We start from the raw sequence: 71,360 nt of genomic DNA on the forward strand, positions 1-71,360 counted from the left end.
TCATGAGGAGGAGCAGAGGGGCAGGAGCCGATCTATTCTCCGTAATCAACAGTGATGGAACCCAAGGGAATGGCATCAAGCTCAGGCAGGGGAAGTTTACGGTGGACATCAAGAAGTTCTTCACTTATAGGGTGGTCGCACACTGGAACAGGTTCCCCAAGGACGTAGTCACTGCACCGAGCCTGTCAGAGTTTAATAAGCATTTGGACTGTGCCCTTAGTCATATGGTCTGAATTTTTGTGTAGACCTGTGTGGTGCCAGGAGTTGGACTTGATGATCTTTATGAGTCCCTTCCAACTCAGGATATTCTATGATTCTATGGCATTTTTTTTTGTGACTTTTTCCCTTTGTAACAGAAGAGCGGTAGCTAACTGCTTCTGGAAGACAACTGGAATAGCTTCTTCAGTGCATCCTTGAGCTCCTGGTTCCTCATGCTGTAGATGAGTGGGTTCACTGCTGGAGGTATCACCGAGTACAGAACTGTCACCACCACGTCCACGTGTGGAGTAGATGGAGGGGGGCTTCAGGTGGGCAAATGTGGCAGTGCTGATAGACAGGGAGACCACGGCCAGGTGAGGGAGGCACGTGGAAAAGGCCTTGTGCTTGCCCTGCTCAGAGGGCATCATCAACACAGTCCTGAAGATCTGAATATAGGACACCACAATGAAAATAAAACAACCAACACCTAAACAGAAGCTAAAGGCAATGAGCCCAACTTCCCTGAAATAGTCTGACTCTGAGCAGGAGAGCTTGAGGATCTGGGGGACTTCACAGAAGAACTGGTTCACAGCATTGCCTTGGCAGAGGGGCAAGGAAAATGTAGTGGCCGTGTGCAGGACAGCATGGAGAAAGCCACTGCCCCAGGCAGCTGCGGCCATCTGGGCACAAGCTCTGCTGCCCAGGAGGCTCCCGTAGTGCAGGGGCTTGCAGATGGCCACATAGCGGTCGTAGGCCATGATGGTGAGAATATAAAATTCTGACCCAATCAAGAAAACAAACAGAAAAACCTGTGCAGCACATCCTTGATAGGAGATGGCCCTGGTGTTCCAGAGGGCGTTGGCCATGGCTTTGGGCAGAGTGGTGGAGATGCAGCCCAGGTCGAGGAGGGCGAGGTTGAGGAGGAAGAAGTACATGGGGGTGTGGAGGTGGTGGTGGCAGGCTACGGCGCTGAGGATGAGGCTGTTGCCCAGGAGGGCAGCCAGGTAGATGCCCAGGAAGAGCGTGAAGTGCAGGAGCTGCAGCTCGCGCTTGTCTGCGAATGCCAGCAGGAGGAACTCGCTCACAGAGCTGATGTTGGACATTTGCTTACTTTGGTCAAGGAGACTGAGAAATGAGAAACAAAACATATAGAGAGAGTGAGACGGTGTGTTATGAGTAATGACTGTGAGTAAAAATCAGTTAATCCCCAATTAAAGTCTTACATTCCCTCTTTCTAAGAGGATCTTTGTGTCTCTCCCTGTCTGGAGCCCTGCTTTCTGCTTGCTGAGTGTCCTGTACACTGCAGCCTCCTCTGCCCAGCAGCTCCCAGTGAGCCTGCTCTGCTCCATTCGAGGTTCCAAGATGGAAGGTTCCTGGGCAGTGGCTCCCTCTGCTGAGAGAGGGGTGTTTGGCTGTGTGACTCTGTGTGTTTTCTGTGTTCAATACCCAGCAGACAAAATCAGCAGGTGGATCGTGCATGTCTGGCCGGAGAGAACAGGGAGCATCTCCTGCTTCACCCTTCGTGCACAGCACTCCCTGTCAGAATCAGGCACCACCAGCTGCCACGCTGGGCAAGGGAGAGAAGCAGGCATGGGCAGGCAGGGCAGACCCAACCCAGTGCAGAGGCTGTGGTGTCGGTGAGGTAGCGCCTGTCCTCACAGCCCTGTGCCATCAGGCTGGCACAGACAGCAGAGGGACAAGAGCTCTGGAGTTTAAGAAGCATTTGGAATGTGCTCCTGGTCATATGGTAGGAGTTTGGGGGAGCCAGGAGTTGGACTCAATGATCCTTGTGGGTCCCTTCCAACTCGAGATATTCTGTGATTCTGTGTCTTCTTCCATGGAGGAAGGTGGAGGGGGTCTGCAGCAAATGTGTCTACTGACACAGAGATTTAGGGTTCAGACACCCCATATTCTCAGCCCCCCAGGTTATACATGCCATGACAGAAGCTGTGAGGGGAAGAGAGGAGAACAGGGGCTGCTGCGAGGAAGGTGCCTGCACTGCAGGGGATGGCAGGGAGGGAGCAGCTCCCTCTCACTGCCTGCCCATTTCCCTGCTGCCTGCAGTTGTCCCTGCCAGCAGCTCTTTCTCTGTCCCCACGGCTCCTCCCGTCAATGCTCACAGACCCCATTCCACCCGATGTGTGCCAAGCTCAGCCCTGCAGACAGCTGCCGGGGATGAGGACAGCTCTGGGGAGATCTCCCTGTCTGCAGGTCCTTAATGAATATCTCAGCAAAGCCCTGGTGCAGTGTGAAAGCAGAGAGAACTGAAGGGATACTCTCGGGTTCATCACTAACCTGTTTATGTCTTATTCAAATGCAACAGGAAGCTCCATCGCCTGGGCAAACCCAGCCACTCTGTTAATGCAGAGTCTGCCCCGCAATCATAGCAGGATGAGGCAGGCAGAGAGTGCAAAGTGCCTTCTCTTTGCAGGCAGACCCTGACCTGCTCATCTTCTGTCCAAGGCTGCCCTGCAGCATCTTCTCCTCCACACCGCACAAGTCACGAGAGGCATCCTGGCAGCTCCTGGCCAGGCAGAGACATTCCGCATACAGAAGCCCCTCCCAGGAGCCTGTCCTGCACTGTCGTGCAGCCAGAGACTTACTGTGGGCAGAGCTGTAAAGGTTTCTCCTGCACCGAGCTCTCCTCTGCCCACAGCCTCCAGGCTGCCTGGAATCCCTTTCTGCCCGGGTGCCTGCGGTCAGAGCCCCCAGCCCTGCTGCGCTGTGCAGAGGAGCTGCTCCTGGGCACAGCTGGCTCTCTGCACCACGGCCCTCTTGCCACGAGCTCTCTCTGTCCCACGAGCCCGGCCCAGCTCAGCAGCACAGCACCAGCCCAAGGCACTGCAATCACCCCTCTGGGGGCTTGGCTGATGAGCCCATGAACCTCAGGCACTCAGAGACAGTTGAAGACATCTCTCCAGAAGTGCAAGTCAGAGGCAAGTTTCCTGCAGTGTCCCCCTGAGGGCCAGCACTGACACAGATCTCGTTAGAGCAGAACCCTGGAGGCAGTGAGGACAAGGAGACAAAGGCAATGTGAAGGTGACACTGATGTGTAGACAAACAGGATGTGTGTCACCAAGCACAAGGGCCAGGCCTTGACCCTGAACCTGTGGGAAGGAAGATCCTTAGCAGTCACACCTTGCTCAGGGCTCTTTGTGGGGCAGTAGGAGATGGGGATGTGCATGGCCAAGTACAGGAGAATGGTACGACCCCTGCCTGGTTCATTGGTGGGGAGTGAGGAGGCAATGAGGCCCTGGTTCTTCAATGATAAGCTGTCTCCTCATGGGCGTCAGTGGCAGAGATAACAGTCATAGATATGAACACAAAGAACCGGTCCTGTTGGGACTTTCAGCCTTGTCACAGCCCTCTTTCCTGTCTATACATGGCTTTGCTAGGGACTCCCAGACCTCCACATCTTTCCTTTTTGGCTGCAGACCATTATCTCTGTGGTGTCACAGCAGATCTGAAATGAGTCTGATAACTCAGATCTTCTTGGTGGCCATGCTCCTCAGAAGGCAGCTCTGTAGGAAGCTGGCCTGGTTCCTCGTGAGCAGGCACCACTGCTCATATGACATCCCTCGTGGTGCCCAGGCCCTCTCCTTCTGGCCACTACTCACTCAGCAGGGTCCCAGTCTCCCCCATGTGTGGGGTTCCTCTTCCTCTGCTGCAGGTTCTGTCTCCTTGTAAATGTCAAGAGGATTCTCTAGGCAAAATCCTGCATTTTCTCAAGGTTCACCCACACTGATGCTCCATTCTCTCAGCTCAGAAGAAGGCATCCCAACCCATCATAAACCTTGCAGCCTGTCAGCCAAGCAGACACAAGTCACCTCAGCAGCAGATTCCATGCCAGGGGCCTGCTGCTGGCCTTGCAGCTTCTTGGCTAGACACAGCCAAGCCTTGTGCCTGCTGCCCTGTCATGGACTCAAGCAGAAGGGACAGGACAACCCATGTGGGGGCCTTCTTTCTGTCTGGGTCCTCCTGGGTCTGGAGGTAGAGGGGATCCCCCAGTCAGCATGCCAAGCAGGTGCCTTCTGCTGGCCTAGCAGGGCCACTGCCAGATGTCAGCCCAAAAGTGCAGATCCCAGGGAGAAGTCAAGGGTGACATGTCCCCTACAGACAGAAGTGACCTCCCAGTCCCTTTCCATGACACGTTCATGCTGCTGGCCTATCACATGCAGATGCAGAAGTGACTTCACAGTCACATTCCTTCTGCTGGGTCAGGACATCCTGAGGTAGGGCTGACCTTTCTCTAGTCCTTTAGGGACTAGGGCTCACCATTCTAGGTTAGAAGATAAACACAGGTTTAATGGGAATCTTTGGTGTTCTTCTGTGGCTATCAGGTCTGTCAGAAGCTTGTGGGCAAACCCTGTGGTTTAGAGTATTTTAAGGCCTGCCAACAACTTCTGTAGGGCTAAATAGTGCATTTTAATGTTAGTGTTTAGGGTAGGGATTGGGGTAAGCAGGAGTGTAATGGTAAGGGAAAAGTAAGGGAAAGGGGCTATGAGCTGTGTTTTGCTTCAGTGCATACTTTGAGTAGTGGTTTCCTCTCAGAGAGGTGGAGTAGCGTTTAGTATTTAGTAGCATTTAGTTTCAATGATTAAAATTACTGGTTCAAATAAGGTGACGGCAATACATGGCTGTTTTAAATCAGTGTTACTGTAGCATCTAGCATCTACTACAGTCTCTTGTCCAAGCTGCTCCTGACTGTGCCATATTTTATTGGGATCAGCTTTCTTATGACATTTAACATCTCAGTGTATCTCTCACCTCTGTTGGCTACCCCATTCCTGAGAAGGAAGTAGCATTGTAGTCAGGAGGGAAAAGGACACATGTGTCTTTAGGAGATCCTGTACAATGCGCCCATCAGCTTTGCACCTCCACAAAATCACGCTTCCTACCTATAAGTTTTGTTTCCCAAGTGGCATCTATGGAGCCAGGGTTCCTTTTCCCAGGCCCTCTCACATGTTTCAGTTTCGGGTGTGCAGGGATGGGATAAGGACAGCAATGCACAGACGGAACTGATCTTCTCAAGGGATGCAAGGAATAATAGGAAGGGATTCTACAGATACATTGCTCAGAAAAGAAAGGCCAAGGAGAGTGTACCCCCTGCGATGGATGAGAAGGGTGAACTGGTAATGACAGATGTGGAGAAGGCTGAGGGACTCAACAACATCTTTGCCTCAGTCTTTCCTGCCAGTCAGGCTTCCCAAGTTTTTCATTTCACTTAACCCATAGATGGAGGCTGGGGGTGCAAAGTCCCACCCACTCTAAATGAAGAGCAGGTTTGAGACAACCTGATGGAATTCAAGATGTACAAGTGCATGGGGCCTGATGACTTGCATCCCAGGGTCCTGAAGGAACTGGCTGATACAGTTGGAGAGCCTCTCTCCACCATATTTGAAAAGTCCTGGCAGTTGTGTGAAGTCCCTGGTGACTTGAAAAAGAGAAACATCGCTCCCATTTTGAAAAAGGGTAGAAAGGATAACCCAAGGAACTACTGAATGGTGAGCCTCACCTCTGTGTCTGACAAGATCATGGAAAAGATCCTCCTGGAATACGTGTCAAGGCACATGTAAGACAAAGAGGTGATCCGAGACAACCAGAATGGCTTCACCAAAGGATAAATAGTGCCTGGCCAATCTGGTGGCTTTCTACAATGGAGTGACCACATCATACGACAACAAAAGAAGTCTGACCGATGTCATCTACTTGGACTTCTGTAAGACCATTGACAGGGTCCCACATGACATGCTGGTCTCCAAATTAGAGAGATACGCATTTGATGGGTGCTCCATTCAGTATACAAGGAGTTGTCTTGATGGTCTCAACCATCAAGACAGTGATGGTGGTAATATGCTCTGTGTCCAGTTAGAGGCTGGTGATGAATGTTGTACCTCAGGGGTCTGTCCTGGGACTGGTGCTGTTTAATATCTTTATCAGTGACATAGATATTGGGGTGGAGCGCACCCTCAAGTAGTGTGCAGATGACACCAAGTTAAGTGGTGTAGTAGATGAAAAAGAGGAAGGGATGCCATCCAAAAGGTTCTGGATAAGCCAGTAGTGTGTGCTTGTAACCCAGAAGACCAGCCGCATCCTGGGCTGCTTCAACAGGGGAGTGGCCAGAAGGTGGAGGCAGGTGATTGTGCCCCTCTGCTCTGCCCTTGTGAGGCCACACTTGGAGTCCTGCGTCCAGGTCTGGGGCTGCCTGCACAAGAGGGATGTGGGTCTGTTAGAACGGGTCCAGAGGAGGGCCACAAAAATGATCAAGGGGCTGGAGCACCTCTCCTATGAAGAAAGGCTGAGACTACAGTGCCACTGTCTACAGTTAGTACATCCTGACTACAGTGCCACTTCGCTCTGAAGAACAGAGTTGCCCATAAAGGTGTGACATATACTCGCTATATTATGGAAGTCATAAGAAAGCTGATCCCAATAAGATATGGAGAGGTCATGACATCTGGCAGTGGCCCTGCTAGGCCAGCAGAAGGCACCTGCTTGGCATGCTGACTGGGGGATCCCCTCTGCCTCCAGAGCCAGGAGGACCCAGACAGAAAGAAGGCCCCCAGATGGGTTGTCCTGTCCCTTCTGCTTGAGTCTATGAGTGGGCAGCAGGAGGCACAAGGCTTGGCCGTTGTCGTGTTAAGGGGTGTAGCTGATTAACCGTTACAGGCCCGGTCGTATTCAGGGTACTGAACCAGTCGGACATTCACCAAAAACGCATTAAACGTCTGGGGGTCCGTTCAGACATTCACCAACAATGCATTAACCGTCTGGGGGTCTGGTTAGATTCAGAACACTGAACTATCACGGATAACCACCCTCACCCTAGTTGCACTTAATGAGAGCTATCACAATGCAATCAAGTATGGTTTATTACAGCAACAGATAATCAGGTTCTTTTGGATTGCCGGCGATAGTGACTGTCTGCAAAAGCAAGCTAGTATGCATGAAATACACAGGTGTTATCGGTGTTACAGATGTTACAGGTGTTATAGATGTTATAGATGTTACAGACGTTACAGGTGTCACAGGTGCGCAGCCTAGAAATAAAACTCGTTAAAAGGATCAAAGACTCTATAGAGATTTATAAGCAAATATTCAGATCTCACCCAAAGGCGTCCCAATGGGGGGGAAGAGAGGCTCAGCCCGTCGACTGATCCCAGGAGTCAGGAGGTCCTAAGGATGTTGTATGTCCTCGGGATGGTATCTCCCCTGACGGTGGTATCTTCCCTAACATCCCCTCTCTCTTGGGCCAATTTATATTATTTTCTATCTTTTAGGTGGAGCTTGAGTGGCTCTAGTCAAGCATATCTTAGTTATGATTGGTGTAAAGTTTTCCCGTCTCCGTTTAAAGTAATAGGCTCTGAGAAATTCAGGGCGCATGCTCAGTGAGGGGTGGTCGCACCTTGGAGGCGGGTAGCTTTTGGGATGGAGGTGTGTTTTGGTATTATAATGATATTATAATGAGCAAAAAGTACACTAGGGTACAGCATTTGTCAAAACATGGCAGGTCTTTGGTTCAGGGTGGCAAAAAGTGCAGCTTTGTGCACAAGAACAATCGAGGCCCCACCTGATTACAGAGCCTAGCCGTGGTGTCTCCACTCCACTCCACGCTCCGTGCTGTTCCTTAGGGCTAGCACACCAAGTTTCCCCAGCGCGATAGCATCTAAGGTTGGGAGCCTAGGGAACGCTCAGGTAATGCAGTTATGCCCTACCCTGAAAACCTCTTCAATGCTGTACCTTTTCCTTAAAAATGTGAATGTTATTTTTATTTTCCTAGTTACTTCAGGCAATTACACCACAGGCCTTCTTTCTGCCTGGGTCCTCCTGGCTCTGGAGGCAGAGGGGATCCCACAGTCAGCATGCCAAGCAGGTGCCTTCTGCTGGCCTAGCAGGGCCACTGCCACATGTCAGCCCAAAAGTGCAGATCCCAGGGAGAAGTCAAGGCTGACCTGCCACCTCCAGACACAAGTGACCTCACAGTCCCTTTCCGTGACACGTTCCTGCTGCTGCCCTATCAAGTGCAGAGACAGAAGTGACCTCACAGTCACTGCCACAGTCACATTCCTGCTGCTGAGGTAGAGCTGAGCTTTCTCTAGCCCCCTCGGTACCTCTTTTTACTTTCTGGGTTAGAGATTAAGCAAAGATTTAGTGGGAGTGTTTGGTGTTCTGCTTGTGCTATCAGGTCTGTGGTTAAGGTATGGACAAGCTCTGTGGTTTATGGGTGTTTTTTGTCTATCAATGAATCTAGGGTTAAATAAGGCATTTTACTGTATGTGTTAAGTGAAAGGATTACCGTTATCAAGAGAAAAAATTGATTTCTTTCAGTTTGTTGTAGTAGCATTTAGGTTTATTTAGCGTTAAAATTACTAGCTCAAGTAAAGTAAGGGCCATATATGGCTGTTTTAAGTCAGTCTTACTGCACTACCGGCATTGCATGAACGCTCTTACCTCTATGAAATCATTACTTTCTGCTGGACATGCTCCTCTTACCACCCCAAAATCAAAGAATCATAGAATATCCTGAGTTGGAAGGGACCCTTAAGGATCATCAAGTCCAAATCTCACATGTCTCTTGTTCAAGCTGCTCCTGACCTCCCCATATCTTACTGGGATCAGCTTTCTGATGGCATTTACCATCTCAGTGTATCTGTCTCACCTCTGTTGGCTCCTCCATTCCTGAGAAGGAAGTGGCGTTGTAATCAGGAGGGAAAAGGACACAGAGGTCTTTAGGAGCATCCTGCACAATGTGCCTATCAGCTCTATTCTTCCACAAAATCACACTTCCTGTGTACAAGTTTTGTTTCCCAAATGGCTTCTGTGGATCCAGGGCTACTTTTCCCAGGACCTCTCACATGTTTCAGTTTCATACGTGGAGGGATGGGATAAGGAACGCCAAGGCATGGATGGAACTGATCTTAGCAAGGGATGAAAAGAATGACAGGAAGAGATTCTGTAGATACATTGCTCAGAAAAGAAAGGCCAAGGAAAGTGTACCGCATCTGATGGATGAGAAGGGTGAACTGATAATGACAGACATGCAGAAGCCTGAGGGACTCAACAACATCTGTGCCTCAGTCTTCCCTGCCAGTCAGGCTTCCCAAGTCTTTCACTTCCCTGAACCCATCGATGCAGGCTGGGGGGCAAAGTCCCTCCTGCTCTAAGTAAAGAGGAGGTCTGAGTCCACCTGAAGAAACTGAGCACATGCATGTCTATGGGGCTTGGTGACATGCATCCTAGGGTCCTAAGGGAGCTGGATGATGTAGTCGTCAAGCCTCTCTCCATCATATTTGAAGAGTCCTGTCAGTCAGGTGAAGTCCCTGGTGACTGGAAAAAGGAAACATCACTCCCATTTTTAAAAAAGGTAGAAATGAGAACCCATGGAACTACTGAATGGTGAGCCTCACCTCTGTGCCTGAAAAGATCATGGAAAAGATCCTCCTGGAATCGATGTCAAGGCCCATGCAAGACAAAGAGTTGATCTCAGACAGCCAGCATGGCTTCACCAAAGGATAAATCTTGCCTGACCAATGTGATGGCTTTCTACAATGGAGTGACCACATCAGACAACAAGGGAAGACCGACCTATGTGATCTACTTGGAATTCTGTAAGACCATTGACACTGTCCCACATGACATCCTTGTCTCCAAATTGGAGAGATACGCATTTGATGGGTGCACCATTCAGTGGATAAGGAGTTGGCCTGAAGATCACACCCAGAGCGTGGTGCTCAATGGCTCTATGTCCAAGTGGAGGCTGGTGACAAGTGTTGTACCTCAGGGGTCTGTCCTGGGACTGCTACAGTTTAATATCTTTATCTATGACAGACAGTGAGATCGACAATGAGACAGTACATTCTGTGCTTGTAACCCAGAAGGCCAACTGCATCCTGGGCTCCATAAGCAGAGGAGTGGCCAGCAGGTGGAGGGAGGTCACTTCTACTTCTACTTCTACTCCTTGTACTCTACCCTTGTGAGGCCCCACTTGGAGTCCTGCATCCAGGACTCAGCCCCCAGCATGAGAGGGGTGTGCATCTGTTAGAATGGGTCCTGAGGAGGGCCGCAAAGATGATCAAGGGGCTGGAGAACCTCTCCTATGAAGAAAGGCTGAGAGAGCTGAGGCTGTTCAGCCTGGAGAAAAGAAGGCTCCGGTGGTGACCTCTTTGTGGACTTGCAGTACTTACAGGGAGCTTATAAAAAGATGGAGAGTGACTCTTTGCTCAATTAGATAATGATATGACAAGGGTGAAAGTTTTTAAGCTAAAAGAGGGGAGATTTAGATTAGAGGTTATGAGGAAACTCTTCACTCAGAGGGAGGTGAGGCACTGGAACAGGTTGCCCAGAGAAGCTGTGGATGCCCCATCCCTGCAGCTGATCAAGAGCAGGTTAGGTGAGGCGCTGGGCAACCTGATCTCATAGGAGGCATCCCTGCTTATGGCCAGGGGCTTGGAACTAGATGACCTTTAAGGTCCCTTCCAACAGGAGCCATTCTCTCATTCTATGGTCTCACTAGCTCTACCTCAAGCATGACTCCCACCCCATCAGCCTTCCTGTGGTCTCTCACCTGACCAGAACAGAAGGTGCCTCACCATCATCTTCAGTGCCATGTGCATGCTTCTGCCATTTACGGTCCCTATCTGTGCCACATTCCTGCTGCTGGTCTGTTAGCTCCAGAGGCAGAAGTGACCTCCCAGCCTCCTTCCCAGCCATGTGCCTCCTGCAGGCCCAGCACATCCTGAGGCACACCTGACCTCATCCCAACATTCCCAGCCAGCTCCTCCTTGTGGCCTCTGATCTGATCACATACCTGTCACCTCACATACCTCTTCCAATGCCATGGGACTGCTGCAGGACCTCACAGTCCCTGCCCTGCCCCAAGGGGACAAACAGCTGAAGTTAGGGATAGGAGTGGGGTTGAGGATGAGATGTGCTGTGTGCATGCTGGAGGGCTTTGGGGGTTAGATGATCAGGTTAATGCTTAGGAATTAGAGGTCACCCTCCAGGGTCAAGTGAATGGCAAGGCATCGAGAGAGGGATCGGTGTTTTGCCCAAGGATCCTGCTCAAGGTTTAGGATAAGGGCAAGTTTTGAGGACTTCAGTTTAGGTCTGGTGTGGGAGTTAAGGCTAAGGTTGGCATTTTATTCCTTGGTTAGGCCTTATCATCCTTCTGCTTGCCTTCCTATTAGCAGATGAGTTTGACATCTGTCATTTCCAAGTTCTGAGGAATGTCTTTGATCCATCTGTCCTTTCCAAGGTCTTTGAGATAGGTCTTATGATGACATCTGCAGATCCACTTGAACCTCTCTCACCCTTCCCGTACCACCTCTAGGCAACCTGAGGACTGACTGGGAGGAAGTTGGTTTAGGAAAGGATTTCATTAAGATCTCTGAGAAGGGCTGTATTTGGGCTTCTCTCAGACAGTGATGGCAGTATCATAGAAAACAGTGACACTCGTGAGGACAGAAGTGCAGGAGGATAAGTCTTTGAGTCTGCCAACACAGGACACACACACACCTGAAAACTGCATGAGAGGGAAGAGGAAGATTGGATCCAAAATGTAGATTATGAAATCAAAGACTGTGAATATCACCTTGGCACTGCAGGACAGCTCCAGCAATGGGGCAAAACCACAGAAGGTGTCTACGACACTGGGGCCACAGAGCTGGAGCTGGGAGGAAGAGAAATAATTCCTGTACATGAGAGAAATTCCCCTGGTTCAGGTACAGCTGCCTTCTGGATTCAGGCCTTCCAGTTCTCGAGCCTTGCAGAGAACAGGGATGGCATACAGCCCAGGGCTGACCATAGGGCATGGTCCCCAGCAGGAAGCACTGCGGTCATGCAGAAGGTGCAGCTGAGAGTGCTGCCACCTCTGTGAGCAAAGGGGGTGCTGTCCCCAACCAGGAAGCTGGCCAGCATCTGGCGCAGGGTGCTGGAGCTGTGCAAGGACAACTCTCCCCCAGGAAGAAGGCCATGGGCATCTGCAGGTGTTTGGTGTTAGGCACAGGAACAGTGATGAGGGTGTTCCACATCCCAGTCACTGTGCTGGTCATGCAAGAGAGGAAGAAGAGATTTGTGTATGGGTAGAGGATCTTCCAGATGGACAGCTAGGGAAACTCAATGAATGGTGTCTTAGTGTCCCATTTCCTTCATGGAAACCCTTTTAGAGCATTCTGGTCCCCCCTCTTTTGTTAGAACATGTTCAGAGGGGTGAAATGATCCCTGGCAGTCATGGCTGAGATGTCCTGCAATACACTGGGAACAGAATAGGGGTTAAGGGAGGGAAACATTTGTACTCTTGTTTGACAACCACAGTCCAACAGCACAAATCACACTTTAAAAAATCAGTCTCGGACATCTACAGAGAGAAGCAGTTGGTGACGCCTTCAGTCTGCTTCAACCACCACACCCCAGCAGAGACCCTGCTGCCTTTGGGAGCTGTCAGCCCTGAGGCCTTGGGGACACCTCAAGGGAGCCCAAAGGCACAGAGCAAGCGATGCCGTGGTCGGGTGCTGTGCTGCTGAGCTGGGCTGGGCTCATGGGACAGAGAGAGCTCGTGGCAAGAGGGCCCTGGTGCAGAGAGCCAGCTGTGCCCAGGAACAGCTCCTCTGCACAGCGCAGCAGGGCTGGGGGCTCTGACCGCAGCTGGCACACAGAGAGGAGAGAAGGAGAGACGGCTTGGAGGCACTGAGGAGCACAACAACAGAGGGCAGCGTGTGGCAGGACACATCTGCAGGCTCTTGGCACCGTGAGGCTCTGGCAGCAGGGCACTGCAGGTGGGGTTGCCAAAGGGGTCTTCCGCAGATGGCACATCCGACAGCTGATAGCATCTGTCAGGGTGGGTCTCTCTGTTTCTCCAGGTAGGAGTAGAAGATATTATAAAGAATGGTATATATGACTGGATTTTTCAAAAGGAAGACCAAGGCAGGGGCTACCTGAAAGGCAAGACTTTTACTGTAGCTTGTGCTTGCAGATACCTGTGGTAGAGTGGAGGCTGGTTTCATGGTAATAGGTGGTCAGGTTTGTACTGCAGACTGAGACTGCTAGAGTATTGAAGTGAGGGATCGATATTTCATCAATGAACTTCATGAAGTCCCTTCCCACACCTCAGCCCACAGACTCCACCAACATCATCATTGTGGTCCTCTCAGGTTTTATCCTAGCTGATCATTAGAAGCTGCCTCCAATGACCAGTGCTCTGTCTTTGGGAGGTCTCTGACAGTTTGAGATGATCACAGATCATTTGCAACAAGCAGGAGCTGCCTCGTCTGCAGGCAGAGCTGCAGCACAGGAGGGTCTGCTGAGTGTCCGTCTGTCCCTCCCTGGCCTTGCCTCCCCTGGCAGCAGCACGCTGGCATTCCTGCAGGCTTCTCCAGCTGGCCGTGCTGCTTCTGGTCTTGTTCCCAGGCTGGCTGGGGATGGGGGTTTTGATGCCCATGGAGTGAGCCCTTGGTGTGCTTGTGGGACGTGGAGTATGGGGACAGGGTGAGGGGTGTGGAGATATGCAGTTTGTGCCTGGATTCCTCTGCTCTCAGCAGTGTGCAGGTTCTTCTCAGATCAACCTCTGAGTACAACTTTCCTGCAACACTCACACGGTGGCTGAGACCAGCACTGATGGACAGATTGTCTGTCCTCACTAAAGGACACTCTGCACTGTAGGGACAGTCCCTTTTTCTCTGAGCAGACACAAAGTTTCCCTTCAAGTGCAGGGGGAATGTCCAGGATTTCTGTTTTAGAAAAACTCAGCAGTGTCCAGATTCTGTAGGCACTGGAACAGGCATCACAGGGAAGTGGTCACAGCACTGAGGCTGTCAGAATTCAAACATTTGGGCAACCCCCTCAGGCATATGGACTGATTTTTGGGTGGTCATGTACAGATTCAGGGGTGGGATCTGATGATCCTTGTGCTCCAGGAACATAGGAGGAGAATTGTCCTGTAGCTCAAAGACCGGCCAACACAGGGCAACTGAGACCAGAACTGATGGATTCACTGGCTCTCCTCTCTGAAGGGCACTCTGCTCTAAAATGCAGTATCTGTGACTCTGTAGATGTACAAGGTTTCACTTGGAGTGCAGCTGAATGCCCAGCATTTATGCCTTAGGACTCCTCAGATGTGGTGGAGCAGCTGAACAAAGAGTACAAATCAAACAAATCAAACAAATAGACAAATAAAGACATAAATCTCCATGTGTCTGCTCTGTGATGAACTTTGAGCAAAACTGGGGAAATCTGATATGAACTGAAGTGAATCTGAGACTGCCCCATGTTCCTACCATGTTGCTACCTTGAGCTGTAGTGCAGGACTGATTCTTCCATTGCCCACAGAAGAGCACTCTTCTCCTAGAGAGACTCAGTATCAGCTGGAAGTCATTAAAGGGACCTTCAAAATAACTGCCTGCAAGTGGAAAATCTTTTTGATGGTTTTAAAAAATTGAATTTTCCTATGATATGTCCCCTGTACATTATTACTATTCTTTCTCTTTGTGCAGGACCACTTCACAGAAATAACGGATGTCCAACAACAGCTCTGTGAGTGAGTTCCTCGTGCTGGCATTTGCAGACACACGCGAGCTGCAGCTCCTGCACTTCGTGCTCTTCCTGGGCATCTACCTGGCTGCCCTCCTGGGTAACGGCCTCATCCTCAGCGCCGTAGCCTGCCACCACCGCCTCCACACCCCCATGTACTTCTTCCTCCTCAACCTTGCCCTCCTCGACCTGGGCTGCATCTCCACCACTCTGCCCAAAGCCATGGCCAATGCCCTCTGGGACACCAGAGCCATCTCCTATCAAGGATGTGCTGTTCAGGTCTTCTTTTTTGTCTTCTTCATTGGAGCAGAATATTCCCTTCTCACCGTCATGGCCTATGACCGCTACGTTGCCATCTGCAAGCCCCTGCACTATGGGAGCCTCCTGGGCAGCAGAGCTTGTGCCCAGATGGCAGCAGCTGCCTGGGGCAGTGGCTTTCTCAATGCTGTCCTGCACACGGCCAACACATTTTCCCTGCCCCTCTGCCACGGCAATGCTGTGGACCAGTTCTTCTGTGAAATCCCCCAGATTCTCAAGCTGTCCTGCTCAGATTCCTATCTCAGAGAAGTTTGGGCAATTCTGTTTAGCATATTTTTAGCATTTGGTTGCTTTGTTTTCATTGTGGCATCCTATGTTCAGATCTTCAGGGCAGTGCTGACGATTCCCTCTGAGCAGGGCCCACAAAAAGCCTTCTCCACGTGCCTCCCTCACCTGATTGTCACCTCCCTGATGATCAGCACTTCCATCTTTGCCTACCTGAAGCCCCCCTCCATTTCCTCCCCATCCCTGGACCTGGTGGTCACAGTTCTGTACAGCGTGGTTCCTCCAGTAGCAAACCCTCTCATCTATAGCTTGAAGAACCGGGAACTAAGGGATTCCATCAGGACTCTACTTGAATACACATATCTTCAGCAAATTCACCTATAATACTATGCCCAATATTAGAAATCCCAGCTCTTCTCAGAAAGAAAATAATATGATGTCTTCTATTATTAAATATCTGTTTTATTATTTTCTTTCATTATTTCACATTTGATTAAATATTATTCCTAGCCCCCTAGAAGTCTATTATTTTTCTGTAGAAGATGGCTTCATGTGTAGATAAACCTGATAAGAAAGCCATTAGAAATTCATTGGTGGGAGCTGCCATCTCTTCCCATCTCCTCTGGAGCTGGGGGAGCAGCCCCAGCATGCAGGACTTGCTCAGGGCCAAGAGCCCAGCTGACACATGCAGAAGCAGCCCCGGTGTCCCTCGGGGCTGCCCCTCCCTGCCCGCTGGGCTCCGCCTCTCTGCTGCCTTCGGGTCGGGGCTGCTGCTTCCCTGGAGCCATGGCCATGGCCAGCAGCAGGACGTGAACCTTTTCCCTGCTGCTCTCTTTTGGCTTCTGCATTGTGGTTTTTGTATCCGTGTAAGCCCTGATATCTTGTGTACCTTGGTGACAGTCCTGTTGTCTCTGCAGTGACATCCCTGTGCTTGCAGGAAGCAGCAGGCACTGTGCAACCCTGGGTCACAGCTGCCTCCCTGCTAGCACCACAGTAACAGGAGGGTCTTGCTCAGGGCAAACCCAGAAGCCTGAACGCCTCTGCCAAATGTGTTATCAGGAATGGAGCCAAGAGGTTGCTCCCTGCTCTTCTGTTTTCTGGGCTTCTTCATGGAGTGAAGGACACAGGATGAAAGTCCCAGGGTGGTTTGTGTGGAAACAAGGACAGGAGTAAGTACTCCCGTTGTGGCAGCACTTGCCTAAGGAGATGACAACTGGCCTTGGACTCATCTGCATGGGACTGTGCCCAGCAGTGGGGTTGACGACCAGTACTAGCCTGGAGAGGAATCTGGATCTTTCAGGAGATGTCAAGGGATCTCCAGGGACAGGGTGCTCAGTGGGTAGTGATTAGAACCACATAAAATGACCGTGCAAGGTAGTGTCTGGTAACAATCAAGGTGAATGTGAGGAGTGCATGGGCAACTCACACTGCTCAGGCTGGGTCAGCTGTCACTGCAGGTTCTCCTCACAGCCTCTTGCCCACTTGCAGCCAACTGACTCCTGGGGCAGATTTAGAAGCAGAGAAGGCGTTGATGCTGTGCAAGCACTTCTCAGGAACAGTGATCAAAACCACGGGTGACCAACACTGCTCTGGTCACATATCAAAAACACAACACCACAGGGGCTGATCTGCAGAGAGAAACTCTGTCCCAGCCATGAGCCAGTATCCCCACAATAGACAAAAAAGCTCTGGAAGGAGTCGAGAAGGTGCTAATAAGCACCAGGACAATTGAGGAAGCCCAAAGGCCCTTCTGAAGGGTCAATGAATGCCACCTGAGAGGCAGTGCTGGGCAATGGGGAGGGCCACGACAAATATTTGGGTGAAGGTTGTGAGAAACAGAGACACTCAGGGCTTTAGCAGCTGTCTGTGGATGGAGTAGGAGGATGAGGTCACTCCTGGGACTGGGACAGGGCTGAAGGTCCCTGCTTGAAGCTGCTGGAGAAGTGTCCACCTTGCATGTGTGCCTCAGCCTGGGAGCAGGGGCCTGCCCGCGGTGCAGGATGGCTGGGCTGTGCTCAGCCATGCCCCAGGAGATGACATTGCTCTCTTCCTCCCCACCACTCCCCACATGGGGCAGGCCCTCAGGAAACACCCCTGAGCCTGGACATGCACCAACCTGCTGCAGTGAGGTGCCACTAGTGCAGGGGCAGAGGGGAGGCTTGGAGAGACACGTGGGGCCTGCGGGCAAGAGTGGTGTGGCCTGGGAAACAGAGTGCCTGGGAAAAGTTACCCTGGAGCCATAGGAGCCATTCTGGAAAGAAAACTTGTAGGCAGGAACCGCACTTTTGTGATGGTGCAGAGCTGCTGGGCACATTGTGCAGGGTGCTCTGATGGACTTGTGTGTCCTTTTCCATCATGTCTTAAGTGACGTTTTTCTCAGGAATAGAGTAACAAACAGAACACTGACAGATAGTCTAAGATCATGAAAGGCATCATAAACATGCCCCTAAAAAAATAACTGATATGTGGAAATCAAGAGAAACCTGGCCAGGAGAAATGTGAGATAGAGAGGAGGGAATAGGGGTTTGGCCAGCCGGTATTAAGGATTTTGTAGAAGTAAGAGGGTTCAGGTTATGCTGATGCTGCTGTAACTGTGACTTAAAATACTCATACAAGGTTATTCCCCAGCTTCAACCTGTAAACATATTTCCTAAACCTAAATGATATTCAGCACCCTGACAGGAATCCACTACTCTAATGAGTGACCTCAAAATATCCCTAGAAGACAAAACTCAGCCCATAGCCACTTCCCCTAGCTTTTACTCTCTTAATCACTCTGATCTCTGCACTTAATACTAGCATTAAAATGGTCCACTTAACACTAGAAATCTGCTTAAGAGACACCTAAACAAAACCCTAACTCCAAATAAATGTGAGGGGCCATGGATCTGATAAGCTTGTGGGCCACAAGGAGGAGATGGGTGGGAGTGTTCTGAGGAGCTCACCTCTGCCTCAGGATCTCCTGCCCCAGCATGAGGAATGTGACTGTGGCAGTGACTGTGAGGTCACTTCTGTCTCTGCACTTGATAGGGCAGCAGCAGGAACATGTCACAGAAAGAGACTGGGAGGTCACTTGTGTCTGGAGGTGGCAGGTCACCCTTGACCTCTCCCTGGGATCTGCACTTTTGGGCTGACATCTGGCAGTGGCCCTGCTAGGCCAGCAGAAGGCACCTGCTTGGCATGCTGACTAGGGGATCTCCTCTGCCTCCATAGCCAGGAGGACCCAAACAGAAAGAAGGCCCCCAGATGGGTTGTCCTGTCCCTTCTGCTTCAGTCCATGACTGGACAGCAACAGGAGGCACAAGGCTTGGCTGTGTCTAGCCAAGAAGCTGCAAGGCCAGCAGCAGGCCCCTGGCTTGGAAGCTGCTGCTCAATATCTATGATCAGACCCTAGCTTCGTTTCTCAAGGAACAGCTGGTGAGGGTTGATGAGACGTTGGTAAAATGATGGAAATGCTGGGATGAGAACAAGGTGGTGAACAGAGATGGCTGTCTGCAGACTTCCAGGAAATAGGACAAAGTGTGGGACAGCATAGGGAAGCATGCAGAGGAAAAGACAGAGGTTGCTGATAAAAAGGGAAGGCTCCAACAGTCCTGATACTTTGGCTAGAGCTTTTGAGAAAACGAGATAAAGTCATTGCAGTGCAGCCTCTTTGTTTCCTTGCAACCCTGTGCAGAGGCAGGGTGGTGTCATATCAGTTTTCCTCTCGTGGCATCACACTGACCACCACATTCTTCATATCCCCAGGAAAAGTCAGAGGGTGCAGGATCTCCCCTCCCAGTGGCTGGGGTCAGGTCTTGGACCTTCTGCATCACCAAAACCAAGCAAGACTTTTCTCAGCACAGTGCTTTGCCTGTCTGTAATTATGGCCTCCAATTATCTGTCCTAACATGTGCCTGGGGAGGCTTTGTTAGTAACAGCCCTTAGTGGGGCCCATTAAGACTCCAAGTCACTTCAACTTGTCCTTTTGAGTTTGCTTTTTCGTTCAATTGCATCATTCTCCTCTCAGTACCCAAGTTTCTTTGACTCAGCACCAAAATACTCCATGGAACTCATTAAAACACACAAACTCCTAAGGAGCCATATCTCTCCCATCATTTTCTTCAAGTATTGAAGACTTGTTCAGCTAATTGGAGAACTTTCATGTTGTAGTTAAGGGGGAAGATTTCAAAGAGCATCTAATAAAAATCTTTTCCCATTTTAAAGGCTGAATTTTGATGTGTTTCTGCTTAGAGCATCATTCTCCTATAGGTATTGGTCTAGGGTTTCTCCTTTGAAGTCCTGCTTGGATGGGAAGAACAGGGTTTTTCCTATTTCAAAACAAACAACAGGAAATCATGCTGCAATTTTCAAAAAAAAAAAAAAAACAAAGATCAAGTTCCTCATTTTGTTGCCTCCAGTGATTTTTACCTTCCCAAAAGGATGACTGTACATGATGTATTTTTCAGTGAGTAATAGGAAATTTTAAGTAATTGTGTTAATATTAATCCATATCATACAAATTCAATGATAAATTATGAGGTTCTTGCTAAGGAAACCATTCAAGACTGCTGAGAGATGGGCGAGCTTGAACTCACTGAATCTCACAGCAGCAACTGGGTTGGTGAGAGAGGTCTGAATGGTCAAAGAGTAAGGGGAGGGCAAACCAGGAGAACCATGGGAAGTGCATGGGTTCAGACAGGCAGGTGGAGATGGGACGTTCAGCAGGGTCTGTGTAATCAAGATGGGTGTTGTCCCTGGAAGATGAGGGAGCACACCATGATAGACAAAGCGATGAGAATGCAAGTAAAGGAGATTATCTGTATTTCTTCTTCTGAGATGAGTATAGATCATGGAAATTATAATTTCTTCTTGATTGAAATTACACTTCACTTGAGACATTTTACAGAAGGAATTGAATCATTTGAGCTGATGAATAGTTGCTTTATTAGATAAGAACTAAAGTAATAACTGAGTACTCAGGCAGAGCATTGCTGTCTAACCAGGGAAAACCTCCAGTGGTCCCGTTGTGTTTAAGGCACTTGCCTGGACTGACAGATGTCAGAAAAGACCTACAGGAGGCAGGAACCCTTTGGGAAAATCAGGTGGAGCCAGGTGGAGTTCCCAGGGCAACTCCACTGCCAACAGTGGTCTTTGTCTCTGCAACTGCAGCCCAGTCCAGCACAGGAAACCCCTTCAAAGACAAACCTCTTTTTCAGTGGGTTCCTGAGATTGACCTAGATTTGAAATGGCCATTGGAAACATGAGACCCTCTCCCTTATTCCTACTAGACACGTGAACATCCGTTTACCTTCCTGGGTCATCTTTAGCAAACTCAGGCTGAAAAACTCAAGTATAGCATGCTCGAAATGGCTGAGGCAGAACCCATCAGCTTGCCCCACTTTGGAAATGCTCTTGGTCCAGCTAAGGTTTTGAAAGCAAAACATGTGAAATGATCCTGCAGGTGAATGTGCAGAGTAAGGGAAAGTCACACATAATGTGCTGGAGTAGTAGAAGGCAAAAAACATTGCATTGTGCCTCAGAATAATCAAGGAGACCAGGTTCTGTTCATCAGTGTGACAAAGCAGAGTGAAGGACATTGAGTTATGTCCTAACACGAAGAAAGATGTACATCACTGGTGAAGGAACTGTCATTTGTGCCATCACCAATGTGAATTACACAAGCACCACCACATCTAATGGTAACCTGTCTGCTCCAGCTTAGTACCCAGGGCAGGGGAGAGGGAGCTGACAGCCAAGGGACACATTTGGGTGTGGAAGGTGGGGCCCAGAAGAGGCAAGGAGTCAAGGCCGTGCGGTGGGGGAGACAAGGCACCGTACTCCACACAGGTGAGACACCACATGGGGGAGACAGTGCTCCAACCTCTGTGAGCAAAGGGGGACAACACTCTCAGCTGCACCTTCTGCATGACTGCAGTGTTTCCAGCTGGGGTCCATGTCCTATGGTCAGCCCTGGGCTCTATGCCATCCCTGTTCTCGACAAGGCTTGAGAAGTGGAAGGTCTGGCTCCAGAAGGCAGCTGTACCTGAACCAGGGGAATTTCTCTCATGTGCAGTAATTCTTTCTCCTCCTCCCAGCTACAGTTCTGTGGCCCCAGTGTCATAGACACCTTCTGTGGTTTTGCCCCGTTGCTGGAGCTCTCCTGCAGTGCCACAATGATACTCATGGTCTTTCCTTTCATAATCTACATTTTGGATCTTTCTTCCTTCTTTCCTTCCTTCCTTCCTTCCTTTGGATCATCTTCCTCTTCTGTTTCCTGCAGTTTTCATGTGCGTGCATCCTCTGTTGACAAGCCCAAGGCCTTATCCACCTGCTCTTCTGTCCTCACGAGTGTCACTGTTTTCTATGACACCATTGTCACGGTCTCTGTAAAGCCCATAAAGGCTGTGCTCAGAGGTTTTAACCAAGCCCTTTCTCATACCTTCATCATCCCCCTGTCAGTCCTAGGGTTGCTTATAGGTAGTATGGGAAGGGTGAGAGATGTGCTGGTGGAATTGCAGACATCATCATAAGACATATCTCAAAGACCTTGGAAAGGACAGATTGATCAAAGAGGTTCCTCGGGACGTGGAAAAGGCAGATGTCGAAAGCATCTTGTACTTCAAGGCTGAGCAGAAGGATGATTAAGCCTAATCATGAATTAGAATGCCAGCATTAGCCCTAGCCCTCACCCAAGAACTAAACAAAACTCTAACCCATAAGGCTTGCCCTTTTCCTACACTTTGAGCAGGCATCTTGAGCAGAACACCAATCCCTCCCTCAAAGCCCTTCCATTGCACTAGCCCTAGAAGTTGACCTCTAATCCCTAAATGTTAAATTGACCACCTAACCCTCCACCACACACACAACACATCTCATCCTCAAACCCACTCCTATCCCTAACTTCAGCTGTTTGTCCCCTTGGGGCAGGGCAGGGACTGTGATGTCCTTGAGCAAAGAGTCACACTCCATTTTTTTTATAAGCCCCCTGTAAGTACTGAAAGGCTGTGATGAGGTCACCCTGGAGCCTTCTTTTCTCCAGGCTGAACAGCCCCAGTGTTCTCAGCCTTTCTTCATAGGAGAGGTGCTCCAGCCACTTGATCATCTTCTTTGCCTCCCAGGCTCCATCTATGGGTTCAGGGAAGTGAAATACTTGGGAAGCCTGACTGGCAGGGAAGATTGAGGCAAAGATGTTGTTGAGGCCCTCAGCCTTCTCCATGTCTGTCATTACCAGCTCACCCTTTTCATCCATCAGAGGGGGTAGACTCTCGTTGGCTTTTCTTTTCTGAGAAAAAGAACTTGAGATCCATGGAAGCTATTCTGGAAACAAAACTAGTAGGTAGGATGCGCAATTTCGTAGAGAGGCAGAGCTGATGGGCATACTGGGCAGGATGCTCCTTTAGGCCCTTTTCCCTCCTGACTACAATGCCACTTCTCTCTGAAGAACAGAGTAGCCCACAGAGATGAAACATATACTGCCTATGTCATGGGAAAGCTGATCCCAATAAGATATGGGGAGGTCAGGAGCAACCTGGACACGAGAGATGTGAGATTTTGGGGTGGGAAGAGGAGCATGGCCAACAGAAATTAATGATTTTGTAGAGGTAAGAGGCATCATGTAATGTAGATTGTGCAGCAACACTGACTTGTACAGTCATGTATGGCCCTTACACTACTTTAACCAGTAGTCTTAATCCTTAAATCTAAATGCTGTTCCAACACTCTGACAGGAATCCATTTCTCTAAAGCTTGAACACAAGGTATCCCTTGAAGTAAAACTCAACAAATAGCCCCTTTCAATTACTTTTTCTCTCTTACTCACCTTAATCCCTTCCCTTAATATTAGTATTAAAATCCTCTATTTAACACTAGGCTTCCAGGCAGACCTAAAAATGACGTAAACTACAGAGCCTGACCATACCCTAAACACAGAAGATCACCAAACCTTCCCATTAAACATTTGTTTACTCTCAAACCCAGAAAGTTGTGCCTTATTCCCTTGGGAACTAGAAAGCAGTCAGCTATGCCTGAGGATCTCATGGCCCAGCAGAAGGAATGTGACTGTGGCAGGGACTGTGAGGCGACTTCTGCCTCTGTAGTTGATAGGGCAGCAGCAGGAACGTGTCACGGAAAGGGACTGGGAGGTCAATTTTGTCTGGAGGTGGCAGGTCAGCCTTGACTTCTCCCTGGGAGCTGCACTTTTGGGCTGACATCTGGCAGTGGCCCTGCTAGGCCAGCAGAAGGCACCTGCTTGGCATGCTGACTGGGTGATCCCCTCTGCCTCCAGAGCCAGGAGGACCCAGGCAGAAAGAAGGCCCCCAGATGGGTTTTCCTGTCCCTTCTGCTTGAGTCCATGAGTGGGCAGCAGCAGGCACAAGGCTTGGCTGTGTGTAGCCAAGAAGCTGCAAGGCCAGCAGCAGGCCCCTGGCTTGGAAGCTGCTGCTGAGGTGACTTGTGTCTGGTTGGCTGAGAGGCCACAAGGATCCTGCTGGGTTGGGATACCTACTTCAGGAGGGGTTTCCACCCTGATGGACCTTTCTGTGGTTGTAGGAAAGAGTAGGAGAAAAAAAAAAAAAAAAAAAAAAAAAGACACAAACCACCCTAAAAGGTGGGCACTGGCCATGAGGAGGAAGAAATGTCCAGGGGAACAACTGGTCTTCCTGCTACAGACTGAGGCAAAGAAGGCATTAATTATCTCAGCCTTTACCTTATCTCTTGGCACCAGGTTTCTGCCCACATCCAATAATTTATGATGATTCTTAATCCTCTTTTATTTAAAGTATTTATATAAGCAGTGTTTATTGTCTTTGACATGAATGGATTGATTAAGCTCCAGCTGGGCTTTGGCCCTTCTAACTTTGTCCTGCACAGCCCCATAACTTTTAGGACACAGCTGCAGAGAAACTGACAGCATGCATGAGAATGAAGAACAGAAAAAGTAGAATCTGGCAGCCTTCCACGCATTACCTTTCTGTGACTGTGTTGCAGTTCCATTGAACTGGTTACTCCTGTATTATCCAAATGTTGGTTTAGTGGAGGACTTGTTAGTGTTAGGTCAGAGGTTGGACTCGATGATCTTGAGGTCTCTTCTAACCAAGACAATTCTGTGTGGTTCTGTGTGTGATTCTGTGTCCCCTGTACCTCCCAATGCTGCTGTAATGTCAGAGACAGCACAATCACACAAAGGCTGAACTGTCTGCCTGCAGACAGGAACAGCTGACAGAACGGTGCATCAGTATGGTGGGAGCTTGAGAAACTATAGGATTTTGTCTAAAGAAACCTCTAGACATTTACAAGGAGAAGAGCCCAGTCCTGAATGAGAGGGAGAGTAACCCCACACATCAGAGCAGACTGGGACACTGTTGAGTACAGAGGACAAGGAGGTCCTGGGCATCACGAGGGATGCCATACAAGCAGTGGTGCCTGCTCAGCAGGAACCAGGCCAACTGCCTACAAAGCTGCCTTATGAGGACCATGGCCACCAAGAAGATCTGAGTTACCATACTCAGCTATGATCCGGTATGACACCACAAGGACAACTCTCTACAACTAACCAGTAAAGAGGCACAGGTCTGGGATTCTCTAGACTATCTTGGTGTGGAGAGGAGCAAGGGCTATGGCAAGTCCCAGCAGGACCCAGGTCTTTCTGTCCATGGCTATGGCTGTTGTCTCTGTCACTGAGGCCTATGAGGAGACATCTGATCATTGAAGAACCAGGGCCTCATTGCCCCCTCGCCCTCACCCATGAAACATGCAGGGGTCGTACCATTCTCCTGCACTGGACCATGCACATCCCCATCTCCTACTCCCCCACAAAGAGCCCTGAGCAAGGTGTGAAGGAAAGGATCTCCCTTCCTAGAGACCAGGGGTCATGGCCTGGCGCTTGTGCTTGGTGACACACATCCAGTTTTCCTACACCTCAGTGTCACCTTCACATTGCCTTTGTCTCCTTGTCCTCACTGCCTCCAGGGTTCTGCTCTAACGAGCTCCAAGGGAGGCTGTGTGAGTGCTGGCCCTCAGGGGGACACTGCAGGAAACTTGCCTCTGACTTGCACTTCTGGAGAGATGTCTTCAATTGTCTCTGAGTGCCTGAGGTTCGTGGGCTCATCAGCAAAGCCCCCAGAGGGGTGATTGCAGTGCCTTGGGCTGGTGCTGTGCTGCTGAGCTGTGCCAGGCTCGTGAGACAGAGAAAACACATTTCAGAAAGTCCCATGAAGCAGAGAGAGCGCTGTGCCCAGGAGCAGCTCCTCTGCACAGCGCAGCAGGGCTGAGGGCTCTGACTGCAGCTTGCACACAGAGAGGAGAGAAGGAGAGAGGGCTTGGAGGCACTTGGCAGTGGGAGGATGCTGAGAGCTGCCTGCAGGAGAAACCTGCACAGCCCTTGACAAGGTAAGTGTGAAAATGAATATTCTGTCCATCTGCACTTCTACTGCAACTTCTGTGCTCCCAGCTGTCTCAATTTTCTTCTCAGAGAAATCCCTGACCATGTTCATCATGCTAACCATTACAGGGGTAACTACTAGATAACAAAAGAAAACTCTACCTTGCTCAAGCAAGAAAGAAACCCGGAGGAAGGTCCTCTTCAAAAAGAGAGGGTAAGGCTAGGGCATGTTTTAAACTTGCAATGGCTTTTCCTGAGAGAAGTCCATTATAACGTTTCTCTGCCATCTCATCTTCAGCAGACAACTGTGTCCAGAGTCAGCACATGCCAAACGTCAGCTCTGTGAGCGAGTTCCTCCTGCTGGCATTTGCAGACAGGCGCGAGCTGCAGCTCCTGCACTTCGCGCTCTTCCTGGGCATCTACCTGGCTGCCCTCCTGGGCAACGGCCTCATCCTCAGTGCCGTAGCCTGCCACCACCGCCTCCACACCCCCATGTACTTCTTCCTCCTCAACCTCGCCCTCCTCGACCTGGGCTGCATCTCCACCACTCTGCCCAAAGCCATGGCCAATGCCCTCTGGGACACCAGGGCCATCTCCTATCAAGGATGTGCTGCACAGGTCTTTCTCTTTGTATTTTTGATGTCATCGGAGTATTTCCTTCTCACCGTCATGGCCTATGACCGCTACATTGCCATCTGCAAGCCCCTGCACTACGGGAGCCTCCTGGGCAGCAGAGCTTGTGCCCAGATGGCAGCAGCTGCCTGGGGCAGTGGCTTTCTCAATGCTGTTCTGCACACGACCATTACATTTTCCCTGCCCCTCTGCCAAGGCAATGTAGTGGACCAGTTCTTCTGTGAAATCCCCCACATCCTCAAGCTCTCCTGCTCAGATGCCTACCTCAGAGAAGTCTGGGCTCTTGTGCTTAATGTTTCTTTAGTCTTTGGTTGTTTTGTTTTCATTGTGCTGTCCTATGTGGAGATCTTCAGGGCAGTGCTGAGGATGCCCTCTGAGCAGGGCCGGCACAAAGCCTTTTCCACGTGCCTCCCTCATCTGGCCGTAGTTTCTCTGTTTGTCAGCACTGCTGTGTTTGCCAACCTGAAGCCGCCCTCTATTTCCTCGCCATCCCTGGACCTGGTGGTCACACTTCTCTACTCAGTGGTGCCTCCAGCAGTGAACCCCCTCATCTACAGCATGAGGAACCAGGAGCTCAAGGATACAGTGAGGAAAATGTTTCCATACATGCCTCTTAAGCAACCATGATGTGTTCAGAAGATCTGTACTTAATAATATACAAATATTTTGATTCATATTATATCATATCATTTTTATTGTTACTAGTGTATTCCTAAGTTTGTCATTAATAGTAATCCTAACAGAAATCAAAGGGTATTTGGGAAAATGATACAACATTTCTTAAATTATATTTCTTTGTTAGTATTTGAACTACATTTCATTTTGTTTTTAATAATCTCATTCTTAGCATTCTGAATGTTACATCTTGTGTAAGGTTTGACCACATCATCTAATGTACATACAGAACCAGGCTTCCTTGCTAGAGAAAGACAATAAAGATGTCAGTGGAATTTCATTGGTCTCAGTATCCTTCTCTTCCCATCTCCTCTGGAGCTGGGGAAGCAGCCCCAGAATCCAGGAGGGGCTCAGGTCCAGGAGCCCAGCTGCCACGGTTAGGAGCAGTGTATTTGGATTCGACCTTGTGGATCTAGGTGACAGTCCTGTCGTCTCTATAGCAGGGTGTCATGGTTCCACTCGAGTGGGCAGCCGAGCTCCACCACAGCTGTTCTCTCACTCCCCCTCCTCAAAGAGGAATGGGGAGAAAATATGTGAAAAGGGCTCAAAGGTTGAGATAAGGATGAGAAAATCACTCAGTAATTATTGTAACGGGCAAAACAGACTCAGCATAAGGAGATAGTAAGATTTATTGCTCATTACTAACAAGCTAGAGAAGTGAGAAACAAAGGAAAGAAACCAAAAGCACCTTCCCCCCGATCCACCCTCTTCCACCTCCTCCCCCCGAGCGGTGCAGGGGAATGGGGGAATGGGGGTTATGGTCAGTCTACAGCACTTCTTCTCTGGTGCTCCTTCTCGGTCACTCTCGTCCCCTGTGCTGTGGGGTCCCACACACAGGATACAGTCCTTGATGAACTGATCCGGCATGGGCTTCCCACAGGCAGCAGCTCTTCCAGAACTGTTCCAGATATGGGTCTGTACCACGGGGTCCATCCCTCAGGAGCAAACTGCTCCAACCTGGCTCCCCCACAGGCAGCAGCTCCTGCCAGGTCATCTGCTCCTGCGTGGGCTCCTCTCCACGGGCTACAGGTCTGGCCTGGGATCTATTCTGGTAGGGGTCTTCCACAGGCGGCACCCTCCGTCGTTGCAGGGCCACCTGCTCCACCGTGGTCTCCTCCACGGGCTGCAGCGTGGAACCCTGCTCCACCGTGGTACTCCATGGGCTGCGGGGGGACATCCTGCTTCACCATGGGCCTCACTACAGGCCGCAGGAGACTTCTGCTCCAGCGCCTGGAACACCTCTCCCCCTCCTTCTGCACTGACCTTGGTGCCTGCAAGGCCGTTCCTCACTGCTCTCACTCTCCCAGCTGCTGTGTGGCGCAGCGTTTTTTTTCCCTGTCTTAAATCTGCTCTCACAGAGGCGCAAAACAACATGGCTTATTGGCTCAGCTCTGGAAAGCAGTGGGGCCCTTCCCAAACATGGGGCAGCTTCTAGATCCTTCTCACAGAAACCACCCCTATGGCCCCCTGCTACCAAAAACTTGCCATGTAAACCCACTACAAATATATTGCCTGCCTTCTTCGGTAAATCACTCGTAATGTTACTCATGATTGGCGAAGCCTGTGGGTCTTGTGTTGTTGTGTTTTTTCCAATTGTACTTTATCAAATGTTGTCCACAGAGAAATATAATTCTTCATTTTGCTTGTGTATTTAAACCAATTAAAGTGCCTTTTCGTCTTATGTCCTTCCTCTGAGGTCTTTTCTGTGGCTGCAGAGGCAGTGCCTATGTGCAGGGTGCAGAGGAAAAGAGTCACGGCCCAGTAGTCCAGCCCTAGAGCACCAGGACTTGGCACATGCAGAGCTGTTCTCCTACCACTGCCACCCTCTCCTGCTGAGCCCTGCTGGCGGTGTAAGGCCTGGCTGCTCCTGGAGCTTGGTCCAGTATTGCTGTGTGGCTATGCTGGGACTGCAGGCCAAAGTGCAAGAGCTGAATGCAGCTCTGTGATGTGCTTCCTTGAGCCTCCGGGGTCCCTGTGCCCATTCCTCATGCTATGGGGCATCTCAGAGGAAGGCGATGCACTGCAATGCTGAGGTGCCTCCCAGCCTCTGCAGTGGCTGCAGGAGCCAGAGGGACCTGCAAGTGCTGCAGTGCATTGCCTGTGTGTGTGCAAGGCAGAGACTCGTGTCTCTGAACAGCCCAGTGTAGATGAGCAGTGCACGAGGCCAGTTCAGATGTTGGCACCTCACCGACCCCTGACATTTCTCTGTGCAGAACTCCAGTAATTACCCCCAGTGTTTCTATGAGATTTCTGTCACCCTCCTTGCACAGGTTCATTGCAAATGCCTCTCTCTGACTTAACACATTACCCTGCTTTTTGGACTGGTGGTGACAGTAAACTGGTGGCTGTTGGTGACAGCCAACATGGCTTCACACAGGGCAGATCGTGCCTGACAAACCTGGTGGCCTGTGGTGGTTTTATTCAGGTGGGCAGCCGAGCTTCACCACAACCGCTCTCACACTCCCCCTCTCCTCAAAGAGGAAGGGGGAGAAAATACAACACAGAGAACTTGAGGTTTGAGATGAGGAAGGTTTAATTAAAGGGAAAGGGGATGGGGAGGAAAAAAAAAAAAAAGAAGAGACAATAAGTCCGTGTGAAAGAAGTACAGATAGAGGGAATAAAAAAATTATTCTCTACTTCCCATCAATGAGCGATGTTCGGCCACATCCTGGGAAGCAGGGCCTCAAAACACGTAGTGGTTGTTCAGGAGGAACAGCCCCCTCCCACACGAGATCCCCCCCTTTAATTGCTGTGTGTGATATCAGGTGTTACAGAATATCCCTTTGGTTGGTTTAGGTCAGCTGCCCTGGCAATGTCCCCTCCCTGTCACTTGCTGTGGTGGTTTTATCGTGCTGGGCAGCAAAACCCTACAATCACTCTCTCACTCCCCTCCTTTAGATGAGGAGGGGGAGAAGTAAAGCAAAGAAAAACTCACGGGTTGAGATAAGGATAATTTAATTAAAGGGAAATAATAATAATAATTAAATAAAGACTATTATGAACTAAACAATTTAACTAAGGGGAAATAAAAAGGGAAAGGGGAAAAGGGAGGGGAAAAGGGAAAAATAAGAAGGGAGGAAAACCTCTCAGAGGTTGGACTTGATGATCTTGAGGTCTCTTCCAACCTAGAAATTCTGTGTGTGATTCTGTGTGTGAAAACAAACAAATAAAATGAATGAAGGCTATATGGAAGTGCAGAGGAAAGAAATTACTCTCTACTTCCCACAAATGAGCGATGATTGACCACGTCCTTGAAGCAAGGCCTCAACGCACACAGCCGGTGTTCAAGAGGAGGACCGATGTTTTCCCAACGAGAGCCCACCCCTCCCCATTTCTTCCTGTTTCCACCTTTTATTGCTGAGTGTGACATCACATGGTATGGAATACCCCTTTGATTGGTTTAGGTCAGCTGCCCTAGTGATGTTTCTCTCCTCACTTTTTGCCCACCCCCTAGGAGGGTTAGAGAAAGGCCTAATACTGTGCCACTGCTGCTCAGCAGTAGACACAACACTGGTGTGATAACACTGCTGTTCCAGCTACAAGTACAGAGTACGGCACTGTATGGGCTGCTGCTGGGAAAGTTAACATTCCAGCCAGACCCAATACAACCTCCACCCCTTATTCCATAACATTTGTGTCACACTCAGATCCCCATACTTTAGCATACAAGCATCCTCATCATTATTCCTTGTCCTTTAACAGGACAAGGATTTAATAGGACAAGATTAATAGGCAGGTGTATCTTCTCATTCCATAGGTCTTTCTTGGAAAACGTTCATAAGAACTGTTGATGATTAGGTCTTCATCTGCCAAAGTGGCCACTCAAGACAGGTGGAGTTGGATGTCTGGACGCGAGCACCAGCTTAGCACAAGTCCTTGTTGCACTGCCCGGCTCCTTGCAACGTTGACCTGTCGTTGATCCTACAGCATCTTCCTACAACATATAACTTAGATTACAGATTAGTTTTCTCTCAGTGTCAAATCTCCTTGAGGCACACACTTGATATCCCCATTCCTTTGCATGACCCACCAGGTATACCCTGGTCCTTGGGCAAAGACAATCCCACGAGTGGGTTTGCCTTTTCCCGAGGCAGGAGCAACCCATACTGCCTTCCCCATCCACCTTCCTACATGCACTACGGGAACTTTAGCTCCTTTCACAGTGTGTAGGGGTTTTGTTTCAGCAGGACCAGCACGGCTGTCAGACCCCTTATTGTTAACTAGCCAAGTGGCTTCTGGTAGATTTGTGTCCCATTGTTTCCATGTCCCAGCACCTAATGCTCGTAACATAGTCTTTAACAGTCCATTGTACCTCTCAACCTTCCCAGAGGCTTGTGGGTGATAAGGGATGTGGTACACCCACTTAATACCATGCCTCTTTGCCCAGGAGGTAACAAGATTGTTTCGGAAATGACTCCCATTGTCAGACTCAATTCTCTCTGGTGTACCATGACGCCACAATACTTGTCTTTCCAGGCCCAAGATAGTGTTTCGGGCCGTGGCATGGTTTACAGGGTATGTTTCCAGCTACCCAGTAGTTGCTTCTACCATGGTGAGTATGTACCGTTTGCCTTGGCGGGTTTTTGGAAGTGGTCCAATATAGTCAATTTGGCAGGCCTCACCATATTGAAACCCTAGCCATCTCCCCCTGTTCCAGGGAGATTTTACCTTCATGGCTTTCTTGATTGCAGCACAGGTCTCACACTCATGGGTAACCTGTGTGATGGCTTCAATGGTCAAGTCCAACCCTCGATCACGAGCCCATCTGTAAGTGGCATCCCTCCCCAGATGTCCTGATGTTTCATGGGCCCATCGAGCTACAAACAGCTCACCCTTACGTTCCCAGTCTAGGTCCACCTGAGCCACTTCAATTTTCGAAGCTCGATCCACTTCTTCGTTGTTCCGATGTTCTACAGTAGCGCGACTCTTGGGCATGTGGGCATCTACATGACGTACTTTAACATCCAGGTCTCCTATCCGGGCAGCAATATCTTGCCACAGGGTAGCAGCCCAGATAGGTTTACCTCTGCGCTGCCAGTTGCTCTCTTTCCATTGCTGCAGCCACCCCCACAGAGCATTTGCCACCATCCATGAGTCAGTATAAAGATACAATACTGGCCAATTTTCTCTTTCGGCGATATCATAGAATCATAGAATCATAGAATATCCTGAGTTGGAAGGGACCCTTAAGGATCATCAAGTCCAACTCTTGACACCGCACAGGTCTACCCAAAAGTTCAGACCATGTGACTAAGTGCACAGTCCAATCTCTTCTTAAATTCAGTCAGGCTCGGTGCAGTGACCACTTCCCTGGGGAGCCTGTTCCAGTGTGCAACCACCCTCTCTGTGAAGAACTTCCTCCTGATGTCAAGCCTAAACTTCCCCTGCCTCAGCTTAACCCCGTTCCCGCGGGTCCTGTCGCTGATGTTAAGGGAGAAAAGGTCTCCTGCCTCTCGACACCCCCTTACAAGGAAGTTGTAGACTGCGATGAGGTCTCCCCTCAGCCTCCTCTTCTCCAGGCTGAACAGGCCCAGTGCCCTCAGCCGTTCCTCGTACGTCTTCCCCTCCAGGCCTTTCACCATCTTCGTCGCCCTCCTCTGGACACTCTCCAACAGTTTCATGTCCTTTTTATACTGTGGTGCCCAGAACTGCACACAGTACTCGAGGTGAGGCCGCACCAGCGCAGAGTAGAGCGGGACAATCACCTCCCTCGACCTACTAGCGATGCCGTGCTTGATGCACCCCAGGACACGGTTGGCCCTCCTGGCTGCCAGGGCACACTGCTGGCTCATATTCAACTTGTTGTCTACCACGACCCCCAGATCCCTCTCTTCTATTCTGCTCTCCAGCGTCTCATCGCCCAGTCAGTACGCGCAGCCAGGGTTTCCCCGTCCCAGGTGCAGGACCCGGCACTTGCTCTTATTGAACTTCATGCGGTTGGCGATCGCCCAGCTCTCCAACCTATCCAGATCCCTCTGCAAGGCCTTTCCACCCTCAACAGAGTCCACAACTCCTCCAAGTTTGGTGTCATCAGCAAACTTGCTCAAAATGCCTTCTATTCCTACATCCAGATCGTTTATAAAAATATTGAAAAGTACCGGCCCTAAAATGGAGCCTTGAGGGACCCCACTGGTGACCGCCCGCCAGCCTGACGCAGCCCCATTTACCATAACCCTTTGGGCCCTGCCCGTTAGCCAATTGCTCACCCATCGTATGATGTTTTTATTTAGCTGTATGGTGGACATTTTGTCCATATCTGATTCAGTCTCGTCCTATTAAGCAGAGATTAGGCAGGTCCATTTCAGGAGCTCTGACTGTTGCTGCCTGATGGTGTCCCTCAAAGCAGGGGACTCTGCTGTGGGCAGTGTAGTTAACAGTCCTTACCTATAAAAAGAAGTAAAGAGGAACATGGGGTACTCTCAGATTTGTTTAACTCCTGATATGAACAAATTGTTGCTCCCAATTGCTCTAATGTCAGAGAAGGGCTGTAGCAATTTATTTTTTCTATACTGTCATTCCTCCTGCACTACAAGTGAAACCTTGAAACATTCTCAGCGTCACAGATACTATTCCTCTAGTGCAGAGTGTACTTCAGAGAGCACAGCCAGTCTGTCCATCTGTTCTGGTCTCAGCTGCCCTGTGCTGGTGGGAGAGAAGAGCAGTGATTGTCCCAGGGAGGTGCCTGAGCCCTCCCTCACGCAGCATTTCTGGCAGCAGCTGCCTCTCACTGCCTGCCCGTGTCCTTGCTGGGAACTGGTTCTTTGTCCCCACATCTCTTTCCTGTCCATGCTAACAGACTCCATCTCACAAGCTATGTGCTCATACTCACTCAGATTCCACTCCACTGCAAGAATCTTAAAGCAGAGAATCCAAAAAAGCCTTTCTCTTCAGACTAACCAAGCCTCAGTCTTCCTCCTGAAATGCCCATTCATAAATGCCATTCTCTAAAGTATCTCCTAGTCCAAATTACAAGTAGAGTGAGACCCACCCTGACAGATACTATCAGCCATCGGATGTGTCAGTTGTAGAAGACCCCTCTGGCAACCCCACCTGCAGTGCCCTGCTGCCAGAGCCTCATGGTGCCAAGAGCCTGCAGATGTGTCCTGCCACATGCTGCAATCTGTTGTTGTGCTCCTCAGTGCCTCCAAGCCCTCTCTCCTTCTGTCCTCTCTGTGTGCCAGCTGCGGTCAGAGCCCCCAGCCCTGCTGTGCTGTGCAGAGGAGCTGTTCCTGGGCACAGCTGGCTCTCTGCAGCGCTTGCCAGGAGCTCCCCTTGGGTCCAGGAGCCCGGCCCAGCTCAGCAGCACAGCACCCGACCATGGCATCGCTTGCTCTGTGCCCTTGGTCTCCCTGGAGGTGTCCCCAAGGCCTCAGGGCTGACAGCTCCCCAAGGCAGCAGGGTCTCTGCTGGGGTGTGGTGGTTGAAACACACTGAACGCATCACCAACTGCCCTTCTCTGAACACAGGGGAGATGACTTTTACAAGGGTGATCAGTGCTTTTAAACTGTGGTTGTCAAACATGATGTGCTTTAACCTGGCAGGCAGCTCAGCACCACATGTCTGTTATCTCACAACCACCTCCAAATAGACAATGGGTTGAAATGCAATACAAGCTTTCAGAAGGATTTGGAACTTTTGCTTCCCTTTCTCAAATACTTCTTCTGCTGTGGTGCCCCATGTGATGATGACACTAGCATGCTGGAGTTGTTCAGGAGCTTCCCTGTGTTCTTGAGCACTCTGTGTCAGCCCATGGCAAATGGTAGGGCTGTGTTTCCAGCCCTGGCGCAGTTGATTCCAGGTGGGCAGTACACCCCTCCATGTGAAAGCAAAGTGTGGCTTGTGTACTGCTGTGAAAGGGATGGACAAAAATGCATTAGGAATATTAATTGTGGCATAACACTTGACTGCCTTTGACTCCAGTTCATATTGAATGAAGTTCTAGCATACCCGGCACAGCAGCACTCGGTGGTGGTGGGACTTGATTCAGGCCACAGAAGTCCATCGTTATCTTTGACTCACCATTAGAATTTTGCACTGTCCATATGGGACTATTAAAGGGTGAGAGAGTCTTACTGATCAGTCCCTGGCTCTCCAGTCGATGAACCAGCTCATGAAGGGGAGTCAGGGAGTCTCTGTTAGTGCAATATTGCCTCAGGTGCACGGCTGGTAGCGATTGGCACCTGCTGCTCATTGGCCATCAGCACCTCCAGAGCAGAAGGGTCCTGTGAAAGAGTGGGCAAGGTAGACACAACTGGTTAATGTCCTCCATCTCCCGGGCAGCTATGCCAAAAACCCACCAGTGAAATTTGGATCTTGCAAGTACCCTCTTTGAAGCAGTCTATGCCAAGGATGCACAAAGGCTCCAGGCTAGTCTCAGTGGGATGCTTTTGCCACTCTTTCCCTGTTAGACTCACTTCAGCCTCCAGTACTGTTAACTGCTGGGATCCCCCTGTCACTCCAGAAATACAAATGGATTCTGGCCCTTGATGATATCACAGTACACTGTGCACCGCTGTCCACTAGAGCCTGATTCTGCTGTGGGCCTGATGTGCCAGGCCATTAAATCCTTAAAGTCGAATAACACACAATTGTCTGTTTTCTCCACGTGGCTTGAGGCAGGATCCCTCTAGTCCTGCTCATAGTATTCATTAGTGTGTCTGGAGGACTATCTGCTGGAAACTGGAGAAACAATAATCTCAGAACACCTTTTTGCCAATATTTTTCCTTGCACTTCATGTATCTGTGCCTCTAGAATGGTGGTAGATTTTTCCATCCCTTTTTCTTATGGCTTATAGGGTTATCATCATGGGGAAATCCCTTCTGAAAGGGACAGAGGGCCCAATATGACAACTGGGCCCAACCCACAGACTTCTCACGGAGAGGAGACATTGCTAAGAAAGTTAAGTGCATGGTATGGCCCACCGGCTACTACCTGTTACTGGTCTTTCAGGCTGGAAATGAAAAGGTACCAAAGAGAAGTCTGAAAGCAATCAAAAGGGACTTTAGGGCTTTGGGGACACTAATTAAAGGATCAGGGGCACAAGTTGTGTTTGCCTCTGTCCTTCCGATAAGGGGGGATCAATGCTGACAAACAGACTCATCACATTAATACATGGCTTCGGGACTGGTGCAACTGACAGAACTTTGTTTTTTTCGATCACAGGAAAGTCTATGTGACACCGGTTTCACTGGCACCAGATGGGATATGCCTCTCTCAGAGAGGATTAAGGATTTTGGCTCAGGAGTTGCCAGGGCTGATAGATAGGGCTTTAAACTAGAGTCAAAGGGGGAAAGGGATAAAACCAGGCATGCTGGTGATGAGCTGGTGATGGTGCACTAGAATCAGAGGGACTGTGTGCCAGTGAGGCCTTTCGGTCAGCTCCACAAGGTGCTGCATGCAATGAGGTGCATTTGAAGTGCTTCTACACAAATGCATGCAGTATGAGGAATGAAATGGATGAGTTAGAAGTCTTGGCCCTGTCCCACAGCTACGACATCATTGGCATAAGCAAAACCTGGTGGGATGAGTCCTATGGCTGGTGTGCTGCAATAGATGGTTCCAGGCTCTTCAGGAGGGACAGGCAGGGCAGGCGAGGAGGTGGGGGTGGTGGTGATGTATGTGAAGGAGGGGCTGGACTGTAGGGAGCTTCTAGTTGGGGATGGCAATGTTGAGAACCTCTGAGTAAGGATTAAGGGATGAACAAATGGAGGGGATGTCATCGTGGGAGTCTATTACAGACCACCCAACCAGGATGATGACACCGATGAATTATTCTTTGAGGAACTAAGACATACCTTGAGATCAACTACCCTTGTCCTTATAGGGGAATTCGACTTGCCAGAAGTTAATTGGGTATATCACACAGCTGACACGAGCAGGTCCAGAAGGTTCTTAAAGCACCTAGATGATAACTTCTTGGTGCATGTGCTAAGAGAGACAACCAGGAAAGGTGCCCTCCTTGATCTGTTGCTGGAAAACAGAGAGGGTCTTGTGGGAGACGTGGCAATTGGTGGCCGTCTTAGTCATAGAGACCATGAAGCAGTTGAGTTTAAACTTTTTTGGTGACAGAAGGAAAACTGCCACCAAAACTTCAGCCCTGGATATGGGGAAAGAAGACTTCAGGCTGCTCAGGGAACTAGTCAGCAAGGTCCCCTGGGAAGCTGCTTTTGAAGGTGTTGGCATCCATCAGTGCTGGACAGTCTTTAAGCACTGCCTCCTAAAAGCACATGATCAGGGAATTCCAAAATATTGGAAGTCAAACAGGCAGTGCAGAAGATCAGCCTGGCTGACCAGGGATCTTCTTCTGGAGCTTAGGCATAACAAGAAATTGTATGGCTGCTGGAAGCAGGGTCAGGCAATGTGGAAGGAATCCAGGGACACTGTTCGCGTTCGTAGGGAGAAAAATTGTGTGGCCAAAGCGCAACTAGAGTTGAAGCTGGCCACATCTGTGGGAGACAATTAAAGATGTTTTTTTAGATATGTGAACAAAAAAAAGGAGAACCAAAGAAAACATAGGTCCTTTACTTGACGGGCAAGGTCTCCTCACAGACGAGGACATAGACAAAGCAGAGACGTTTAACGCTTTCTTCACCTCTGCCTTCAATGCTGATGATGGGCTTTGGGACCCTCGGTGCCCTGAGCTGGAGAACCATGCCAATGTGAATGACAAACTCCCAACCGACCCTGAACGTGTGCGGAATTTCCTGCTCCACCCGGATCCATACAAGTCCATGGGTCCAGATAGGATCCATCCCAGGGTGCTTAAAGAGCCGGCTGATGTCATTGCATGACCTCTCAATTATTTTTCAATGGTCTTGGGAATCTGGAGAGGTCCCAGTAGATTGGAAGCTGGCAAATGTTGTCCCAGTTTTCAAGAAGGGCAAGAAAGAAGACCTTGTCAACTACAGGCCTGTCAGTCTCACATCAGTTCCTTGTAAAATTATGGAGAAGATTACCCTAGGAGTTATTGAAGCGCACCTGGGAGACAAAGCAGTCATTGGTCCCAGCCAACATGGGTTCATGAGGGGTAGGTCCTGTTTGACAAATTTGATTTCCTTTTATGATAAGATCACCCATCTAGTCGATCAAGGGAAATCAGCTGATGTGATCTTTTTGGATTTCAGTAAGGCTTTTGACACAGTTTCTCAAAGGACCCTACTGGACAAAATGTCCAGCATAAAACTTAACAAAAACATCATGCAACGGATGAGCAATTGGCTGAAGGGTAGGGCTCAAAGAGTTGTGGTAAATAGGGCCACATCAAGCTGGTGGATGGTCACCAGTGGGGTCCCCCAAGACTCCATGTTAGTGCTAGTCCTCTTCAATGTCTTTATAAATGATTTGGAGGTAGGACTAGAAGGTGTTCTGAGCAAATTTGCCAACGACACCAGACTTGGAGAAATTGCAGATTCTGCTGAGGGTAGAAAGGCCTTGCAGAGAGACCTGGACTGATTGGAGAGCTGGGAAATCACCAACCACATGAAGTTTAACAAAGACAAGTGCTGGGTCCTGCACCTGGGATGGGGCAACCCTAGCTATACATACAGACTGGGCGATGAGATGCTGGAGAACATCCCCACAGAGAGGGATCTACGGGTTGTGGTTGAAAGCAAGTTGAATATGAGCCAGCAGTGTGCCCTGGCAGCCAGGAGGACCAATCGTATCCTGGGGTGCATCAAGCACGGCATTGCTAGTCGGTCGAGGGAGGAGATTGTACTGCTCTTCTCTGCCCTGGTGTGACCTCACCATGAGTACTGTGTGCAGTTCTGGGCACCACAGTACAAGAAGGACATTGAACTGTTGGAGAGTGTCCAGGGGAGAGCAATGAAGATGGTGAAGGGCCTAGAGGGGAAGACGTATGAGGAGCGGCTGAGGGCACTGGGCCTGTTCAGCCTGGAGAAGAGGAGGCTGAGGGGGGACCTCATTGCAGTCTACAACTTCCTCATGAGGAGGAGCAGAGGGGCAGGAGCCGATCTATTCTCCATAATCAACAGTGATGGAACCCAAGGGAATGGCATCAAGCTCAGGCAGGGGAAGTTTACGGTGGACATCAAGAAGTTCTTCACTTATAGGGTGATCGCACACTGGAACAGGTTCCCCAAGGACGTAGTTACTGCACCGAGCCTGTCAGAGTTTAATAAGCGTTTGGACTGTGCCCTTAGTCATATGGTCTGAATTTTTGGGTAGACCTGTGTGGTGCCAGGAGTTGGACTTGATGATCCTTATGAGTCCCTTCCAACTCAGGATATTCTATGATTCTATGGCATTTTTTTTTGTGACTTTTTCCCATTGTAACAGAAGAGCGGTAGCTAACTGCTTCTGGAAGACAACTGGAATAGCTTCTTCAGTGCATCCTTGAGCTCCTGGTTCCTCATGCTGTAGATGAGTGGGTTCACTGCTGGAGGTATCACCGAGTACAGAACTGTCACCACCACGTCCACGTGTGCGGAGTAGATGGAGGGGGGCTTCAGGTAGGCAAATGTGGCAGTGCTGATAGACAGGGAGACCACGGCCAGGTGAGGGAGGCACGTGGAAAAGGCCTTGTGCTAGCCCTGCTCAGAGGGCATCATCAACACAGTCCTGAAGATCTGAATATAGGACACCACAATGAAAATAAAACAACCAACACCTAAACAGAAGCTAAAGGCAATGAGCCCAACTTCCCTGAAATAGTCTGACTCTGAGCAGGAGAGCTTGAGGATCTGGGGGACTTCACAGAAGAACTGGTTCACAGCATTGCCTTGGCAGAGGGGCAAGGAAAATGTAGTGGCCGTGTGCAGGACAGCATGGAGAAAGCCACTGCCCCAGGCAGCTGCTGCCATCTGGGCACAAGCTCTGCTGCCCAGGAGGCTCCCGTAGTGCAGGGGCTTGCAGATGGCAACGTAGCGGTCATAGGCCATGATGGTGAGAATATAAAATTCTGACCCAATCAAGAAAACAAACAGAAAAACCTGTGCAGCACATCCTTGATAGGAGATGGCCCTGGTGTTCCAGAGGGCGTTGGCCATGGCTTTGGGCAGAGTGGTGGAGATGCAGCCCAGGTCGAGGAGGGCCAGGTTGAAGAGGAAGAAGTACATGGGGGTGTGGAGGCGGTGGTGGCAGGCTACGGCGCTGAGGATGAGGCCGTTGCCCAGGAGGGCAGACAGGTAGATGCCCAGGAAGAGCACAAAGTGCAGGAGCTGCAGCTCGCGCGTGTCTGCGAATGTCAGCAGGAGGAACTCGCTCACTGAGCTGATGTTGGACATTTGCTTACTTTGGTCAAGGAGACTGCGAAATGAGAAACAAAACATATAGAGAGAGTGAGACGGTGTGTTATGAGTAATGACTGTGAGTAAAAATCAGTTGATCCCCAATTAAAGTCTTACATTCCCTCTTTCTAAGAGGATCTTTGTGTCTCTCCCTGTCTGGAGCCCTGCTTTCTGCTTGCTGAGTGTCCTGTACACTGCAGCATCCTCTGCCCAGCAGCTCCCAGTGAGCCTGCTCTGCTCCATTTGAGGTTCCAAGAGGGAAGGTTCCTGGGCAGTGGCCCCCTCTGCTGAGTGAGGGGTGTTTGGCTGTGTGCCTCTGTGTGCATCTTCCCTGTTCAATACCCAGGAGACAAAACCAGAAGGTGGATTGTGCGTGTCTGGCCGGAGAACAGGGAGCATCTCCTCCTGCTTCACCCTCCGTGCACAGCACTCCCTGTCAGAATCAGGCACCACCAGCTGCCACGCTGGGCAAAGGAGAGAAGTAGGCATGGGCAGGCAGGGCGGACACAAACCAGTGCAGAGGCTTTGGTGTCGGTGAGGTAGCGCCTGTCCTCACAGCCCTGTGCCATCAGGCTGGCACAGACAGCAGAGGGACAAGAGCTCTGGAGTGGAAGAAGCATTTGGAATATGCTCCTGGTCATATGGTAGGAGTTTGGGAGTAAGACCTCTGTGGAGCCAGGAGCTGGACTAGAGCTGACACCACTATCAGGGCAGGAAGAGGCAGGCAGAGAGTAAAGAAAGTGCCTTTTCTTTGCAGGCAGCCCCTGCCCTTCCCTTCCTACGCCCAAGCCCCTGGGCTCCCTGGGCAGGCTGAGTGCTGAGCGTGGCAAGCAGCAGAGGCCCTGCCCTGGCACACAGCCCCTGGGGCACAGCAGGGACCCTGCTCTGCACCACAGCCCTGGCCACCCCTGCCTGCACCAACAGCTTCTCCATCGCCCAGCAATTGCAGCTGCATTGCCCTCCACCCAGAGACTTACCGGGTTCAGGGCTGGGAAGTGTTCTCCCCCAGTGAGCTCTGTGCATCCTGCCACTTCTGCCTGCCTTTAAGCACTCTGTCTCTGCAGGCAGTGCCCCCAGCCCTGCTGTGCTGTGCAGAGGAGCTGATCCTGGGCACAGCTGGCTCTCTGCACCAGGGCCCTCTTGCCACGAGCTCTCTCTGTCCCACGAGCCCGGCCCAGCTCAGCAGCACAGCACCAGCCCAAGGCACTGCAATCACCCCTCTGGGGGCTTGGCTGATGAGCCCACAAACCTCAGGCACTCAGAGACAATTGAAGACATCTCTCCAGAAGTGCAAGTCAGAGGCAAGTTTCCTGCAGTGTCCCCCTGAGGGCCAGCACTGACACAGCCTCCCTTGGAGCTCGTTAGAGCAGAACCCTGGAGGCAGTGAGGACAAGGAGACAAAGGCAATGTGAAGGTGACACTGATGTGTAGGAAAACTGGATGTGTGTCACCAAGCACAAGGTCCAGGCCTTGACTCCCAACTCAAGGAAGGGAGATCCTTTCCCTTCACAACTTGCTCAGGGCTCTTTGTGGGGCAATAGGAGATGTGGATGTGCATGGCCAAGTGCAGGAGAATGGTAAGACCCCTGCCTGCTTCATGGGTGCAGGTGAGGAGGCAATGAGACCCTGGTGCTTTAACGATAAGCTGTCTCTTCATAGGCCTCAGTAGCAGAGACAACAGCCATAGCCATGGACACAAAGACCTGGGTCCTGTTGGGACTTTCAGCCAATCCACAGCCCTCTATCCTGTATAAAGCTGTCTCTTAAAAGGACTCCCATACCTGTACATCGTTCACTGCTGGCTGCAGACATTGTCTGTGTGGTGTCACAGCAGATCTGAGCTGTGTCTGGGAACTCAGATCTTCTTGGTGGCCATGCTCCTCGTAAGGCAGCTCTGTAGGAAGCTGGCCTGGTTCCTGCTGAGCAGGCACCACTGCTCATATGGCATCCCTCGTGGTGCCCAGGCTGTCCTCCTGCTGGACATTACTCACTCAGCAGTGTCCCAGTCTGACCTGATGTGTGGGGTTTCTCTCCCTCTGGTACAGGACTGGGCTCTTCTCCATGTGAACGTCAAAAGTTTTCTTATGTCAGAATCCCGCAGATTCTCAAGGTTCACCCACAGTGATGCTCCATTCTATCAGCTGTTAATGTCAGCAGGCAGACAGTTCAACCTTTGTGTAATTGTTCTATCTCTGACCAAACAGCAGCAGCAGCAAGGGTTCCAGGGAAATTTGGATAATTCAGGAGTAACCAGCTAAATGGAATTGCAGCACAGTCACTCAAGGGCAGGGGATGGAAGGCTGTCAGGTTCAACACTTGCTGTGCTTTTTTCTCATGCACACTGACAGTTTGTCTGGAGCTGTGTCCTGTGTGGGTAGTTAGGGTCTGGCGGCGGGAAGATGTCGCGCTGTACGGAAAGGTGGAGCCCCTCCCTTGATGGACAGTGGCGTGTGGCCTGTGATGTAAGCAAGCGGAAGTGACGCTATGGGCCTCGGGTATATAAGCCCATGGGACTCGACAATAAACGCCATTTGCCATCCACCACATTGGTGTCTGTGAGCCGATGGACCGAGCGGCCTGGGGTTGGCCGCCGTGCCGTTCCTGAACCAGGTTGCCACTGCCCCCTGAAGGCAACAAGTGGTGCCGAAACCCGGGAAAACTCCTGGATTCGGGTGAACGGCGGCCGGAGCGGCGGGACCTGCCCGGCGGGGAGGAAGCTCCCGGACCAACAAGGAAGATGGAAACCCTTGTGAAGGTCGTATCAAAGTTGTGGAAGCTATGGGGTGGCTCGGCTGAGGAAGCCAGGGATGCCAGTGGGGAACCAGAGCCTGGGGAAATCTGGGAGAGACCACGGCCATGTGCGCCCCAGTACGGTGCTGAACTAGAAGACGAAGAGTCGGGTGAAGAAGCTTCCGGCGGGAATGGGGATGAAGCGTTAGGTTTTACTAACACGTGGAAATGCGAGAAAGAGAACGGTTGTGGGGACGACCGGGGACGAGGTAGAAGCGTGAGAGAGGGGCAGAGAGCCGATCGGAGCGGCCATCCGAGAAAACGCTCCTGTGGCACAAACGCCTCGCTGAGAAGGCGGCGGGGCGAGCCACGAGGCAGAGAGCGGCCCGCCCGCAGGGGTGGGGGGCGGGGCCGGAACTCGATGGGAGGGTACCGGAACGTGGAGGTGAGCAGTCAGTCAAGCTCTGACTCCGGATCAGATACCGATTCAAATTCGGAGGAGGAAATGGGGACAGATAGCAAAAATATCCCCATCCGAAATAAAGCTGCACCGCGAGGCAGAGAAATTCCTCTCACAGATTGGAGGAAAATTAAGATTGCGTGCACCATCTTGGCTCTATCGGCCATGCTAGCGTTGCCGGTCTGGGTGACAGACGGGGGGCAGAGGGTTCACTCACCAACAAACCCTAAGGATGTACAAGCGATTGTTAAAGCCATTGTGGATAAAGGGCTTCATTCTGCAATGGTCTCCACCCTCATAGATGGTGTTTTCAGGGGAGACGACATGCTCCCGTTTGATATTAAACAAACTTGTCGACTGATCTTTGACGGGGGTGGGATGATCATTTTTAAACGAGAATGGGGGGACAACTGTATGAGACAACTGGCCCAAGTAACTGGGACGGATCACACACTGTATGGCTCTAGCCTGCAGCGGCTAATGGGTACGGACCCAACAGTGATCACCCCCCAGGCGCAAGTCCAGGGCCTGAGGGCCCACGAAGGTATGGCAACTCGTGCAGCCAGAGAAGCTCCAAACAGCCAACGCCCCAACTTAGAACAAAACTAATGAAAACTGAGTTTCTGTTCACAGGAACGGATCATCGGGCACCCCCGTAGTCTGTATACCCCGGCGACATGAGAAGACAATAAGTCAGCAAGCGTCCTGTCTAAGCCTGAGAGTTCCACACTGGCAGAATCCAGACAACAGCGAAGCGGCCTCCGTGGGTGGGGGGCTGCAATGCGTTTGTGTGATCTTATCTTTGGACCTTGTATACTAAATATGCTTGTGTTGTTTGTTAAAAGTTGGTTAGAGAAAGTTAACATTATGTTGGTAGAACACCAACAACTACTTTAAGAGTGTATTTACTCAGGGTTACCAGTTACCTCTTAGTTTTCTCCTGGTTATTGTGCCGTATGTTTTTTAGTTAAGTTATGATGTCTACGTCTTAAGATTGTTATATTTTAGCTAATTTGGTTGTGCATAGGGAGGGGGGAAATGTGGGTAGTTAGGGTCTGGCGGCGGGAAGATGTCGCGCTGTACGGAAAGGTGGAGCCCCTCCCTTGATGGACAGTAGCGTGTGGCCTGTGATGTAAGCAAGCGGAAGTGACGCTATGGGCCTCGGGTATATAAGCCCATGGGACTCGACAATAAACGCCATTTGCCATCCACCACATTGGTGTCTGTGAGCCGATGGACCGAGCGGCCTGGGGTTGGCCACCGTGCCGTTCCTGAACCAGGTCGCCACTGCCCCGTGAAGGCAACAGTCCTGAATGTTATGGGGCTGTGCAGGTCAAAATTAGAAGGGGCCAAGCCCATCTGGAGCTCAATCCATCTATTACTGTCAAAGAAAATTAAAAATATAAAATAAAATGAAATAAAATAAAATAAAATAAAATAAAATAAAATAAAATAAAATAAGATAAAAATGATATAAATAATTTAAATGAAGGAGGATTAGGAAGAATCGTAATGCTTTATTGAATTTTGGGGGGAAAACCCAGTGACAAGGAATGAGGTAAAGGCTGAGACAATTAATGCCTTCTTTGCCTCTGTTACTAGCAGCAAGACCAGTTTTTCCCCTGTATATTTCTTCCTCCTCATGGCCAGTGCCAACCTTCCAATGCAAGATTTGTGGCAGTTTTTTCTCTCCTGCTCTTTCCTACTACCAAAGGAAGCTCCATCAACATGGAAACCCCTCCTGAAGTAGGCATCCCAACCCAGCAGGCTCCTTGGGGCCTCTCAGCCAACCAGACACAAGTCACCTCAGCAGCAGCTTCCAAGCCAGGGGCCTGCTGCTGGCCTTGCAGCTTCTTGGCTAGACACAGCCAAGCCTTGTGCCTGCTGCTGTGCAGTCATGGACTCAAGCAGAAGGGACAGGACAACCCATATGGGGGCCTTCTTTCTGTCTGGGTCCTCCTGGGTCTGCAGGCAGAGGGGATCCCCCAGTCAGCATGCCAAGCAGATGTCTTCTGCTGGCCTAGCAGGGCCACTGCCAGATGTCAGCCCAAAAGTGCAGCTCCCAGGGAGAAGTCAAAGGTGACCTGACACCTCCAGACACAAGTGACCTCCCAGTCCCTTTCTGTGACACGTTCCTGCTGCTGCCCTATCAAGTGCAGAGACAGAAGTGACCTCACAGACCCTGCCATAGTCACATTCCTGCTGCTGGGGCAGGAGATCCTGAGGCAGAGCTGAGCTTTCTCTAGCCCCCTCGGTACATCTTTTTAGTTTCTGGGTTAGAGATTAAGCAAAGATTTAGTGGGAGTGTTTGGTGTTCTGCTTGTGCTGTCATGTCTGTGTTTAAGGTATGGACAAGCTCTGTGGTTTACGGGTGTTTTTTGTCTATCAATGAATCTAGGGTTAAATAAGACATTTTAATGTATGTGTTAAGTGAAAAGATTACCGTTATCAAGAGAGAAAATTGATTTCTTTCAGTTTGTTGTAGTAGCATTTAGGTTTATTTAGCGTTAAAATTACTAGCTCAAGTAAAGTAAGGGCCACATATGGCTGTTTTAAGTCAGTCTTACTGCACTACCGGCATTGCATGAATGCTCTTACCTCTATGAAATCATTACTTTCTGCTGGACATGCTCCTCTTACCACCCCAAAATCTCACATGTCTCTTGTTCAGGCTGCTCCTGACCTCCCCATATCTTACTGGGATCAGCTTTCTGATGACATTTACCATCTCAGTGTATCTGTCTCACCTCTGTTGGCTCCTCCATTCCTGAGAAGGAAGTGGCGTTGTAATCAGGAGGGAAAAGGACACAGAGGTCTTTAGGAGCATCCTGCACAATGTGCCTATCAGCTCTATTCTTCCACAAAATCATGCTTCCTGTGTACAAGTTTTGTTTCCCAAATGGCTTCTGTGGATCCAGGGCTACTTTTCCCAGGCCCTCTCACATGTTTCAGTTTCATACGTGAAGGGATGGGATAAGGAAAACCAAGGCATGGATGGAACTGATCTTGGCAAGGGATGAAAAGAATAACAGGAAGAGATTCTGTAGATAAATTGCTCAGAAAAGAAAGGCCAAGGAGAGCGTACCGCATCTGATGGATGAGAAGGGTGAACTGATAATGACAGACATGCAGAAGCCTGAGGGACTCAACAACATCTTTGCCTCAGTCTTCCCTGCCAGTCAGGCTTCCCAAGTCTTTCACTTCCCTGAACCCATAGATGGAGGCAGGGGGGCGAAGTCCCTCCTGCTCTAAGTAAAGAGGAGGTCTAAGTCCACCTGAAGAAACTGAGCACATGGAAGTCTATGGGGCTTGGTGACATGCATCCTAGGGTCCTGAGGGAGCTGGATGATGTAGTCGTCAAGCCTCTCTCCATCATATTTGAAGAGTCCTGGCAGTCAGGTGAAGTCCCTGGTGACTGGAAAAAGGAAACATCACTCCCATTTTTAAAAAGGGTAGAAATGAGAACCCATGGAACTACTGAATGGTGAGCCTTACTTCTGTGCCTCAAAAGATCATGCTAAAAATCCTCCTGGAATCGATGTCAGGGCACATGCAAGACAAAGAGGTGATCTCAGACAGCCAGCATGGCTTCACCAAAGGCCAAATCGTGCCTGACCAATGTGCTGGCTTTCTACAATGGAGTGACCACATCAGACAACAAGAGAAGACCGACCTATGTCATCTACTTGGACTTCTGTAAGACAATTGACACTGTCCCAAATGACATCCTTGTCTCCAAATTAGAGAGATACGCATTTGATGGGTGAACCATTCAGTGGATAAGGAGTTGGCCTGAAGATCACACCCAGAGCGTGGTGCTCAATGGCTCTATGTCCAAGTGGAGGCTGGTGACAAGTGTTGTACCTCAGGGGTCTGTCCTGGGACTTCTACAGTTTAATATCTTTATCTATGACAGACAGTGAGATCGACAATGAGATAGTACATTCTGCGCTTGTAGCCCAGAAGGCCAACTGCATCCTGGGCTCCATAAGCAGAGGAGTGACCAGCAGGTAGAGGGAGGTCACTTCTACTTCTACTCCTTGTACTCTGCCCTTGTGAGGCCCCACTTGGTGTCCTGCATCTAGGACAGGGGCCCTCAGCATGAGAAGGATGTGCATCTGTTAGAATGGGTCCTGAGGAGGGCCACAAAGATGATCAAGGGGCTGGAGCACATCTCCTATGAAGAAAGGCTGAGAGAGCTGAGGCTGTTCAGCCTGGAGAAAAGAAGGCTCCAGGGTGACCTCTTTGTGGCCTTTCAGTACTTAAAGGGGGCTTATAAAAAGATGGAGAGTGACTCTTTGTTCAATTAGATAATGATAGGACAAAGGGGAATGGTTTTAAGCTAAAAGAGGGGAGATTTAGATTAGAGGTGAGGAGGAAACTCTTCACTCAGAGGGAGGTGAGGCACTGGAACAGGTTGCTGAGAGACCTTAGGGATTCCCCGTCCCTGGAGCTGATCAAGAGCAGGTTAGATGAGGCCCTGGGCTACCTGATCTCATGGGGGGCATCCCTGCTTATGGCCAGGGGGTTGGAACTAGATGACCTTTAAGGTCCCTTCCAACAGGAGCCATTCTCTCATTCTATGGTCTCACAAACTATACCTCAACCATGACTCCCATGTCATCAGCCTTCCTGTGGTCTACCACCTGACTGGAATAGAAGGTGCCTCACCATCCTCTTCAATGCCATGTGCGTGCTTCTGCCCTATATGCTCCCTAACTGTGCCACATTCCTCCTGATGGTCCGTCAGATCCAGAGACAGAAGTGACCTCCCAGCCTCCTTCACAGCCATGTGCCTCCTGCAGGCCCAGCACATCTGGAGGCACACCTGACCTCATCCCAGCATTCCCAGCCAGCTCCACTTTGTGGCCTCTGATCTGATCACATACCTGTCACCTCACATGCCTCTTCCAATGCCATGGGACTGCTGCAGGACCTCACAGTCCCTGCCCTGCCCCAAGGGGACAAACAGTTGAAGTTAGGGATAGGAGTGAGGTTGAAGCTGAGATGTGCTGTGTGAATGGTGGAGGGCTTTGGGGGTTAGATGATCAGGTTAATGTTTAGGAATTAGAGGTCACCCTCCAGGATCAAGAGAATGGCAATTCATCAAGGGAGGTATTGGTGTTTTGCCCAAGGATCCTGCTCAAGGTTTAGGATAAGGGCAAGCTTTGAGGACTTCAGTTTAGGTCTGGTTTGGGGGTTAAGGCTAAGGCTGGCTTTTTATTCCTTGAATAGGCTTTATCATCCTTCTGCTTGCCTTCCTATTAGCAGATGAGTTTGACATCTGTCATGTCCAACTTTTGAGGAATGTCTTTGATCCATCTGTCCTTTCCAAGGTCTTTGAGATAGGTCTTATGATGACATCTGCAGATCCACTTGAACTCTCTCACCCTTCCCGTACCACCTCTAGGCAACGTGAGGGCTGACGGGGAGGATGGTGGTTTAGGAAAGGGCTTCATTAAGATCTCTGAGAAGGGCTGTATTTGGGCTTCTCACAGACAGTGATGGCAGTATCATAGAAAACAGTGACACTCGTGAGGACAGAAGAGCAGGTGGATAAGGCCTTGGCCTGCCAATACAGGACACACACACACCTGAAAACTGCATGAGAGTGAAGAGGAAGATTGGATCCAAAATGTAGATTATGAAATCAAAGACCATGAGTATCACCATGGCACTGCAGGACAGCTCCAGCAATGGGGCAAAACCACAGAAGGTGTCCACGACACTGGGGCCACAGAACTGTAGCTGGGAGGAGGAGAAGGAATTAGTGTACATGAGAGAAATTCCCCTGGTTCAGGTACAGCTGCCTTCTGGAGCCAGACCTTCCACTTCTCGAATCTTGCAGAGAACAGATATGGCATACAGCCCAGGGCTGACCGTAGGACATGACCCCAGCAGGAAGCACTGCGGTCATGCAGAAGGTGCAGCTGAGAGTGCTGCCACCTCTGTGAGCAAAGAGGGTGCTGTCCTCAGCCAGGAAGCTGGCCAGCATCTGGCGCAGGGTGCTGGAGCTGTGCAAGGACAACTCTCCCCCAGGAAGAAGGCCACAGGCATCTGAAGGTGTTTGGTGTCAGGCACAAGCACAGTGATGAGGGTGTTCCACATCCCAGTAACCGTGCTGGTCAAGTAAGAGAGGAAGAAGAGATTAGTGTATGGGTAGAGGATCTCCCAGATAGGAAACTGATGAGCTGGTTCATCCACTGGAGAACCAAGGTGTAAATGTAGAGCTTGGGAGCATGGTTTAGTGGTGGACTTGTCAGCACTAAGGTAAAGTTGCCTGACCTGGGTTACACGTCCCAGAGTAGTGTCAGGCACAATGCAATTCTTTTTGCCTTCTGCATCTATAGCACAGGAAGTAGGACTTTGCGATACTCTGTTGACTAAGCAGCTCTTTTCACTTTACTCAATTTATGTTTCCATGGCTGGAAGGGGCAATTTCTCAAAAGAGGCCAAGCTCATGGGTACAGCTACAGCCACTTGAAGACATATTTTCTTTAGTTTTCATCCTGAGTTTGCCACATAAGACCCAAGAGAACCATGGATGTCCAGGTGTCTACTAAGATTTAGGCTGAATTTCTCAGATTCCAATGGTCATTTCAACTTTTATTTTATTTTATTTTATTTTATTTTATTTTATTTTATTTTATTTTATTTTATTTTATTTTATTTTATTATTTGTATTTATTCTTTTTTTTTTCCCAAGGAACCCCTGACTTGTCTTAGAAAGGGTTTCATGTGCTGAACTGTGCTGCAGTTACAGGGACAAAGACCACTGCTGGTAGTGGAGGTGTCTGACCTCCAGAATCTTCTTTTCCTCCTAATGCAAGTCTCCAAAGAAGTCACCCTGGATCAGTAGCAATATGAGAAAGATGGTCTAAACTGAAATGCAGCAAAATTCAGCCTTTGAAACAAAAAAATATTTTTATTAGTTGCTCTTTGAAATCTTCCTTAATTACATCTTGCAAGCTCTGCAAGTAGCTGCACAAGGCTTGAAGGCTTCAAGACAACTATGGAAGAGATGTTAGGAGTTTCTGCATTTTAATGAGTTCCATGGTGTATTGTGGTGCTGAGTCTGTGAAGTTCAGGTACTGAGAGGACAATGATGCAACTGCTAGAGAAAGTAAAGTCAGAAGGAAAAGCTGAAGCGATGTGGAGTATTAATGGGCCCCAGTGAGGGCTGTTACTCACAAAGCCTCCCCAGGGACTTCTTAGGGCAGAGAATTGGAGGCCATGGTTACAGGCAGGCAAAGCACTGTGCTGAGAAAAGTCTTGGATGGATCTAGTGAAGCAAAAGAGACAAGGCCTGACCCCTGGAACTGGGAAAGGAGATCCTGCACCCCCAAGTCCAGCTCAAGGCTCTTGCTGGGGTCTGTGGGATGTGGTGAGCAGTGTGATGCCATGAGAAGAACACTGGTATGACATCTTCGAGAAGCTTCACAGTGTTGCAGGGAATCTATGAGGCCACATCACAATGAATATAACATTTCTCCTCCTAAGCTCTAGTCAAGGGGACAAAAACCTCAGGGCTGTTGGGCCTGCCATTTTTACCAGCAACCTCTGCCTTCTCCTCTGCAGACCCTATCACATTCTGACTTATTTCCTTGAAGTCATCCCTCACCAGCTCTTTCTTGAAACACAAAGCCAAGGTCTGATCAGAGGGTGACCTCTGGCATCACAGTGCGACACTTTGAGGGAAATTTCTTATTCTATCGTGCTAATGTGTAACTTCTAACGTATACTCCACAGAAGTTTCTTCTCTCCTGCTCTTTCTTAATACCACAGAATGCTCCATCAGGGTGGAAACCACTCCTGAAGTAGGCAACCCAACCCAGCAGGCTCCTTGTGGCCTCTCAGCCAAGCAGACACAAGTCACCTCAACAGCATCTTCCAAGCCATGGGCCTGCTGCTGGCTTTGCAGCTTCTTGTGGAGACACAGCCAAGCCTTGTGCCTGCTGCTGTGCAGTCATGGACTCAAGCAGAAGGGACAGGACAACCCATATGTTGTACTGTCACTAGCCAGTCACTAGTGGCGTCCCCCAGGGCTCGGTGCTAGGGCCGGTCCTCTTTAATATCTTCATCAATGATCTGGACGAGGGCATTGAGTGCACCCTCAGTAAGTTTGCACATGACACCAAGCTATGCGCATGTGTCGATCTGCTCGAGGGTAGGAAGGCTCTGCAGGAGGATCTGGATAGGCTGCACCGATGGGCTGAGGTCAACTGCATGAAGTTTAACAAGGCCAAGTGCCGGGTCCTGCACCTGGGGCGCAATAACCCCAAGCAGAGCTACAGGCTGGGAGATGAGTGGTTGGAGAGCTGCCAGGCAGAGAAGGACCTGGGAGTGATGGTGGACAGTCGGCTGAATATGAGCCAGCAGTGTGCTCAGGTGACCAAGAAGGCCAACAGCATCCTGGCTTGGATCAGAAACAGTGTGACCAGCAGGGCTAGGGAGGTGATCGTCCCCCTGTACTCGGCTCTGGTGAGGCCGCACCTCGAGTACTGTGTTCAGTTTTGGGCCCCTCGCTACAAGAAGGACATCGAGGTGCTTGAGCGGGTCCAGAGAAGGGCGACGAAGCTGGTGAGGGGCCTGGAGAACAAGTCCTACGAGGAGCGTCTGAAGGAGTTGGGCTTGTTCAGCCTGGAGAAGAGGAGGCTCAGGGGCGACCTTATTGCTCTCTACAGATACCTTAAAGGAGGCTGTAGTGAGGTGGGGGTTGGCCTGTTCTCCCACCTGCAGGAGGAGGGGGAATGGGCTTAAGTTGCACCAGGGGAGTTTTAGGTTGGATGTTAGGAAGAGCTTCTTTACTGAAAGGGTTGTGAGGCATTGGAACGGGCTGCCCAGGGAGGTGGTGGAGTCACCATCCCTGGAAGTCTTCAAAAGATGTTTAGATGTAAAGCTTAGGGATATGGTTTAGTGGGAACTGTTAGTGATGGGTCAGAGGTTGGAGTCGATGATCATGAGGTCTCTTCCAACCTAGAAATTCTGTGATTCTGTGTGATTCTGTAATTGAAGAATTTTTCTCCCAACCTGTAATCTAAGTCTCCCCTCTTTTAGCTTAAAACCATTCCCCTTAGTCCTGAATGAGCAAAGAGTCACTCTCCATCTTTTTATACACCCTTTTTAATACTGAAAGGCCACATAGAGGTCACCCCGGAGCCTTCTTTTCTCCAGGCTGAAGAGCCTCAGCTCTCTTAGTCTTTCTTCACAGGAGATGTGGTCATACCCGTGTTTCATACAGTGTCTCCACCCAGGAGAGGGGTCATACCAGTGTTCTTCTTGTGGCATCAGACTTCCCACCACTTTCCTCAGACCTCCAGGAAAAGCCCCGAGCCAGACATGGGATTGCAGGATCTCTCCTCGCAGTGTCTGGGGTTAGGACTTGGACCAGATCCCTCAGTACACTCGGCTATATCCCATCTAGCTCCATAGACTTGTGAACACCCTCCATGAGGGATGCTGTACGAGCAGTGGGGCCTGCTCAACAGGAGCAAGGCCAGCTTCCTACAGAACTGCCTGATGAGGGACATGGCCACCAAGAAAATCGGAGTTATCAGACTGAGCTCAGATCTGTCTGTGAGACACCACAAAAAAATGGTCTACAGGAACCGGGAAAAAGGTAGAGGTCTGGCATTTCCTAGGAAATCTGATGACTCAGATCTTCTTGGTGACCATTCTCCTCATAAGGCAGCTCTTTAGGAAGCTGCCAGGTTCAGCGAAGAGCAACGACACTGGAAAGGCTGAAAATCCCAACAGAACCAAAGTCTTGGTGTCTGTGTCTATGGCTGCTTTCTAAGCCACCAATGCCAATGAGGACACATATTGTTAAAACACCGGGGCCTCATTGCCTTCTCGCCCCCACCCATGAAGCAGGCAGGGGTTGTACCATTCTCCTCACTTGTCCATGCACATCCCCATCTCCTACTGCCCCACAAAGAGCCCTGAGCAAGGTGTGAAGAGAAAGGATCTCCCTTCCAACGGGCGAAGGGTCAAGGTCTGGCCCTTGTGCTTGGTGACACACATCCAGTTTTCCTACACATCAGTGTCACCTTCACATTGCCTTTGTCTCCTTGTCCTCACTGCCTCCAGGGTTCTGCTCTAACGAGCTCCAAGGGAGGCTGTGTCAGTGCTGGCCCTCAGGGGGACACTGCAGGAAACTTGCCTTTGACTTGCACTTCTGGAGAGATGTCTTCAATTGTCTCTGAGTGCCTGAGGTTTGTGGGCTCATCAGCCAAGCCCCCAGAGGGGTGATTGCAGTGCCTTGGGCTGGTGCTGTGCTGCTGAGCTGGGCCAGGCTCGTGGGACAGAGAGAGCTCGTGGCAAGAGGGCCCTGTTGCAGAGAGCCAGCTGTGCCCAGGATCAGCTCCTCTGCACAGCGCAGCAGGGCTGGGGGCTCTGACCGCAGCTGGCACACAGAGAGGACAGAAGGAGAGAGGGCTTGGAGGCACTGAGGAGCGCAACAACAGAGGGCAGCGTGTGGCAGTACACATCTGCAGGCTCTTGACACCGTGAGGCTCTGGCAGCAGGGCCATGCAGGTGGGGCTGCCAGAGGGGTCATTTACAGCTCACACATCTGATGGCTGATAGCATCTGTCAGGATGGGTCTTATTCTACCTGTAATGTGGCATAGTTTTAGGGAATGGTATTTTTGAGGGGCAATTTTAACAGGAAGTCTGAGGCTTGGTTTATCTGAAATGGAAGACTTGCTTGGATTCTGTGCTTTCAGATTCTTGGTGTGGAGGGGAGGCAGGGTTCATGACAATGAATTGTCTGGATTGTACAGGAGACTGAGACTCCAAGAGTATTGCAGGGATGATGAACATGGCAGCAATTAACGTGATCAAATCCCTTCAGGCACCTCAGCCTAAAGAATGAAACAATGTTATCTCCTCAGGGCTTATCAGGTCTTCAGGAGCTGCAACCCCTGTGATGTCCTGTATTCATGAAGCACACAGCTTGTGGGACGGGGTCTGTGAGCTAGGACATGGAAGATACGTGGGGACAGAGATCCTGTTTCCAGCAGGGACATAGGAAGGCAGTAGAGATATGGGCAGGGCAGGCGGTGAGAGGGAGCTGCTGCCAGAAATGCTGTGTGAGGGAGGGTTCAGGCACCTCGCTGCCAGACCCTGCAGGGCAGGTGCCTTCCCTGGGACACCCCCTGGTCTCCTCTCCCACCAGCACAGCCTCTGCCCTCAAGCCCCCAGTTTCCCCAGCAGGAGCTGCCTCGTCTGCAGGCAGAGCTGCAGCACAGGAGGGTCTGCTGAGTGTCTGTCTGTCCCTCCCTGGCCTTGCCTCCCCTGGCAGCAGCACGCTGGCATTCCTCCTGGCTTCTCCAGCTGGCCGTGCTGCTGCTGGTCTTGTTCCCAGGCTGGCTGGGGATGGGGGTTTCACATGCCCATGGGGTGAGCCCTTGGTGTGCTTGGGGTAAGGGGAGTACAGGGACAGGTTGAGGGGTGTGGAGATGGGCACTTTGAGCCTGGATGTCTCTGCTCTCAGCAGCCTCTTTGTTCTTTTCAGTTAAACATGTGTATATCTTCCCTGCAGCTCTCACAGGGCATCTGAGACCGCACTTGATGGACAGACTGGCTGTCCTCCCTGAAGAACACTGTGCGCTAAAGTGACAGTTCCTTTTTCTGTGATGATGATGATCTGCAAGGATTCACTTTGAGTCCAGCAGAAGTAACCAGGGTTTCTGACTTGGAAACACTCCTCAGGAGTGGTGGGACAGCTGAAACAAAAAATCAAAACCAACAATTTGAAATAATAATAATAAAAAGTCTCCACAGCTCTGCTCTGCAGTTTGTTGAACTGGGAGTAATGCTTGGGCAAAATTCTTTGAGATTAGGAGGGAAGTGAAACTGACATTCCCCCATGTTCCTCTTCAACTCTTGCTGTAGAACAGGACTGATTCCTGCATTGCCCACAGTAGAGCCTCCTGTTCCAACAGACACCCACAGGCAGAATGAATCAGGATGCAAGAAAGGGATCTGCCAAATGTCTGCCAGAAAGTACACAATATAGGCAATGATTTTAAATGAAAAACTGAATTTGTTTCCCTCTGATACATTTCTTGTACTTTATTACTCTCATCCTCTTCTTTGTTCAGGACCACATCCCCAAAAATGAAGATGCCCAACAGAAGCACCATCACTGAGTTCCTCCTGCTGGCATTCGCAGACACGCGCGAGCTGCAGCTCCTGCACTTCGCGCTCTTCCTGGGCATCTACCTGGCTGCCCTCCTGGGCAACGGCCTCATCCTCACTGCCATAGTCTGCGACCACCGCCTCCACACCCCCATGTACTTCTTCCTCCTCAACCTTGCCCTCCTCGACCTGGGCTGCATCTCCACCACTCTGCCCAAAGCCATGGCCAATGCCCTCCGGGACACCAGGGCCATCTCCTATCAAGGATGTGCTGCACAGGTCTTTTTCTTTCTCTTCTTTATAGCAGCAGAATATTCTATTCTCACTATCATGGCCTACGACCGCTACGTTGCCATCTGCAAGCCCCTGCACTACGGGAGCCTCCTGGGCAGCAGAGCTTGTGCCCAGATGGCAGCAGCTGCCTGGGGCAGTGGCTTTCTCAATGCTGTCCTGCACACGACCACTACTTTTTCCCTACCCCTCTGCCAAGGCAATGCTGTGGACCAGTTCTTCTGTGAGATCCCCCACATCCTCAAGCTCTCTTGCTCAGATTCAGACTACCTAAAGGAAGTTAGACTTCTGGTGGTTAGTGCATGTTTTGCATTAGTTTGTTTTGTTTTCATTTTGGTGTCCTATGTGCAGATCTTCAGGGCAGTGCTGAGGATGCCCTCTGAGCAGGGCCGGCACAAAGCCTTTTCCACGTGCCTCCCTCACCTGGCTGTGGTCTCCCTCTTTGTCAGCACTGCCATACTTGCCTACCTGAAGCCCCCCTCCATCTCCTCCCCATCCTTGGACCTGATGGTGTCAGTTCTGTACTCAGTGGTGCCTCCAGCAGTGAACCCGCTCATCTATAGCATGAGGAACCAGGAGCTGAAAGCCACACTGAAGAAACTGATTCTAGTGGTAATATTTACTTAGCAATAAATTGGCTATCTCACTTTTCTAGTTTACCTCAAGTTAATATCAGGCAATATATGACCTCTAGGTATAGCATTTGTCCTTGTTTCAGCTCGGAGAGTGTTAATTTTCCTCCTAGTAGCTGGTAGGGTGTTATATTTTGGCTTAGGATGAGAAGAGTGCTGATGACATGCTGATGTTTTACTTGTTGCAGAGCAGTGCTTACAGCTAATTAGAGCTAATGGTTGTTTGGTGTTTAGCTGCCAGCCGGGTTAAACCACAACAATCCTTTTTAGCACCCAATGTGGGGCTCAAAGCATTGAGATAACGACAGATCTGACCAGAATGTGTTAAACTAAAATAAGTATAACTATTAGACCTGCATAATAGTTGCTAGTCACAATGCTGATTGCTTTAATATCAAGTCTGCTGCACCTGTTTTCCAAACTGAGTTTTATAGCACGTTACTTTCTGTATGTGCTCCCTGTCCTGCTGTTTATACTTTCTGGGCCCTGGTTTAAAATTGTTATGGTACTGTGCGGTATAACAGTGGCTTATGAGACGACGAAATTTCTGGTCATGACCCTAACCTGGTATTTGTACTCAGCACTGTTGTCAACTCTATACTTTGGAAACCATATCTCGGAAACTATTAGCAATTACACCTATTGCTTTTTATTTATTTATTTATTTTTTTGTCAGGGAGCCAATCTCTAGAGGGGGAAGAAGGAGACATTTTTTCCTACTCATTCAACCTTCCTTTCTCCTTCACCTCCCTCTTATCCTCCAAGCTTGGTACGATAGTTCTCCAAGATGTTGAATATCCTTGGGACACCCAGACTAGCATGTTCGTGTTGTTATGTCTCCTGAATGTGCTTCAGGTTTTGTTTAAGGTTAAACAAACACTTAGGAATTTTATCCAGAGATCTGTACTGAGGCGGGACATTTGTGAGTGGCAGGGAGTGTGGGAGGATACGGGCAGGTTTCTAGAGCAGCGGGCACCTCCAGTGTTTTGGAAATTCTCCCCTGAACAACTGCAAAATCCTAAAAAATGGGTAGAATGCTTGAAAAAAGGGTGTCATGACTCTGGCAGTTCCAAAGTGACACAAATCACTGGAGTGTGCTGGGGTCTGGCCCATGCCTATCGAGCTGCAGCTGATACTACTACCAACTTAGTGACAGACCCTGCGGCCACTCCAAGTCCTGTGACAGACCCAATGGCCACTGTGACCCCTACGATGGACCCTGCAGCCGCTCCAGCTCCTGCTTCTGCAGCAGCTCCGGCTCCTGTGGCTGGGTCAGAGAAAGGAGCTGCAGCAGTGCAAGTAGCCCCTGCAGAGAATATTCCATGTCAGTTCTGTACATAGTGGTGCCTATAGCACTGAACCCCCTCATCTACAGCATGAGGAACCAGGGACTCAAGGAAGCCTTGTGGAAACTCTTTGGACACATGCTACTTTGGCATCAATAATGTGCCTATAAAACAAACAGGACGGACAGGTTTTCTGAAAAACCTCTGCATACAACAGCTTGTAATTCTTCTATTATTTTCAAAATTATTTCTTAAACTTGTCATTTTGACTGAATTCTACTTGTGTCATCCTGCCGATTAATTATTATCTGTCACCCAAGTATTTAATATACCTACAGAACTGGGTTCTCTGTAGATAAATAGAATAAAGAAGCTGTGAACTTTGTGGGTGTCAGCTGCCATCTCTTCCCGTCTCCTCTGGATTTAGGAGAGCAGCCCCAGCACACAGGAGGGGCTTGGGGCCAAGAGCCCAGCTGCCACATGCAGGAGCAGCCCCACTTGTCCTTGGGGCTGCCCCCCACTGCCCGCTGGGCTCTGCCTCTCTGCTGCCTTCGGGCTGGGGCTGCTGCTTCCCTGGAGCCATGGCCATGGCCAGCAGCAGGACGTGGCCTTTTCACTGCTGCTCTCTCTTGGCTTCCACATTGTGCTTCTTTTTTTCTGGGTAAGCCCTGATATCTCGTGTACCTTGGTGACAGTCCTGTTGTCTCTGCAGTGGCATCCCTGTGGCTGCAGGCAGCAGCAGGCACTGTGCAGCCCTGGGTCACAGCTGCCTCCCTGCTAGCACCACAGTAACAGGAGGGTCTTGCTCAGGGCAAACTCAGGACCCTGGACACCTCTTCCAAAAGTGCTATCAGGAACACAGCCAAGGGTTTTCTCCCTGCTCTTCTGTATTCTAGGGGTTCGTCATAGAGTGAAGGACACAGGGTGAAAGTCCCAGGGTGGTCCCTGAGGAACCAAAGGCAGCACTCAGAGCTCCTGTTATGGCAGAACTTGCCTAAGGAGATGACAACTGATCTTAAACTTATCTGCATGGGACTGCACCCCCTGCAGCGGGGCAGATGGCAGATTCCAGCCTGGAGAGGAATCTGGAGCTTCCAGGAGATGTCAGGGGATCTCCAGGGACAGGGTGCTCAGTGGGTAGTGATTAGAACCTCATAAAATAACTGTGCAAGGTTGTTTCAGGTAAGAAACAAGGTGAATCTGAGGAGTGCATGGGCTGCTCAGACTGCTCAGGCTGGGTCAGCTATCACTGCAGGTTCTCCTCCCAGCCTCTTGCCCACCTGCAGCCAACTGACTCCTGGGGCAGAGTGAGAAGCAGAGAAGGCCTTGATGCTGTGCAACCACAGGTGACCAACACTGCTCTGGTCACATATCAAAAACACAACACCACACGGCCTGATCTACAGAGAGAAACACCGTCCCAGCCAGTCTTTGTCCCCACAATGGATGAGACGCTCTGGAAGGAGCCAGGAAGGTGCTAATAAGCACTAGGACAATTGAGGAAGAACAAAGGCCCTTCTGAAGGGTCACTGAGTGCCACCTGAGAGGCAGTGCTGGGCAGTGGGGAGGGCCAGGAGAAAGACTTGTGAGAAGGCTGTGAGAAACAGAGACACTCAGGGCTTTAGCACTTGTCTGTGGGTGGACTAGGAAGACGAGGTCACTCCTGAGACTGGGGCAGGGCTGAAGGTCCCTGCGTGAAGCTGGACTGATGGAGAAGTGTCCACCTTGCATGTGTGCCTCAGCCTGGGAGCAGGGGCCTGCCCACAGTGCGGGATGGCTGGGCTGTGCTCAGCCATGCCCCAGGAGATGACCTTGCTCTCTTCCTCCCCACCACTCCCCACATGGGGCAGGCCCTCAGGAAACACCCCTGAGCCTGGAGATGCACCAACCTGCTGCGGTGAGGTGCCACTACTGCAGGGGAAGAAGGGAGGGTTGGAGAGACACGTGGGGCCTGCGGGCAAGAGTGGTGTGGCCTGGGGAAGTGAGTGCCTGGGAAAAGTTACCCTGGAGCCATAGGAGCCATTCTGGAAAGAAAACATGTAGGCAGGAACCACACTTTTGTGGCACTGTAGAGCTGCTGGGCACATTGTGCAGGGTGCTCTGATGGACATTTGTGTCCTTTTCCATCATGTCTTAAGTGCCACTTTTCTCAGAAATAGAGTAGCCAACAGAGCATTGACAGATAGTCTAAGGTCATGAAAGCCACCAGAAAGATGCCCCTAAGAATATAACTGATATAAGGAGGTCAGGAGAAGCCCTGGTCAGGAGAAATGTGAGTCTTGGAGGAGGGAATAGGGGATTATCCAGGTGAAATTAAGTATTTTTTAAAAGGTAAGAGGGTTCATGCTATGTGGAAACTGCTCTAACCGTGTCTTAAAACAGTTATATGAGGCTATTCCCCAGCTTCAAAAAGTAAACTTAATTCCTAAATTTAAATGCTAATCCACACCCAGACAGGAATCGACTACTCCTATGCCTGACTTCTAAGTATGCACTGAATCCAAAACTCAGCCCACAGCCTCTTTTCCTTACCCTTACTCTCTTGCTTACATTGATCCCTGTCCATAACACTAGATTTAAATGCTCAACTTAGGCCTAGAATTATTGGAAGAACTAAACAAACCCTAAATCACAAAGCTTTTCCATACTTTAACCACAGACCTGATACCCAAAGCAGAACACCAAGCAATCCCAATAAATCTGTCTTTAAACTCAAACCCAGAAATGTGAGCTCTAGCCCCTGATCCCATGCATGAACACCTAACAGCTGATTCCCCCGGTCCTGTGCATTGACTTCCTCACCTTCAGCCCCTCTCCTAACCCTTACCTTTAGGTACCATACTGGGTCTGGCCCTTAGTGCAGGCCAAGAACTGTGAGGCTGCAATGCAGTCATATGGCATGCAAAGATGGATGTGAGGGGTCACGGGTCTGTTATAAATTAGACCACACAATTTACTGGTCTATTGAAATTATTTTATTAATCAAGTAAGCAGACACAAGCAAAACAACGCTGGGCGGCTGGGGAGTCTCCACTCCGCAACAGCACGCAACTTCCCTTTCCAGGGTTGCTGTTTTATAGCAGTCGAGTTCCAGCTTATCGGGACTCGTTGAACTGGCTGAGGCTGCGCAGTCTATTGTAGAGAGGGGGATCGTTGTTCCTCTGCTGGTGATCACGCGTTGTGCTAGTGTTCAGGTGGGGGTAGTGAAGCGGCAAGCAGGATGTCTGGTTTCACTCAAGGATGTTTACCCAACACACCCTCCTGTTATCTGCTTGCTTAATCCTCCCCTTTACCAAGGCCGTTAAATTGTACAACCTTATCTCCACAGCAGATTCTCCAAATTCCTCAAAGACAATGAACAACCCCCCACTAATTTATCACAATCCCTCCTTTTTCTTTTTCTAACATATTTTGTTCATTGAATTTTTGCAATATTTGCTTGCTGAGCATCAAAGTTTCTACGTCGTCCTCCTCCTGCTCAAGAGATTCATACTTAGCATGCACAAGCATAAGATGAGCAGCTTCTAATCGACTTTTTACAATTGCAATTACCCTATTGAAAATACATGGCCCAAAAGTCAATGCTATTATTAGTAGTAGTAAAGGTCCCGCTATAGTTGACAATAGTGTGGTAAGCCAAGGTGAATAATTAAACCAGGACTCATACCAATTCTGACGAGCCTCATTTTCCCTTTTGCATTTTTCTAATCCTTCCCGCAATTTAGTCATTGTATCTCTTACCACCCCAGTATGATCTGCATATACACAACATTCTTCACATAGAGCTGCACACAGTCCTCTTTCTTGTAAGAAAATCAAATCCAACCCTCTATGGTTTTGGAGTACCACTTCGGATAATGACCTAACCAATTTTTCCAGAGCTATTACTGATTGCTCTATACGGCCCAGATCCTCGTCTACGGCAATTGCCGTAGAAAAGTAAATTCCTGGCTTTGTTTTATCAGGGAAGCAATTCCAGTTGAACCTGCAGCCCTGAGGGCCATTAAAGTGGCTAAGGTGATGGCCGTAATAGGCTCCCTCTTTACCAGATGGTATTCAGCCACTGTGTGATGGGTATACATATACTCTTCAGTGTGGTATAGAATCCTTGGTATAATGACCACCTGTACACAAAAATCATGAGATGTGCTAAACAATTTTAAAGATAGGCAAGGAGTGACTCCCAACGATGAACATACCCACCTAGTGTTATTTGCAAGAATTAACCATTTGTGTGTTTGGCCCATTTTTTTCAGTGGCATGGCACAGATCATTTTTATCTCTTGGAACTGTGTCGATACATCTACCTTTTCCCGTAACTTGAGTCAAAGTTATCCCGATTTCCTGACCCCAACTGTACTTGGAAGGATTTCACTCATTTGAATATTCAGACCTCCCCATGTCTCCTATAGCTTCATAATATGGGGGCTTAACACTTACACATAGCCAGCACCCTTCAGTTATCTCAGGATTAGTTTGATTTAGTACCTGGAAACTAGCATTTATAACTTTCCACATACTACTCTCGGGCACAACCCCTTTCTTTTTTTTTTTTTTTTTTCCAATGCTTGGAAGCAGTGTGGGAAAGGATAACTCTGTCGACTTATTAGAAAACACTGTAGTAGGTTGGGCAGTCCCAGGTATCTTTACAGTCTGGACAACCAAACCTTCCCCTAATAACTCTTTATTAGGCCTGACTACCTTGGAAGTCCCGGGTTTTTCCTTCTTTATTAGTATGAGTCCTCCCCTGTCAGTTCCAGGTTCTGTATACCTTATTCCCCACACTCTTCCCATGTTCCACCCTCTATCCGTGGGTTGGGTAACATTTAAAAAGAGATATTTATAGTTTCCACGTCCTCCCCACTCTTGCGGTGGAATGCACCCATATGGACCCCATTGGACCCTTGGGTATTTATCTCTACCGTATCCCGGTATCCAATTAGGGGTTATAGTCTCACAACCCCAATAGCTGCAGTAATATTGATTAGGGGAGTTGCAGTACCCCTTTCCAGGATTCGAACTCGGGCACATATAAAATCCCATATATTCCCAGCATTGGGGCCTTGGGATCAGCTGACATAGTGTAGAAGTAAAGTTTGCCCCCCCCCCCGATGTTATCTGGGTTACAATAACCTGTTGATCTTTGAATCAACTTAAAGTCCATTTAAAAGGTTGGTGGGGGTGGTGTTGAGTCGCTATGCAGGATGAAATCACTGGGAAAACCCCCAAATACCGATAGGAATGGCTGAGGCCCATTTCTTTCCCCACTTATTCACTCCTCTGCCTCACTCGTCAGTTGGGTTGCAGCCAACTATGAGGTTGGCAGCAGTAGTGTTCTTCAGGGGAGAGCCTCTACCTTAACCCACGGTACCTATTGAGTTCGTTGCAATGTGAACTTCAGGTCTTTGTTTCCTGGAGCGATCTCCCACTTCTTGTCACAGATGGGTCCTTTAACACGGCTGGCATGTGTCCATCCTTTCTCTGCAGTCCGGACGACTGTTTCTGTAGTAAGCAAAATAACATAGGAGTCTTTCCCATCGTGGTGTTAAAAAAAAAAAAAAAAAAGTCTCTTTCCAAGCCATAATTAGAATTGAGGGTGATCAAGTGGCACGTCCAAGTCATAGGGCATACCATATAGTATTTCAAAAGGAGAAATTCCTACCTCAGTTCTGGGCTGCGTCCATATGTTTAACAGTGCAAGGGGTAAGCATTTTACCCAAGAAGCCTTTGTTTCCAGCATAAGTTTTTTTAGTTGTTTCTTAATTTCACCATTCATTCGCTCTACCTTTCCAGAAGAGGAGGGGTGCCAGGGGCTGTGAAAATCCCACTCAATCTCTAAGGCCTGCATTAATCCTTGCAGTAAAGCTTTACACCCATTCAGTCGCGTGGTCAGTTAGGACAAACAAGTAACTCAGTAAAGTCTACCTGTATACTTTGGAAAGGTCAAAGCCCTGGCTCCCGTCCCCCTCTAGGTAGGTTACAGAAGACCTTTTTATTTACCTTTTGACATATAGTACGTCCTCTGTATGTGTGCTTCCTTAAAGAATATATATTCCTACACAGACATGCTTTCTTAGAACAACATCACACATTGCTTGCACCTCCCAATGACTCTTCTGATGTAAAACAGTTAATATTTGCCTCATTATCACTTTATTCAGCATTTCTCTCCCATCAGGGAGTATCCATTTTCCTTCAGACTTCATAGCTCCTGATTCCTTAAAAAAATCTTTCTTTTAAAACTTTTTAGTTCTTTCTTAATTTTCAACAATTCCCTGAATCCTCTCTGCATTTATTCTTTGTTTTCCTTCAGACATTAGATGCCTTAAATACCTGACTTCTCTTTCTCCATATTGTAATTTATTTTTCAATACTCCCAAGCCCTGCTTTCCCAGAAAGTTAAATAGCTTGTTAGTAGCTTTCTTCACAACTCTTTTCTCCTGTCCTGACAATAGAAAACAATCCACATATTTGTTAACATTAATACCTCCTTGGGAGGTTGTAATTGCTCCAAAATCTTTTTAGAACTTACCCAAATAGATAGGTGGCCCTGTAAACCCCTGAGGTAAAATTGTCCACCTATATTGTTGCTTCCGCCCCCATTTCAGGGTCTTTCCAGTCAGAGGTGAATATATGTTTGCTCTCAGGGCCTGAGAGCACTCCATTAATAACACTGTTATTCCAGTCTAACAATTTACTATTTGGATGCCCAATTTAATCATCAAATCCCTTCTCAAAAAGTTAGTCCCTGCCTTGGGTACATACAATAACTACCCAGTGATCATTTTATCCCCTGGTCTCAGCTTGGTATTCCCCAAAAGTGGCACTGTTATCCCAGCCCCTTCTACCCCCATCACATTTAGGGTTTCATTAGTTAATTTAATCCCTGATACTTTACAAGTCAGTAATGACCTAGCTGCCCCAGTGTATTGGGTTTGATGGCAAGGTTCGGGGGGTGTGAGGGGTGTGGGGGTGGGAAACTGCAGTGGCAGCCCCCGTGAGAAAAACCCCGAAACCTCCCCGTGGTAGATAAGGGACAATTTCATCTGGCCCCAAAGGGGCCCACTGCTGCCCAGAGCCAAGCCATGAGCAATACAGTCCGTGCCTCTGTGAGAGCACATCCACGAAAACAAACAAACAAAGAAACAAACAAAAACCTGCTGCTCAACAGCAGTTGGGAGAGCGAGAAACCCCCCCCTGCAGACACCAAAGTCAGTGCAGAAGGAGGGGGAGGAGGCGCTCCAGGCACTGGAGCTGAAGCCCCCCTGCCGCCGCTGGAGAGGCCCCTGGTGGAGCAGGTTGTTCCCCCCTCCTGTCCCCCTCCCCGATGCTTGGGAAACTGACCAAACACCACGGCAAATATACCAAAACGTCTAGACTGTTACTTAGATAATGCCTACATCACCTTTCCCTGCTCATTCAACTTCAAACAGCTCTGTTAAATACTACATGCCACACCTTTAACACCTTCAGCAACCCTTTTAACACTTCCTTTATCTTTCTCCAGCCTGTACTTTTCTAATACCAGCACCAAAGGCTCAGTCAGGGTCCAACTTAATTCCATACCTTTTCCCTCCAAGATAAACAACATATCAATATAGCATATTTCATCCAATTTTTCTTCTTTCTTCCTTCTTCCACTGCAGATACTCCTATTCGAAGTGGCCAGCCTGGCCACACTTAAAACATCTTATCAAAGCCTGTCTCTGCTAGGACTCAGGCCACAACACAGGCAGCCTTCTTTGCCTGCCATTCCTTCATCTCTCTTCCTCTCCTTTCCATCCTGGCCCTGACTCCCCCTGAGGATTTTCTTCCTCTTTCTCCAACCCTCTGCCTCACTACCCGCTGCACTGTCAATACCATTAGTTTCGCTCTCCTTTTTTTTTTTTTTTTTCCTTCTTATCTCCCCTCCGGACATACACCTCCAGGGCCTCCCGCAGGAAGGTCCCGCAGTCAGTTCACTACATCCCCCCACCTTCTGAAGCATTTTCTGCGTATTTTGCCAGGCTTTAATCACACAATGAACTTTCAAGAGCCCTTGGGATACTGGGTCCTCAGGTCTCATCCCCAAGTACTTTCTCATTCTGACCCCAAGTCTCTCATATGATCTCTGTGTTGTACACTATTCTTCTTCCAGCCAGGATTGGCAAGTGGGTATTTCTGCCCTGCCAGTATTACCCCTAGTCCTGGAGGATGAGCTCTTTCCCATTCTTGTATAGCAGCTCTCCTTCTGATCATTCCCATTTCTTTCCCTGTAAACAACATACTTATAGACATAATTCCCTCCCCCAAGAGTATAAATCAGGTCGTAGGAACTGGTCTAATTGTTCAACTAGGCTGTTGGGGTCCTCGAATAAAGATTTCCTCTCCTTCTTAAAAGTCCTAACCTCTCTGCTGGTAAGGAGGAGGGAGTAGTTCACCTAAGAGGATACACAGTTAGTGTTAGTACTGTTAGTATCAGGGAAGGCAAAATTCTCAATATATCTTCTACCTTGTTCTAATTCTTGCCGGAGCCTAGGATACGATACTTTTTTTAGGGACAGTGTTAATTACAGTCCCTGTCTCCCTTCCTGGAGTGACTGCTGCTGCCACCAGTTCAATATTAAGATTATAGGAAGCATAACTTGGCTCCTTCTCTGAAAAAGGAATCTTCTTGTTTACACATAAATTTAAAGCCTGAATTTTCATCAGACCCATATTTTGGCCAAAATACTGCTGTTTCCTTAATTGGTTCTTTTGTCCAGACTGATACACAGTATTTAACCTTTTTTTTTTTTTTTTTAATTATTTTTCTTTTACAATCCCTCTAATTTTGGGATTATGTTTCCAATTTCTTATCATTCTTCAGGAAGAACTATTAGTAGGCACTCCCCCAGGGATATCTCCCTGTCCCCTGGAACTCATATTTTCCCATTTTTCCTAACCCTCGCCAGTATGTGCTACAGAAATTTCCCTTCTGCAGTGTACCACACCAACGTACTGAAAAATGGGGGTGTACCGCCAAGCACTTCCCCATGCCAGCGTTACCGCACACCTGAGTTTACCAGATTCCCTGGTGTACTTCCAAGCACTTCCCCGTGCAAGGATTACCGTACACCAGATTCCCCTGGTGTAGTGCCAGCACTTCCCCGTGCAAGGGCTTACCATACACCAGATACCCGACCCCCAAGGCAATACTTAATATTTCTTACCTTGGTCTGTGCACAGAGTAACCGGATCAATTCTTAAAAACCCGGAGTGCCTACCTTCTTCCTTTCCCCACTACTTCACGGATCCTGCCTCTTTAACCAGTCTCGGGCCCTCTGTCAGCTTTCCGCAGAACCGCCACCGTCGATGCACAGGACCACTGAAATCAGCGGGGCATGCCTTCCTGCTGCTGCGGCGGTGGGGCTCCCCAGTAGGTGACTGGATCCCGGACGAGCCCCCAAATTGTGAGAAACACTCCGTAGCCAATAACTTAGGCTCAGGCGAGGATCTCAGTGAAGTAGTAATTTATTCGCGATTGCAATGGCGGGCGCCCCACAAGCAGGAGAGAGCGCATCTACTAGTTCCAAAACACAGTTTATATACCTTTTGATGACAGGACCCTCCCCTGTTTCCCCACTGAGTGGGTAATCCATGTTCACAATCTATCTGATGCTTCACAAACAATGCATGGCCTTCAGTTGCTGGCCTGTTAAATTTCAAAATTCTTTTGACATTTTTACTGCTTGAAGTGGTAATGTTTCTTCACTTATCTGACTTGACTTGACACCGTGATTTTCACCTAATTGTCCTAAGGAGTCTGGTTGTCTGCATTTTACTAGGTCACCTGCTAAATTTCCTTATCACTGTAAGCATATCTCAGTACCACATTCCCTCCTTCTAAACAATGTAACTCTGAAAAAACAACATTTCTATTCCCACACTGTGATTACTCTGTGATGACACTTTGATGATGCTATGATGACACTATGACGATGCTGTTATGATGCTATGATTACACTGTGATGATACTGTCATGACGCTGTTATGGTTCTGTGATGACACTGCGATGCCGCTGTGATGATGCTGTGATGATGCTGTGTTGATGCTATAATGATGCTGTGATGACACTGAAATGACGCTGTTATGATGCTGTGATAATGCTGTGATAACGCTCTGATTGTGCTGTTAGGATGCTGTAATGATGCTGTGATGACGGTATGATGATGCTGTTATGACGCTGCGATGACACTGCAAAGACGCTGTGATGACGCTATGATGATGCTGTTTTGATGCTGTGATGACGCTGTGATGACACTTATTATACTGTGATGACGCTGTGATGATGCTATGATGATGCCGTGATGACGCTGTGATGACGTGCTGATGATGCTGTGATGATGCTCTTGTGATGCTGTGATGACGCTGTGATGAAGCTGCGATGACACTGCAATTACACTGTGATGATGCTTTGATTACTCTGTGATGCCGTTGTGATGACGCTGCTAAGACGCTCTGATGATGCTGTCATGATGCTTTGATGACACTGTGATGACACTGTGATTATGCTTTGATGATGCTGGTGCGGCCTCACCTCGAGTACTCTGTGCAGTTCTGGGCACCACAGTATAAAAAGGACATGAAACTGTTGGAGAGTGTCCAGAGGAGGGCTACGAAGATGGTGAAAGGCCTGGAGGGGAAGACGTACGAGGAACGGCTGAGGGCACTGGGCCTGTTCAGCCTGGAGAGGAGGAGGCTGAGGGGAGCGGAGACCTCATCGCAGTCTACAACTTCCTCGTAAGGGGGTGTCGAGAGGCAGGAGACCTTTTCTCCATTAACACCAGTGACAGGACCCGCGGGAACGGGGTTAAGCTGAGGCAGGGGAAATTTAGGCTTGACATCAGGAGGGGGTTCTTCACAGAGAGGGTGGTTGCACACTGGAACAGGCTCCCCAGGGAAGTGGTCACTGCACCGAGCCTGTCTGAATTTCAGAAGAGATTGGACTGGGCACTTAGTCACATGGTCTGAACTTTTGGGTAGACCTGTGCGGTGTCAAGAGTTGGACTTGATGATCCTTAAGAGTCCCTTCCAACTCAGGATATTCTATGATTCTATGATTCTATGTTTCCATTGGGCCGTCTACCAGACATTGTAATGAATACTATGAGCAGGACTAGAGGGGTCTTGTTTCCAGCCAGGGGGAGGCAGGGAGGAAAGGGACAATCGAGTTTACTGGACTGGGTATATTTAATGTCCTAGCATATCAGACCCACAAATGTATCAGGCTCTACTGGACACAGCCAATAAAGATATATTTTCTTTATTTTTCACCCTGAGTTTTCCACAGAAGACCCAAGAGAGACTATGGATGCCCAGGTGTCTACTGAGATTCAGGCTAAATTTCTCAGGATCCAATGGTCATTTCAAATTTATTTTTATTTTATTTTATTTTATTTTATTTTATTTTATTTTATTTTATTTTATTTTATTTTATTTTATTTTATTTTATTTTATTTTATTTTATTTTATTTATACTTTATTTCTTTCCCAAGGAACCCCTGACTTCTCTTAGAAAGGGTTTCATTTGCTGGGCTGGGCAACAGTTATAGGGACAAAGACCACTGCTGGCAGTGGAGGTGTCACACCTCCAGACTCTGATTTTCCTCCCGATGGAGTTCTCCAAAGAAATAACCCTGGATGAATAGCAATAGGAGAATGATTCTCCAAACTGAAATGCAACAAAATTCAGCCTTTGAAAGAAGAAAATATTTTTATTATGTGCTTTGTGAAATCTTCTTCCTTAATTACATCTTACAAGCTCTGCAAGTAGCTGCACAAGGCGTGAAGGCTTGAAGATTAAAATGGAAGAGATGTTAGGATTTTCTTCATTTTAATGAGTTCCATGGTGTATTTTGATGCTCAGTCTATGAAGTTCAGGTACTGAGAAGAGAGTGATGCAACCGCTTGAGCAAGTAAAGTCAGGAGGAAAAGTTGAAGTGACTTGGAGTATTAATGGGCCCCACTGAGGGCTGTTACTAACAAAGCCTCCCCAGGGCCTTGTTAGGGCAGATAATTGGAAACCATGGTTACAGACAGGCAAAGCACTGTGCTGAGAAAAGTCTTGGTTGGTTTTAGTGAAGCAGAATTGGCAAGGCCTGACCCCTGGAACTGGGAGGGGAGATCCTGCACCCCCATGTCTGCCTCAAGGCTTTTCCTGGGGATCTGTGGGATGGGGTGGGCAGTGTGATGCCGTGAGAAGAAGAGTGGTATGAAACCTCTGAGCTGTTGCATGTGTTGAAAGGAATCTATGAGGCCCCATCACAATGAATATAACATATCTCCTCATAAGCTCTAACCAAAGGGACAAAACCTTCACGGCAGTTGGGGCATTCCCTTTTTATCAGCACCCTCTGCCTTCTCCTCCACAGGCTTTCCTATGCTGTCCCACACATTGCCCTATTTTCTTGAAGTCTGCAGACACCCATCTCAGTTCACCATCTTGTTCTCATCCCTAGCTTTCACTGACCTCATGTCAGCTTTCACTGACATCACAGCTATTTATTGAAACACAAAGCAAGGGTCTGATCAGAGGGTGACCTTTTGCACCACAGCATGACCCTCTGAGGGACATTTCTCCCTCCTTGTAACCAGTGCCAGCCTTCCATGGAACACTATGTGGCAGTTTTTTCTTTCCTGCTCTTTTCTACTGCCAAAGGAAACTCCATCAGGGTGGAAACCACTCCTGAAGTAGGCATCCCAACCCAGCAGGCTCCTTGCGGCCTCTCAGCCAACCAGACACAAGTCACCTCAGCAGCAGCTTCCAGGCCAGGGGCCTGCTGCTGGCCTTGCAGCTTCTTGGCTAGACACAGCCAAGCCTTGTGCCTGCTGCTGCCCAGTCATGGACTCAAGCAGAAGGGAGAGGACAACCCATCGTGGGGCCTTCTTTCTGCCTGGGTCCTCCTGGGTCTGGAGGCAGAGGGGATCCCCCAGTCAGCATGCCAAGCAGGTGCCTTCTGCTGGCCTAGCAGGGCCACTGCCAGCTGTCAGCCCAAAAGTGCAGCTCCCAGGGAGAAGTCAAGGGTGACCTGCCACCTCCAGACACAAGTGACCTCACAGTCCCTTTCTGTGACATGTTCCTGCAGCTGCCCTATCAAGTGCAGAGACAGAAGTGACCTCACAGTCCCTGCCACAGTCACATTCCTGCTGCTGGGGCAAGAGATCCTGAGGCAGAGCTGAGCTCCTCAGAGCATTCCCACCCATCTCCTCCTTGTGACCCACAAGCTGATCAGTTCTATGGCCCCTCACATTCATTTGCGGTAAGGGTTTTGTTTAGGTCTCTTAAGCAGTTTTCTAGTGTTATATAGATCATTTTAATGCTAGTATTAAGGACAGAGATAAGAGTAATTAATAGAGTAAGAGCTAGGGGAAGCGGCTATGGGCTGACTTTTGTCTTCTAGGGATACGTTGAGGTCAGTCATTACAGTAATGGATTCCTGTCAGGGTGCTGAGTAGCATTTAGGTGTAGGAATTAAGTTTACAGGTTGAAGCTGGGGAATAGCCTTGCATGACTATTTTAAGTCACAGTTACAGCCGCATCAGCATAACCTGAACCCTCTTACCTCTACAAAATCCTTAATTTTGGCTGGTCAAGCCCCTATTCCCTCCTCTCAGTCT

The 71,360-nt window shown here is 49.4% G+C and overlaps 2 protein-coding genes across 2 annotated transcripts; both read left to right on the forward strand.

The window, feature by feature from the left end:
- Nucleotides 1–25,948: 25,948 nt before the first annotated feature.
- Nucleotides 25,949–26,884, forward strand: LOC119716259 (olfactory receptor 14J1-like). Its single transcript, XM_038175778.2, has one exon. The coding sequence runs from the start codon at nucleotides 25,949–25,951 to the stop codon at nucleotides 26,882–26,884; it is 936 nt and encodes a 311-aa protein (XP_038031706.2).
- Nucleotides 26,885–55,498: 28,614 nt separating this feature from the next.
- On the forward strand, nucleotides 55,499–56,431 carry LOC139999971 (olfactory receptor 14C36-like). Its single transcript, XM_072029646.1, has one exon. The coding sequence runs from the start codon at nucleotides 55,499–55,501 to the stop codon at nucleotides 56,429–56,431; it is 933 nt and encodes a 310-aa protein (XP_071885747.1).
- The last annotated feature ends 14,929 nt before the right edge of the window (nucleotides 56,432–71,360 follow it).

The sequence above is a fragment of the Anas platyrhynchos genome, chromosome 31 (assembly GCF_047663525.1).
Source record: "Anas platyrhynchos isolate ZD024472 breed Pekin duck chromosome 31, IASCAAS_PekinDuck_T2T, whole genome shotgun sequence".
Classification (NCBI taxonomy): domain Eukaryota; kingdom Metazoa; phylum Chordata; class Aves; order Anseriformes; family Anatidae; genus Anas; species Anas platyrhynchos.

What these genes read in the sequence shown, in the direction of transcription:
- LOC119716259 (XM_038175778.2), top strand. Translation starts at nt 25,949, where the DNA reads ATGCCAAACGTCAGCTCTGTGAGCGAGTTCCTCCTGCTGGCATTTGCA.
- LOC139999971 (XM_072029646.1), top strand. Translation starts at nt 55,499, where the DNA reads ATGCCCAACAGAAGCACCATCACTGAGTTCCTCCTGCTGGCATTCGCA.